This window comes from Dermacentor variabilis, chromosome 5, assembly GCF_050947875.1.
Source record: "Dermacentor variabilis isolate Ectoservices chromosome 5, ASM5094787v1, whole genome shotgun sequence".
In the NCBI taxonomy this organism is placed as follows: domain Eukaryota; kingdom Metazoa; phylum Arthropoda; class Arachnida; order Ixodida; family Ixodidae; genus Dermacentor; species Dermacentor variabilis.
Window position 1 is genome coordinate 171805129 of NC_134572.1, and position 72089 is coordinate 171877217.

Genomic DNA, 72089 nt, shown 5'->3' on the forward strand with positions numbered 1-72089 from the left:
CATTTACCGCTTGTCAAATTGCAAGGCGTGGCATTCACATATACCTAAATACGTGCGGTAATGTTTGCTCAGGGAGAACTCCGCTGATGCCGCCACCGACACGGGAATTTTGCGACACGCGACCCTTAGTGCTGTTGTGGTAAAAAGTTATTTTCCGCTGCGATTGTGAGTGTCAAGCACCGTGCACAACTGCAATATATGGCTGAGCGTTTCAGAGCAGGGTATGCTATCCGCAGGCTCTGTTTGTTTCATCAAGCCCGTGAGGTAGTTAAAGAACTATTTGAAGGCGACATACTAAATGTATAGTAAAACAGTGGTACGCGTCATCTCGACGTCAACTACGAATTCTTACGGATAACAAACACACCAAAAAAGCATTCAATCAGAGAGACAAAATAGTTAACATTAAGAAACAGGAAGGGGGCAGTGCGGATCAGAGAGCCAGCGGGGACAGTCGTCATTCTAACTGATATTAAGAGAAAACCAGCGGAGCTGGGCAAGCCATGTAATGCGCAGGTTAGATAAACGGTACACCATTTGGGTTACTGAATGGGTGCCAAGGGATGCGCAGTCGAGGACGGCAGAGACTAGGTGGGGTGATCAAAATTAAGAAATTCGCAGGTGCTAGTTGGAATCGATTGGCGCAGGATAGGGGTAATTCGAGATCGCAGCGAGAGGCCTTCATCCTGCAGTGGACATGAAATAGGCTGATGACAAATGATTCCTACGTCCATGAAAGAGCGGCTATTGAAAAGCCAGGTAAAATTAGACGCGACGATCTCGATCAGCTGAGCGCCTATCGAGATTCAACTAGCCAGCCGCCCGTCGTCTTCCTCGTTCACCTGTTTCAGATGCCCCACATACTGTTGAGATTGAAACCCACTACCCTCGTAAGAGTGTCACATTCCCCTTCGCGCAGACGAAGCCCGCCGGGCAGGTACATCAGGCTGTGCAGAAATAAGGGGATTTAAACGAGCGTCACGCGAAGGTTCTGTCTTTGCTGACCATCAGCCATATGATGTGAAGCGTGCTATTCGGTTCGTTAATTCCCTTATACTGTCAGTAATAACATAGGGTCCAACATAGTGGGCCTGCAGTTATTCACCTAATCCACGTTTTTGAGGGTTTCCAGAGCCACAATAATTCACCAGGGTCATATATCACGTGCTGGCTTCGGTGGTCGCGGCGTGCCTCCGAGCGGTCTTTGGAAACAATAGGGCGCAAAATAGCAAGTCGTTGGCCCTTTTTAGCAAGGGAGACGGTCGCCCATATGTAAATATAGTCGTGGCTTCAAAACGGGAAGACAGTGCCTAGTGTACAACAAGGCAGTGCAAGGGCGACGGATTCCTCACTTACGACGTGTCCCCTAGTCACCATCGCCTCTTCATCCCGCAAGAGCTCAGACGCTGCATATTTCAACATATACATCCGCCCGCACAAGGCTTCCCACATCAATGCTACCAAGGGCTCGTCGCTGCGCACTACGTCTGGCTAGACATGAATGCCAACGTGCAGTCTTGGGCGCGCTGTTGTGTGGCATGCCAAAGAAATAAGATACATTTCCACATCCGAAGTCCAATAGTCACTGATAACGCCCACTGAACGCTTGCAGAAGGCTGACATTGCTATCATCGGACCACTTCCTCCATTGGGAAAAATCGCTACACTTTAACCACGGTCGACCGATTTTCTCAATGGCCTGAAGTCACGCCACTTCTAGGCATCGCGGCAGACACTGTCACACCTGGTCTTATAAGCAAACGAATATCACACTAGGCGGGCCATCCTAAATTACAACGGACAGAAGGCGACAACTCCAGAGTGCATTTTTCCGACAACTTACTTACTAACCGCCTCGGCATATATCACGTCACAACGACCGTGGGTCATCCGCAAGCCAACGGCTTGTCGAGCGTCTACACAGACAACGCGGTACTCATGGCCCATGGCGATTCGGCAAACTGGGTTGATGTCCTTTGGCTAGTACTTTTCGGTCCCTTTGCTGCATTTAGGGCAGTCTTTCATACTTCCCCAGTGCAGCTCGTTTGCAGTACCACCCTGCGTCTTCCGGTCAAATTGGTCCAACCTTTATCTCTTCACAACCTGCGACGCACTCTCATTCCTCCAACGACAGCAGCACTCGTTCACTGCGCTTCTAGGTGTCCAGCCTCGCCACAAAACCACAGATGCACGCTTCACCTTCAAGGGCATGAATAGGACATGCCATGTTTTTCTGAGGACCGATGCCATTCGACGGTCGCTGGAGCCTCCATTTTTGCGCCATATCTTGGTTTAGATCGCAGGACCAAACACTACATAATTTACCTTGGGGACAAGCCAACAGTACCTTCTCCTGACAGACTCAAATATGCTGTCATTGACAAAACCACCATGCACCGTTTTTACATTGCCCCGTTTGCTCCACTTTCATCACTACACTCTCTTACTATCACTGTCACGGGCTCCTGGACTTTAAAAGCGTGTTCACGGGCAAGACACCAGCTCTTCAGGCGGGCGCCCCTGTGGCGATGTTTGGTCATGGCGCACGAGGTGCCGGCAAAATAAGGAGACGCAAGAGAGACGCCAGCTCCGCGTAATAAAAAAGAAATAAAGGCAATGTGAAGGGTTAACATGGCAAGAAGATCGTCTCTTAGGTCTTTCCTGTTCTCGCGACAGGCTTACCTGACACAGAAAGGCGCCGTGTGAGTAGACGTTACCTGCAGAGTTCCTAGAAGGTTTGGCAAAGCTTGATAACCTCAGGAACTGTGCCAACAGTGCCACGGTATGTGTATCGCAAAACATGAAAGTGTAAGGAAGAAGAAGTGCACCGGTGCAGAGCTCCGCAGCCGGGTTGCCAATGCTCCTGATGTGGGGCTCGGGCTAGACGCTGTTCCTGGTGTGACTGGCTTTGCCTACGCTGTTCCGTCTTCTTGTCCGCGTCCATCGTGCCGTCCACAGCCGTCTCGGACGTCTTTCCCATAATTGGTGGAGGTGCTGGGTCTCCTGTCATCCTGGAATTGCGCAGCCGGACTCTCCCTGCCATCATGACCACCGCAAGCGCCACGAGCTTACCACCACCTGCTCCCCAGTCCTCCGTATGCCCCGGCACACTCCGTCAGCGGGACCCTCCCATCTTCAGCGGCACTGACGACCACGACGTTGATGACTGGTTCTCATCATACGAACGCGTCAGTCTCAACAACAAACGGGATGACATCACGAAACTGACCACCGTCCCTTTTTACCTCTCCGGAATTGCCCACTTGTGGTTTCGGAACCACAAAAGCGAAGTCCCAAGCTGGACGGTGTTCAAGACAAAGTTTAGCGAAGTCTTCGGCCGTCCTGCTGTTCAAAAGCTTCGTGCCGAACAGCGCCTGCAGTCGCGCTCTCAGCAGCCTGGTGAGACCTTTACCAGCTACATAGAAGATGTCATCGATCTCTGTAGACGCGTCGATGCATCCATGACTGAGGGCAATAAAATCAAACATATAATGAAGCGTATAGACGAGAACGCATTTCAGATGCTCATTTCAAAAAGCCCCTCTACTGTTGCACAAGTTATTGAACTCAGAAAATTATTGAAGTCAGAAATCCACTTCATAATTTGGTGTACCTTGACCGCCTTCGTCATTGTCGTGTTGAACAGTCTACAGAGGCCGACCGACAATGTTCTCTATGCAGATGGTGAAGGACTCACAAAGTTACTGGGACCGGCTTCGAAGACGCTGTGCTGCTCGGAGTGTTGCACACGAGAGGCAGGCCGAAGACTTCTAAGAAGCGTGACTTGAAGTCTGCCCACGTGCGTAGATTGGCTTCGGTGCTTCTAAACGACAGATAAGCCCCATCCGCTAACTAAAAGACCGTGATGATGTTCGTGGTATCATCCCACTTTTTGTAGATGCTCGCTAGTTCATATAATGGCAACCGCTCTTCGACTTCAATCTCACGCGTGCTGCTAAGCCTCCAAGGTTTTGCTGACCCGGGACCAGAGAACAAACTACGCCTTACAAAGCCGTTGTTGTGTCGCTGGGCTCCGTAACGCTGGGCTAACAGAGCGCCTATGTTGTTACCTCTGTCATCCGTAGGCAAGTTGGTGCGTTAAGTTCGAATTGGGCAAGGATCTTTAGTGTGGTCACACCCGCGATGCAACGGCTGACGGCGGCATGTTGTGGATGCCCTGCTGAGAAGGTCAATGAAGGATCAAAAGGTAGCCATAACTTCTTGGACATGCAGTGGTAGTATCGGCAGAGCCCATTTAAACACCTTACCTCTGTGGCTGGCTTCATGCCGGAAACCGTCGCTCGACACGAATTTTCTCTTCATTAGGCTTTCGTACAGAAACTGTGACGACATCACAAAGCGACGTATTTAGCGATGGCTGACACAGCATTTTATAAGTTGAATTGCTGCTGAGCCGTTTGATAAACGTCGTATCACTGAATGATACCAATGCAAATTATATTGTGGGTGAGACCACTAAAACCTTAAGCGAGACGCCCCTCATAAACTCAAAGGTAGTCGAGGTGTATGGCCCATAATAGTATGGCCCATAATCAATGAGCTTAACTAATACATTAGAAAATGTCATAGCGTCTTTTGAGCAAAGTCGTTTCTCTTTGCATAACACCGATGGCGGTCTGCGAGTGTCGAGGTCGAAGGCCAGTGGAGGTAGCTGGCAACATAGAGCGCTTGTATTCGCCCACCTTCCTTCTGCCTTTGCTTTCTATTGCGCCAACTTAATAGTTCTGCCATAAAGCCACACAAAAACAAAAGGCGTCGGTTTGTATCAGGTGATTAACGCCTTTTACAGTAACTTTTTCTCGGATAGCACTGAGCAGCACCCACATGGTTGTCCTATGTCGCCTTCCTTCGCACGTTGGTATATTTTGGCACCTTCGTTGTAATCATCATCATCATAATAATCATCATCACCATCCTGGTTACGCCCACTGCAGGATGTACCGAGACGAAAGGTGCAGATTGCGAGAACCGCACCCCAAACTCACCAGACAACAACAGACGATCCTGCATCGAGCGCAGGCGGGATCGCTTGCGCATCCCGTACTGATGAAACGCATGTACCACGGGGAATACGACATGCTCTGTCCTTTTTGCAGAAAAGAACAGGGCACCCTGCCGCTCGTCTTGGCAGAGTGCACAGAACTCAAGACGCCCCCTCTTCCCCTTCCCACCAACACCCCCAATCGCCAACCCCTTAAGCGAGGAAGACCTTGTTATCCAACGCCGCCCAACCGATTCAGCTCGCACTGACGGACGGGGGCCAGGAGTCGCTGGGAACATATGGGTCTCGTAACTAGGGAACCATCCCGCCTGGTGCCTGCGTGCACCATCGATATATTTCGGGCCCAGTAGATGTTGCATCATCATCATCTTGAGGGATAGTGGCAACCTGCTGTTCATGATCTGACAATGCCTGCCGAACACACCCCAGCCCATTCTTATTCTTCTGATTATTTCAGTCTCATGATGGATCCGCAGTCACTACCTCTCTGAAGTAGATCTATTTCCTTACCACTTCCAGTGCCTCGCTACCTGTCGTAAACTACTGTTCTCTTCTGAGACTATTAAGCATTACTTTAGTTTTCAGCCACTTGAACTATCTCATCCAAATTAGTAATGATATTGCAGGCTTTGTCTCTTAACGCATACATCTGATTCTTCCCTATTCCTAGTTTCTTCTTCACTGCTTTTAGGCTTCCTCCGTTCCTGAGAGCATGTTAAATTATATCCATAATCTTCCTTGTGTCAGCTGTCTTACGCTTGTTGATTAACTTGGAATGTTCTGCCAGTTGTATTCTAGCTGTAGGGTTAGATGCTTTCATACATTGGCGTTTCTTGATCAGATCTTTCGTCTCCTGCGATAGTTTGCTGGTATCCTGCCTAACGGAGTTACCACCGACTTCCATTGCACCCTCCTTTATGATGCCCACAAGATTGTCGTTCATTGCTTCAAGACTACGGTCCCCTTCCGGAGTGAAAGCCGAATACCTGTTCTGTAGCTTGATCCTGAAGTCCTCTATTTTCCCTCTTACCGCTAGCTCATTGATCGACTGCTTATGTATCAGTTTCTTCTTTTCCCTCTTCAAATTTACCCTAATTCGAGTTCTTACCATCCTATCTTCACTGCAGCGCACCTTGCCGAGCACGTCCCCATCTTTTATGCGGCCAGGGTTAGCGCAGAGTATAAAGTCTATTTCATTTCTAGTCTCGCCATTCGGGCTCCTCCAGATACACTTTCGGCTATCCCGCTTGCGGAAGAAGGAATTCATTATTCACATATTATTCTGTTCTGCGAACTACTAATAATTCTCCCCTGCTTTTCCTAGAGCCTATGCCATATTCCCCCACTCACTTGTCCCCAGCTTGCTTCTTGCCTGCGCTGACATTGAAGTCGACCATCAGTATAGTATATTTTGTTTTGACTTTACCCATCGCCGATTCCACGTCTTCATAAAAGCTTTCGACTTCCTGGTCATCATGACTGGATGTAGGGTTGTAGACCGGTACGGCCTTCAATTTGTACGTATTATTAAGTTTCACAAGACCTGCCACCCTCTCGTTAATGCTATAGAATTCCTCTTTGTTACAAGCTATATCCTTATTAACCAGGAATCCGACTCCTAGATGTCATCTCTCCGCTAAGCCCCGGTAGCACAAGACGAGCCCGCTTTTTAGCACCGCGTATGCTTCGTTTGTCCTCCTAACTTCACTAAGCCCTAATATATCCCCTATACTTCCCTCTAATTCCTCCAATAGCACTGCTAGATTCGACTCACTACTTAACGTGCTAGCGTTAAACGTTGCCAGGTTTAGATTCCAGTGGCAGCCTGTCCGGAACCAGGGATTCTTAGTTCCCTCTGCTTCGTCGCAGGCCTGACCGCCGCCATGGTCAGTTGCTTCGCAGCTGCTGGAGACTGAGGGCCGGCGTTTGATTGTTGTTTTTATACAGGAGGTTTTGGCCAAGTACTGCACCACCAGGGTGGCCAATCCGGCTCTGGTGAGGGAGTACGTTACCGGTTGTTGTCACCGGGATCAGGCCGCACTCCAGGCCTGTTTATGCAATTTTATCAACACGCGTTTTTTTTTCATCCCGTGGAAAATTGCGCGGCACCAGGATTCGAACCATGGTCCTCTTGCACACGTTGTAATCATGTATGTATAACCAAGTGGCCCACCAGCATGTGCACATATGTTTCACCTGACTCCTTTGCCCTCGTACTCGTTAGCTGCGGTGTCACCACTGAGGCAACGGTCTTCTTCACACCGTCCGACATCTTCATAAGCTGTAAAGCTCTATAACTACAGTTCACATCGCATGGCAACGCCTGCAGCTGCAGTACTATAACCTTCTACAATCCCCTCTCTGCGCCTATTGGGTTGCGCATTGGTGAATGCTTTTTCTTCCTGGAACACCTCAACTTTTCGTCTTTCGTTGACGTCCCCGAAGACTCTTATGATGTCAGCTCAAGCCAAGCATCTGCGATTTCGGCGCTTGAAGAGACGTCCAGGGATACCTTCTCGAGTGCCATTGCCGATACCCTCACACCTGTCCTACATACCGACATTCTTGATCTCCTGTACCACTTTAGGTGTTCATTAGACGTTACCCAACCTCAACTGGGCCGCACGTCGGAAATGCAGCACTACATTGATGCCGGTTCGCATCAGCCATTAGGTCAACGACCATACGGCGTCTCTACGGAAGAGCGTCGTGTCATTACCGCCCATGTCGAAGATATGCAGCTCCGTGATGTTATTCAAGCTTGGCGGCACAGTCACTGGACATCTCCTGTCGTTCTCGTTCCCAAGAAGGACGGGTCTATTCGCTTTTGCGTCGACTACCTTCGGTTAACTAAGGTGACAGACAAAGACGGGATTCTTTTCCGCGAATTTCCTGCACTTGCGTTAAAGGTACTCGCAGCTCCCGATGGCTGCGGCCGATCGCCAGAAGATCGCATACATTACGCCCGACGGCGTATATGAGTTTAACATGATGCCTTTGGGGCTTTGTGACGCACCTACCACATTTGAACGACTCATGGACAACACGCTGCGCAGCCTCAAGTGGTAAATGTGTTTATGTTAACTGGACGATGTCGTGGTTTTCCCGCCCTATTCTGCGACTCACCTGCTCCGCCTCAGATATGTTTTGACCTGTCTAACGAACGCTGTCCTTCAACTCAAACTCAAAAAGTGTCGTTTTGCCGCGCAAGAGTTCACCATCTTAGGCCACATTGTGTCCAAGCACCGCGTCCTACGCGATCCTGCAAAACTTTGAGCAGTCGTTGAGTTTTCAAAGCCTTAGACCTTCAAAGAACTTCGAAGCTTTGCGGGCCTATGCTGATATTTAGGGCGCTTTGTTCGGAATTTCTCATGGATCATGGCGCCGTTTACTCAGCTTCCAAGAGGTTGGCGCCGACCTCTCTTCCTGGTCCTCTGCATGTGACTGCGCATTTGCTACGCTGCGTCGTCTTCTATACTCATTATCTAATTTTCGCCATTTCAACCTGTCAGCTGCAACCGAGGTACTTAATAATGCAGTGGGGTCGATCTTGGCGCCGACCTCGCCCAAGGAAAGCCAGGCTTTACCGAATACGTAGTCGCCTATGCGACTCGCACGCTCACGAACCCTGAGGCCAGTTACAGCGCGACCGAAAAAGAGTGCTTGGCTTTAGTATGGGCACTTGGGAAGTTCCGACCATACCTGTAGAGGCGCCCACTCTACTTGGTCATAGATCACCACGCGCTTTGTAGGCTCGCCAACTTTAAAGATCCCACTGGCCGCCTAGCCCGTTGGGCACTACACGTCCAGTAGTACAATATTCGCGTCGCATACCGCCGCGAGCGCACACACTGAGACGCAGACACCCTGTCCCGTTTACTTTTACCTTCAGACTCGGCCTGCGAACAACTTCGGCACACTCCGTGCCATCTCTCGACAAGGACTCTTTAACAGCGCACAACGTCGTGACCCGTGGATCGCTTCTCTTTTCGACTATCTGGATCATCGACCATCCTTGTATTTCGAAGTCAAGCAGTTCCTTTCGCCATTCGTGGCCAGCTGCACCATCGACGCAACTACGCTCCTAATGGCCGTAGGTGGCTTCTGGTGATTAGCCGCAGCCTAAGATCACAAATATGTGCCTCTTTCCACAACGAACCGCAGTGTGGCCACGCCGGAGTTTTCAAGACGTACAAAGGAATGCGCCGCCGCTAGTACTGGCGCGGCACCTGCAATTTTGTAAAAAAAGTTTGTTCGGTGATGTCTCGGCTGTCAACGCCGAAAATCGCCGCCTTTACGCCCGTCTGGTGTCTTGCAGCCAATTCCTTGCCCTGCCAAATACTTCGACCACATCGGCATCGACCTATACGGCGTGCTTCGTCTGACAGCAGACGGCAATCGGTGGATCGTAGTTGCTGTTGACCCTTTGACACGCTACGCCTAAACTGCTGCATTACCAAGGGCTACAGCGCGGTATGACGCTTCTTTCGTCCTACGTCGCTTCGTCCTTCGACGTGGCACACCTCGAGAACTCCTAAACGATGTCGCACCTTCCTCTCGAAGTCGCGGAAGATTTGCTTTCGGAGTGACTAATTATTCATTGGACAAGCAAGGCGTACCATCGCCAGACTAGCGGGCTTATATAGCGATTCAACCGCAATCTTGGTGATATGCTGTCGATCTATGTGGCATCTTATCATGGTAACTGGCACCGCATCATTCAATTCATTACGTTTGTGTACAACACGGCAATCCGGGCCACTACTGGATTTTTCACGTTTTGTTCTCCTGTGTGACCGCGAGCCTACGCATACCATCAACACGAACCTTTCATACCGTCCTGGCGCCTCCGAGTGTCTACCTGTGTCCGACGTCACCCGACAAGCCGACGAATGCCGCCAGCTCACGTGCACCTTCACGGCAGAGCAACAGCAGCGCTCAAACAGCAGAAATAAAACCGAATCGACTCGTTTCTAAACAGCATCTACAATCCGGGCTCACTTGTGTTGCTATTTGTCCCTTTCCACACGCCGGGGCTTTCCTGAAAACTCGTCCGAAAATTCGAAGGGTCTTACCGATTCTCGAAGCGAGCATCCCCAGTGAATTTTCTCATAGAGCGACTGTCACTAGCTGACGATTTACGCTGGCGTGGACGTGACGTAGTCCATGTCTCGTGTTTCAAACCCTACCGCCACCCTCTGTCACCCAATTCTTAATTCGCCAGGATGGCTCTTTTTGTTCGGGCAGAGATTGTAAAGAACGCACACTACGCAGTACAGCCGCGGTACAGCATAGCTCGTCTCGACTCGCGGTGCTGATTGCTGGCGTCTTTTTGTACGCTGTTTCGGGCTGCCTCGGCTTTCCCGGTCACTGTGCCTTTGCATAAGGAGCGGCTAGTAAGCCTCTTCTCAGCGTGCACATTTATTTATTTATTTATTCATTTACCTCACAGGCTCCCGAATGTGTATTGCGTGAGGGGAGGATACAGGGAATTAGCAAAAAAAAAGGAGTAAAAAGAAATTACACATTGTTAGCGAGTAAACATGAAAGAACAAATATCTAACAATATAAATAACGGGATAAATGAAACAAACGACTGTGTGAAGTAAGAAAAAGGAGTACCAAGAAATTATGCAAATGGTAGCAGGTGAAGATGAAAGAACAAGTCTGTAATAGCGTTAAAGCAATTCAAAACAAACATTCGAACAAAACAAAAAGAATTATCGTTCACATCGTTCATATGGCATCCGGGCAATATCACATTAATAAACGAATTAGAAACCCCCTAGAACTTCGCCGCACGTTTTATCTGGCCGAGCTACCTACGCAAGGGAAGTCTAACCCAAATGTAATTCACAACATTCCTCAACTCACAACTTGACGAAAGTTTTCTCGCCTCCAGCTTGTTTCACAAAACTTACTAACAACATCGTTGCCTTTGTTCTCGCGCGATATTGCCGCCTACAACTTCTTTATTTCTACAGCAACTATACGGACACCCAAGGCGCCTTTCTGCTGTAGCAGTTGCCGTGAGGTAGCGTATCAAGTGCAAGGACGATAAAATTGTCGCCTCGTGCCGTCTGTTGTATGTGCGAGTGAAAGCGCGCGCGGCTGAACCGGCGAACGCGGTTGCACCTCGCGTGCGAGAGGGAAGAAGGCGAGGGGCAATGATCCCTCTTCTCTTGCGAGAGAGGCACGGGGTTGAGGCGAGGGAGGGGTTGCGTTCTTCTTCAGCGGCTGCTGCTTAAGACGCGACCGTGCAAGCGCCGTGTCTTGAAGGCGATCCTCGCCGTGGCCAAAGTGCGCGCCCACGAGGGTCTCATCTTCAAAGTGATCTGCAATGTTTACAAAGTGCGCGTCGAGCCCGCAGCTTCGTATGCGCCGTGCTTTCAACGTTTCGTTCGCGTTGAAGCGAGAGATGCACGGAGGTCAATTCTCTCGCGGCTGCTGCCACGATTCCTCACTGCAGCGTTCTGACAGCGAGTTTCCGCTGTTATTCGGCGAGATGTGTTCTAGTTTTCGTGTCTGTGTGTGCGTGAAACCGTGCTTGTTAATTTAGTTAGTAAGCGAATGTTCACAATTTTATGCGGCCAATAAACAACTGTCCTTACTTCGTATATCAACCGACTAACTTGCTATGGCAACCAATGTTTTCCTTCTCGGGCGAAACTGCGACTTTTTTGCGCCTGGCGTTGACTATCGTTCAAAGCTACGTTTTTCGGATTCCATAACATTACTTAAACTCATTTCTTCCCAACACTAGCAATGAATGGAACCACCTCCCCCAGTCACTCGCCAATATAGCCTAGCCTAAATTTTGGCGTTACCTTGCTAAGCCGGACAGCCCAATCCGTAAGATGGAAATCAACAGCATCATTACAGAAAATACGCACACAATAGTTAACTCATTCAATTCTTTTTTCCAGTACGTATTCACCCAAGCATGCCCAGTCCAAGTACCGCTTGTTCAACGTGACTCGGCTATGCCGGAAATCGAGATAACCGAACGAGGTATCTTGAACCTGCTTCTACAACTAGATGTTAAAAAATCCCCGGGCCCAGATTAAAATCCCAAATGCGTTTCTTAAGCGTTATGCAGAACAACTTACCCCCATTTTGCATAAAATATTTACGCTTTCACTGAAAAATGGTGAAGTTCCGACAGACTGGCTTCGCGCTAGAATAACGCCAATTCATAAAAGTGGTAACAAACTTTCTGTGGAAACGTATCGACCCATATCACTAACTACTTGTTGTTGCAAATTGATGAAGCATATACTCAACAAAGCCATCATGAACTACCTAGAGTCTAAGAATATACTGTACCCTAAACAGCACGGCTTCCGTGGAGGGCTGTCCACGGTAACGCAACTCGCGGAAATAACTCATGACTTCGCTGGCATAATTGATTCTAAACTTCAAACTGACGCAATACTCATAGACTTTGCGAAAGCATTCGATCGCGTACCTCATTCTAAATTAATAGCCAAGCTTGAATCGATTGGCATTATTAGCAAAGTAATAGGATGGATTTTGGCTTACCTTACAAATCGTACCCAGTATGTAAGTTTAAACAATGTAGATTCTGACTGCCTAAGCGTTTTGTCCGGTGTACCCCAAGGGTCTGTTTTAGGGCCAACATTGTTTCTTATATACGTTAATGACATCTCTTCTTGTGCAGAACCAGGTGTAACATTGCGACTTTTCGCAGATGATTGTGTCATTTATACTGCAATTTGTAGTACTGACGACCAACTAAAGCCTAATTCTTCTTTACAAAACATTGCCCAATGGTGCAATACGTGGGGGATGGAAATAAATATCTCTAAAACAGCGTTCATCAGCCTAACCAAGAAACAACGACCTTTATCATTTACGTACAATCTTAAAGGCTTGAATATTACACAAGTTGACAAAGTAAAATACTTGGGTGTCACATTCTCGCAAGACTTAAAATGGGATAAGCACATCACCGATACATGCGCCAAGGCAATCAAGCAATAAGGATTTCTACGCAGAAGACTGTGTAAAGCACCTCAGGCCGTAAAATTAACTGCCTATAAAACTCTGGTCCGACCTATTTTGGAATACGGAAGCATAGTGTGGGACCCTCATCAAAAGTACCTTCGCGATAAACTTGAAAGATTACAGAATAGGGCTCTTAGGTTTATCCATTCAAAGTATTCTTGGCACGACAGTGTAACGGACGTGCGCAATCAAGCGCATTTCGCAACTCTTTCCTACCGGCGTCATGTTGCATCTATGAAGTTTTTTTATCTCCTCTTTAACGGACACATTTAAATCGGAAAAGACGACTATATTCATCCGCCTGGCCGTCGGTCTAGTAGGACAAACCACGATAAGTGCGTCCGGCCATTTAATACGCATTGCAGTACGTTTAAGTTTTCCTACTTCCCTCGCGCTGTGAAAGCTTGGAATGCGCTACCAAGCGAAGCTGTAAATAATCTAAATTTAGATCAGTTTTGTTCTCTAGTGGAGCAGCTAATGGACCCTGTATAACTACTTTTGCTGTAGTAAAACGCCAGAAAGTATCTTGTAGTGTTGTATTATTTTCGTGTGTACATTTTTCTCATGTATAGCATACGATTCGTAATGCTAGATTTTCTGTTTTCGTGTTCGCGAAGCGTAACCATGTAGGTAATATAATATTGATGCACTTGTAGTTGAAAAGTGTTCTAATCTACCTCATGTTTTCCTTTGTCTTATGGGAACTTGTTGTATCTTATTACATGCCTATGATGATGTAAGCCCGCTCCCTGTATGGGTCTGCGGAAGACCTACAGTATTGATAAATAAATAAATAAAAATAAAATGTCCGTCTGTCTCTGACTGCCACTAAATTGTTGTAATTATATATTTTTGTATCTTGTCTCAAGTTCTTTTTACATCACTGATGTGGTTGTAATTATGACGTGTGTTGGTTACGCACTGTTTATGATATTTCTCTTGTTCGAAGTTATCCTTCCATTTTAATCGCCAAATTTGACCTTCACTAGCAATGTTACCACCATAATAATGTTCCGTTACTCCACATGTTTAGGTTGTTCACCTAATTGACGTAGTTTCACTGGTGTTGCTAGTGATGCTGTTTTTTCTACCGAGTGTTTCCAATCCCCTCAGCTGTGTAATGGGACAACCCTGAAGGCAAGAAACATTGAATAGATAAAAAAAGTACTCTACCTTTTTAGGAGTTCCACGCTACTCTGTAGACCATTTCCTGTATAGCGGATCCGGCAGACAGGAGACACACACTACAAACGCACGCAATACACGCACTTTTAATTTAACAACGAATGAGTAACTCTTCACTTTCAACAATGGAAAACTAACAATGAGCAAAGTTTCCGCTCATTCACTACAACATACAATGCGCTACTTGCAGTCCTCTCCGTAAGGCGTGTCCTGACCGTTGGTAAACATCGGCGATGTCTTGCTGGCACAGAAGAAAAGCGGCCGTAGCACTTGACGTCGTCAGCTTTTGGTGGTCAGATGGCTGCCGTTGGATAGGATTGATAGTCACGAGTGCACGGTCCCCGTATCAAAGGATGAAGCCGGTATTAATGGCCATAGAAAACTAATAAGTAGACAGCAATTGGTTGTCAAAGTGCAGGAAGAGGACGCCGAGCCAGTGTCAGGCTCGTGTCTCGCATTTCCGGGTCAGTCCTTCTTAGGAACAGGCTGCTGGTTGCACTGGGTCGCTACAAAACCATTCACTTTATCCAAAGACAGAGTACCATGGTGCAAAAACATCACGTTAACACTTTATTTCTGTTTTTGTTTCTTTAGTCTCCTGATCAATCTACGGCTCCAATCTGTCTTCTTCGTGTGCCTTCGTCGTTCCTGATTCCATTTTTTTTTCTATTTGGTCTTACGCTGGCTTTTTTCTTTTATTTTGAGCAATCGTGTATCATCAGCCCCGGTTTAAAGTGTTTATAACAGTCAAGTATTGTTCACCTTTTATACACAGCTGTTTTATACAAGCACTCCAACTCCTTGACGGATTCAAGAAACTCCGCGTTAAGAGGAAGCTTTAGCCCGGGTGCTCCTATCTCAATACATGTAAAGGGAGAATTCGTTTTTCTCGGCAACCACTGCACCCGTTCTGACGAGGTCTCGTGCATTTAAGAGAAAAACTTAAAATCTAGTAACTGTTGGTTTTGAATTTTTGAGTTAGGTTGTCAATTTTTTATTAAAAATTGGCAAAATCGAAAATTTTCATACAGCGAAACTATCAAGTTTAAAACTCTATAACTCAAAAACGAAAAACGATAATGCAATTTTATTATTTGCATCTAATAGTACATCTAAAGCGGACAAAATTGATATGTCCCACATAAGTATAAAAAATTTAGTAATAGGAAAATACAACTCTTGTAGAACCCTGGAAACCAACGTAACAAATTCACGTAAGCTGTATAATGACATATCGAATTTGTCCGCTTTATATGATCTAATGAATGCCGTTTACAAAACCGCGATATCGGTTCTTGATGTAAAGCTATGAATTTCTAAACATCGTGCTTATATTTTTTTTTCAAATGGTGAAATATTTGAAAAATTTTTAAAGAAAATTCGAGCCCTAAATCGAAATTCCGCTTCCAACAGTCACTAGAATGTAACTTTCTCTTTCAAATGCAACAAATATCATTAGAAGTGGCCCAGGGGTTATCTCAGAAAAACATTTTTGCGTTTTACATGTATTTGAATAGGCCGTGTTGGACTTGGGCCCGAGCTAAAGCTTCCTCTTAAGTAAAACATGCTTTCAACACTACATAGAGAAAATCAAGCACAATACATATGCGATTCTTGTACTCGACAGCTGCTCCTAACCATGGTGAGAGAAAGTAAACCATTTCTACAAATCAAAGTGCCATCTTCTTGTAGTACCGTTTCTCAAGCAAGCACTAATGACATGCGCCAAGTGTGAAGTAGCACTCAATACACCACGCTAATAAGCAGCACAGATGGACGAAACAACCGCTACATACGCAACTATATTTATTTTGAAGAAAAGCACGGGTTATTGACCCTGCGCGTGGCGATGCGACAATGACGTGCTATATATCAACAATATTTCTTGTTTGAAAGCCATAGTGTCACTTTTTGGCTGTATTTCTACAAGTGACGATTCACGCTCGTTCAGCATGACATATATCAGACAGCATGACAGCATGACATCCCATATCATAGATCATAAACTGCTTCCCCAATCGCACAATCACCCTAAATTTAGTACTTCACATGTAGCGCTATCCTATTCTTATACCTGTACATTTGCTCTTGGTATGCGAAACGAGTAAGGTCAAGCCAAAGCACACTTTTACTTAATTGATTGATGCACAGACCATCATGTCTTGACTTGTGGGAAACAACATAAGCGAATTCAGCCTTTTTCTTCTGTTCTATCTTTTTTCCAATTGAAATGCCTGTGTATAAAATACTAATGTTCACACAGTGATTTTGCTCTAAAAATCCTAAGCATGCGTTTCTCAATCAGCTAATGACACTTGCAGTAGTAGTAGAAAAAAACTATATCATATACAGAAACCGGACGGTTTCTGTAAACGTTAGCCCTTGTTTCAAGAGATCAACTTCCTTGGGGCGTAGACTCTGGGATGTGTCTATCAATTTGCTGCATTTCTCTGGATGCTCGCTTGTAGGACTATCGGTGCAGCCATGTGCTGTAGGGTTTACATTAGTTTTCTTGGGTGGATCTGCAGCTGTAATACTTTTATGCTGGCATTTGTCTACTAATTTTTCCTCCTTAGTTTGGACGAATTGTTGAAGTTCTCTTTCTTCCGTTTCAGGTAACTTTATGCTGTTCACTTGATTAGTAATTATCTTAAGTTGCTCCTTGCAGTGTTCTTCGAGAATATCAGTTAATAAGAACGATGCGTTTTCTAGGACAGCATTCCTCTTCAAAAATGACCTGGAGGGTAAGGAGCCCAAAGCACATCTAAGCTTAATTCTGAGACCTTTTGGGATTTTCCTGTTTAATGCAGCTAGTGTAAGTTTTTAGGTGAAACCTGTAATTTGTATGTTTGGCGCTGAATTCGCGGGATTGGAGGAAAGGGCGAGAAGACAAGCCCACTTGCCGAAACGTTGGCTCCAGCTTTCACCTTGTTCTCGTTTTGCTCATAGCATTCAGTCATATAGTATGAGTTCCTCGTGGTAGTCTAAGGGCATAGTCAAGGAGAACATCCGGATGTAACTCTCTTTGGTGTAAATTGCAAGTGTATGTTCGCGTAAGCACCAGGGTTAGGATAAGGCGTAGTATAGCGTATTCAAAACTTGAGGTTAAAAACTAAATAAAAAAATTTAGTGCCCTTAGGTTACTATGAACAGGGGTGCAAGTGAATCTCAGAATCGGCGGCTCTTTGTTGTCGTAACGCCTCGACTTCGCACGCCCTCACGGCGAGGTCGGCCCGTCGACGACGAGCCCATTCTCGACCTAGTTCCAGGTGGCATTGGTCAAACGCCGCGAGCTTTCGGTCGAACGCCCGACGCGCGTCCTGCTCACCTGACTGCCGGGCTTCAACTGGCGGATGATAATGACGATAGTGATCTAAAGAAAGGAAAGGCGCTTGATTCTGCAACCCGTAAATGGCTGGTGCGAGGCGAGCGAACACACGATCACTCCTTTCCCTCCTCAGGCCAAAGGGGAGGCCTGTGATTGGCTCACGCCTTGCACTGCGCCTACTTCTTCCTCCACATAAAACCGCGCTTTGAAAGCCGCGCGATTAACGCACAGCGGTTGAATAGGTTAGCGTGGTTGTCTCGCAACCCAGAGGTCGGTGCTTCGAATCCGCAGCCTGGCACGTAATTTTTTATTTTTTTTTATTTCTCGTGGCTTGAAATTATCGTACGGCAACTCCGACACGATTGAGGCAATTACAAGTTTCGCTTGAAAAGTACATTCAAGCTTTTACGTGTCAAAATCACGATGTGATTATGTGGCACAATATAGTGCCGCATAGTGTGGGACAGAGGAATTATTTTCACCGCCTTTGATACAGAATCCCTCGAAGTCTGAGTGCACGAGTCTATTGCATTTTGATCTAGTGCAGATAAAGCCACTGTCGCCCGGACCAGATACAGCCACGCAAAGCCTACGTCACTAAGTTACCGCGGCAGGTTATTCTCTGACGTGATGTGATTATGCCAATCATGTGCATCAGCTGCATCAGCTGCGAGATGTCATACCTTATATGGCGGTAGTAGTGGCGCCGCTGTCATCGCGCTGTAAGTGGGGCCGAGGATGTCGAGCTGGTGACCTCGAGGTCATTAGAAAGGGTGCTGATGTTGAGTTGCTGTGCATCATTGCGTAGTTTCTTCTGCATAACATTGGGTGGTGGAATTGGAGGACGCTGTGCCTAGACGTATTGCTAGGCGGTGTCAGAAGCCTGCGACAGGTCATCCTCTTGTCTAGCCCTTAGTTTCTGGTAGTTCACACGGTAATGTCGTAAGCTTACAGAGCGCGCTCAATGCTCGGTATGGTATTTCAGTGAAAGGCGTTATCAGTGTTATAGGGTATCAGCGTTACCAATTGTACCAGGCATTGGGGTGTGCATTGGTTAGGTGTATGGAGATATTGTTGATTGTGATGATGGCTTTGATATTGCTAAGAAGGGTTTTATTGTTATTGTAAGTGCGGGCATCGTAATGTAAGTGTTTTGGGCAACGAGAATAGTGAGATGAGCGACGTTGTCGAAGGCGCCTTTTGGGTGGAGGTCCATGACCACCATGCTATCATTCGGTGTGGCGTGGCCCCTGATATATTTCTTGGTTTCGAGAAGGACGTCTTTAATGAAATGAAAAGATTTGGTCGGAAGCTGAACATGTTGATGCGGAGGACGTGCTTGAATTTCACGTACTCTTGGCGTCTGTTCAGGACCACATACTCCGATGGTCTTCCGAGGCACAATGTGTTACTCATAGGTCTGAGGTGAAGTAGGCCCAGGGGCTTGCCAGGTTTCAAAATTTAAATTTGGCGCATGTTTGAATAGCTTTTATCCTCTACCCTTTTCACAGTGCGAGTTCAAATGTCATTGACTAATTGCTATGACAGGCAATAGGAGTTGAGAAGAAATTCGTTGGTTACCTTTTCCTTGCAGGGGGTTGTTTCTTGCGAAAACTTTTGGCGATGGGATTTCACATAATGCGAAAGGACGGTGTATGACTGTGTTTTTCTTCCCACTGGAAAGTGTTCGGGGTACCACGGTTGTTAGGGGTATTTATGTGTTTTTCTAGGCGATGCTCAATGTTCACATCGAGATAGGGAAGGTATAACTGGATTATGCGTTGGGTCGTTGGCGGCTGATGATAATGCGCAGGTTCGAGAAGGTGTCTCAATGCTCACGCTTCAGGTGTACTCAGCGTTCCCTGGAGTTCCACACATCGCTGTTGCCACTCATTCAGCACCAATCAGATGACATATTTTTTCTGCCATGGTGGCTACGCTAGCAATAAGGAGTTTCAGTCACTCACTGTGTTTTTGGTGCCTCCAGCTCCTGACAAGTCTCTGGAGGGCCTCCTATAGGTTTTGTTTGTGGGCGTCTACTGCGGGTTTGTCTGTAGTTCGTGTAAGGGTTCGGGAGTGTTTGTAGACGCTGTTTTTTTTCTCGAGCTATTGTTACAGGTTGAGTATTATTATATGACATCCGATGGGGGTGAAAGGCGAAAACACCCGTGTACTTAGACAGGTGCACGATAAAGAACCCCAGGTGGTCAAAATTTCCGGAGTCCCCCACTACGGCGTGCCTCATAATCAGAAAGTGGTTTTGGCACGTAAAACCCCATAATTAATTAAATAATTAATTATATGACATCCCATTCGGTCAACTTCTTTTTAACGGCCCTCTGGGACGGATGTCTGTGCTTACTACAGGGACGAGGATACAATTGCCACTTCCCACCGCCTCCTCTATGTGGCCTCATGCAGCATTTATAACTTATCGGAAAAGCGGAAGTTGAGTCAGGTACCTGTCGTTACTCTGTTTCTGTTTAAGGCGTTGGGTTGAGCGACGATGGTGAATGGGTGAGGTGTGGTTTTATGGAGCGTTGTGCTTGAGGCGGGTGCTCTGCGGGCGGTTTGCAGCCACACATGCGACGAAAATGCCGCTGTGCTGCCTGACTATGGCGATTCCTTTGGTAAAGCGATTGTACAAGTGTTCCTTGTGACTCGTTTTGGGGCGGTATATGCTGTATATAGACAGTCTTTGTTCCTCTTTATTGCTCCGCAGCATTGCCAGAAAGTGGTGTTTAATGGCACTGCGCACTATTTTCGCTCTTCTTTCTGTCAGTGCTTTCAGGGTGGATGTCACGACACCGATGCTGGAGGTTGTCATGTGGGTCTCAAAGCGCGGTAGTGTAAGTATTGCTCCCTCCTAATACAGGTAATACAGAGAAATCACAGCTGTTCATGTGTGTGGATTGCAAACGTTGTGTTCAGGATTTTACTTTTTGCGTGTGCAGGTGGATTGCAATTTCGTGAGGGTAGTGTTATTGCCTAAAGCTTTGCTTTATTTTACCTCTGTCGCTCTCGTGGGACACTCTCTTCGTTATTATGAGAACAGATATCGGAGTGGCAGTTTCTAAGGGCTTCTAACTGAGTATAGCCTGTGGCCTTGGTTCCATTTGGCTCTCTGCCGAACTTGCCTTCAAGCAGTTGGCTATTGATTTGTTGCAAGCATTGTTGCATAGTAACAATAAAATTCCAACAGCGCTGGACGACAGGACCAGAATGAGGAGGAGACAAACACGGCGCTGAACTTACAACTGATTTATTTGAAGCTAGAAGTCAACTTATGCGCACAAAACTGGGCACGCATGCGCCCGTTCATACATCGATGATCAGATACAAACTCCGGACAGCCAACATACGCACGCGATGTACCTGCCTTGCAATCTACCTTTTATGCAGCAATGCCATTTCTTTCACTGAGAAGATTAAAGATGCCTTGCTAAGGCAACTATTAGATCTTCTGATGATATGGAATGCTTGAGCGACTTCTCTGGTAGTCTTGTCACTATAAAAAATTACAATTGTGCATCGTCAAAGAAAGGTACGCATTTACAAATACAGCAATGCTTTGCCAGGTTGGTGTCTTTTTTGTCCAATGAATTGGCATGCCCCATTAGTCCAATATTGATGCAGCGGGCTGTCTGGCCTATGTAAGGTTGACCACAAGATAAAGGAATTTGGTAGACAGCGCCCTTCTTGCAACTTACCAGAGAAGTCGCTCAAGCATTCCATATCATAAGAAAATCTAATAGTTGCGTTAGCAAAACATCTTTAATCTTGTCAGCGAAGGAAATGAAATTGTTGCATAAAGAGTAGATTGCAAGGCAGGTACATCGCGTGCGTATGTTGGCCGTCCGGAGTTTGTATCTGATCATCGATGTATGAAAGGGCGCATGCGTGCCCTGTTTTGTACGTATAAGTTGACTTCTAGCTTCAAATAAATCAGTTGTAAGTTCAGCGCCGTGTTTGTCTCCTCCTCATTCCGGTCCTGTCGTCTAGCGCTGTTTGAATTTTATTGTTACTATGGAACACCAACTTGCCCAATCCGCTGCCCTTCTGCATTGTTACACAGTCTGGAGCATGATTCCGTAGAATTTGTTCCTCAATATACTTTGAGGTGTTTCTCCTCTAGGGGCGCTATAACGTAAAACTATTCCAAACTTTTCTATTCCAATTCTGCTATCAGCCATCCACGATTGGTCAAAAACTTTTTTCGACCACCCCCACTTCACCTGTCTGTCACGCGACGTCACGAAAATCGCGATACCTCCCCATCTGATGTTATGTGTACAGACTGATTATGCATGATTTGACAGAAAAAAGAAAAACAGATGTTTCTGATTCAACCCCTTTTCGCCATTAGCCCTCGGCTATTGGCAAAAAGTTGTCGGGCTGCACCCACTTCACCTGCCTGTCACGCGACGTCACAAAACCGCAAAAACTCACCGCGTCAAAGTGACGTGTACGCGATAAAGATGCATTAATATGCCGAACAAAACTGAATTTGCTTCGGAATAGCCGCATGCTGCCCCGTTCCGAAAGGAATAGAAGTTGGCTGCCGCCGATCACTCAGACGCTGGCTACTCGCACCTGCCGGAGAGCATGGGTGTATTTGCGTATAATAACGCTTCTTGCGTGGCCGTGTAACGTTTTCGAGCACTTTCGGCACGTTTACCCCCTCATTCTGCCAACTCTTATTTGCTGAGGGTCCGTTTTAGCGTCATTCTTGAGCTTCCGTTGCATGCCGCCGCGATTTTCGACCAGCCACCGCAAGCTAAGTAAGGGAAAGCCGACCAATCGTAGCCGCCGGCACCACCCTCTTCATCCGGTTATCGACTCTGAGTGCAGTGGCTCGGCCCCATCGAATCCCCTTTCCATTTGAGCCTTCTGCTCGCCTCTTGTCAGCCAATTAGATACGACAAGCCGCTCAGTGTCGGCAACGTTATTCGTTTTTAAAGCAAACAAAAGTGACCTCCTATGAACGAGGAGAGCGTTTGATTGGTCTGTTTAGACAACCCTGCGGGTGACCGCCCGGTGCTTGCGTTGGTGGTTACGCAAATTTGACGTCAGGAGTTTGGAATAGAAACATATTGGAATAGTTTTACGTTATAGGGCCCTATCTCTGCGCTTATCAAGTGCGTCTTCGCATTGATGTCGTTCATAGTTTTGGCTAATGACATCTGAGTGGCGCCCACAGTTTCGGGAAATCTTGATTTGATTGAGCGACAGGCCTCGGCATTAGCGGCTGATTCAGGGTCGTTAGTGAAAGAGACAGGCAATGAGTGAAATTCTCTACTTTTGCGCTTGTTGCCATTTGTGAGTCTCGCTTACTGCGGCTGTTAAGAACGGACCACTGACGTGCAAGTTTTGCCAACCAGTTGCGACCGCGGGCGTCATCTTTTCCGCAAGCGTCGCCGCAAAACTCTAGCCACGGCGTGAGTACTTTGTGTGGAGAACAATATGCGCGTCCTCCACTCTCCGTTACCGGGGAAGTGCCGCGTTAACGTCGACGAAGACCCCTTCCCACGCACCGTTCTTGAAGTAAGCCCCGAGTTCTGCGAAGACAGTCGGATCTCGGCGGGTTCCGTGAACCTGTGTGTGTGTGTGTGTGTGTGTGTGTGTGTGTGTGTGTGTGTGTGTGTGTGTGTGTGTGTGTGTGCGTGCGCGTGTGCGTGTGTGTGTGTGTGTGCGTGCGTGTGTGTGTGTGTGTGTGTGTGTGTGTGTGTGCGTGTGCGGACGACCGAGTGTTTATAAACTGCGGTTGTGCAGATGCTCGACACACTCTCTCTAGCAGTCATGTTAGACTGATACACACTTTCTCAAGCAGTCATGTTAGAAGTGATGCACTTTCCCTCGCACTTCTGCTAGACTGTTGTAGATACTGTAAATAAACCCATATTCCTCGTTCTCGATCAGAAGTAGTCCTTCCCTTCATGAACGTCCTCAGCGTGGATAAGTTGGACGACGGCATGGGCCAGCTGCCTTCTAATTCATGCCGGTCTCCAATCTTGACAACGAGTTACGTGCGATGGGATTGAGCCCCCAATCCTGACAACTGGCTGACAGCGGTGAGATGGACTTTGCGACGTTGTGCTGCGTCTGCGGTAAGTGCTTGGTTCTTGCTTGGACTCTCCAGGCTTCATTTTGTGGTTGTTGTGTTTAGAACAGTAGAGAAGCTAGATTGTTGAGTGTTAGCTAGGTTGTGTTTTGCTAGGTAGATTTAGCGAGCAGGACCAAGGCAGTAAAGCAGCACTCATGGAGTTAAGGACACTATTGAGAGACGAGCTGTTGATTGTTGGTGAGGAATTGGACCTAGATGTACGCAAGGAAATGCTCAAATCGTAGTCATTGGAGCTAATTTCGGAACAGGCCAGTGAGGAAGAAATTGAAATGGGGTTTGAACTTCTGAAAACGAGAGAACAATGAGAGAGAAAAGAACAAGAGAGAAGAACGCGATAAAGATCGCGAGTAAAGAAAAATGCAACTTGAACTTGAAAGAAAACGTTTGGAGTTGTCTCTAGGAAGTGAAGGGGCTCTGGGACGATCAAGTGAGGCAAAATCATACCGCATGGACAGGGTAATAAAGCCATTTGAGGTCGGCACCGACATAGGCTTGTTCCTAAGCAATTTTGAAAGGACTTGCGAAAAGATGAACTTCGACCCGAGTACATGGCCACAGCGGTTGCTGTCTATGTTGCCGTGTGAGGCGGCGGAAGTAATCGCCAGACTGAGTACACAGGATGCATATGATTATGCAAAAGTTAAGGCTAGCCTCCTGAAGAAATACCGCCTTTCGGCCGAAGGTTTTAGGCAAAGGTTTAGGAGCACAAGAAAGAAAGATAGCGAGGGGTATCCGGAGTTTGCATACGGCTTAAAGGCCAACCTGGTCAAGTGGCTGAAAAGCGCGGAAGCGTACGACAACAGAGACATGATCATTTAATGCGTGTGTCTAGAGCTGTTTTAAAAAAGCATCCCTCAAGCTGTGAAACTGTGGGTGCAAGACAGAGCGAATGTAAACACTGTGGAAAGGGCGGCTGAATTAGCCAAAGAGTACGCAACGCGTAGAAAGTTGAACACCAAGGACGGAAACTGGGACGGTTGAAATGGACCGCGGAAACCGTTCCCGTTCAAAAAGGGTTCGCAGACTAGACGATCAGAGCCTGTAGACGGGGAGGAAAAGCCCGTAAAAAAGAGCGAACAGAAACTTAACGAGGAAACCGCACAAAAGGAACAGAAAAGAAAATTCAAACCTTTCAGGCCAATCCGCTGCTATAAGTGCCACAAACTGGGACATATCGCTGTGAACTGCGGAAAGCCTAGCGTAGTTTTTTTTCTACGTAGATGAAAAAGACGAGAATATCGAACTTTTAAGCCCATATCTTCACGACCTGCAAGTTAATGGCAAACCATGCCGAGTGCTAAGAGACAGTGCCGCCACGATGGACATTGTCCATCCGTCTTACGTGACGGTAGATGACTTCACTGGAGAAGCAGCATGGATCAAACGAGTTGTAGAAGAACACAGCGTGTGTCTGCCCATGGCCAAATTCAATATCAGTGGACCATTCGGGCAGCTAGTGACCTAGGCTGCAGTTTCCAAATTTTCGTCATGACATTTTGACATCTTTTCGAATCGTTCGAATCAGTTACTGCGTGACAAAGGGCTTAATCTGGGAGAGGGCGTAGTACAGGGACTGACGCGAGGCCAAGCTCGTAAAATCGCATTGCTTTCGGCTGAAAAGGCACAAGCTGCTCTATCGGAAGCAGAAAAATAGATAACTTCAATACCCGAATCCGAGCAAGGCCCGAGGGACAAAAACACAGTTGAGGAAAACCTGCCAGCTGACCAGCTCAATGAGAGCGTATCGCCAGGGTGTCAAAGTTCAACCCTGCAGGAAGAGCCCGCAGATGCACTCACAAGCGAGACAGGGTCGTTATTATCACCGGCCTCAGAGAACTTTGATGAGCTCTTACGTGTGGACAGAGAGTCACTGGCAGCCGAGCAAAAGAATGATGACAGCTTAGCTAAATTACACCACACAGCTAAAGAAGGCATTGCTAGGGCAACGTGACGATACTTGAGAGAGGAGGATTATTGTATCGACTCTACAGAGATCGAAAGGGTAGGATTTTAGATCAGTTAGTCGTACCTACTAAGTACAGGGAGGACCTTTTGAGTGTCTGTCATGGAAATGGGTGGTCCGGCCACCTAGGCCTAAACAAATCAAAAGAAAGATTGCTTATGGAATACTACTTGCCTGGCTGTTTCAAAGACGTAGAAAACTTTGTAAGATCATGCGACGCCTGCCAGCGCTCGTGTAAACCAAGAGAGACATGGAAAGCTCCACTAAAGGTGGTGCCCTTAATAACAGAACCTTTCAGACAACTTGTATAAGACACGGTAGGGCCTCTACCAAATACAAAATCAGGTTACAGGTACTTGTTTACCATTCTGTGTCCGGCTACAAAGTTTGCAGAAGCAATCCCTCTGAAAGAGCTCAGCTCCATCGAACTAGTAGACGCGCTTTTGATAGTGTTTGCACCAATTGGGCTTCCAGCCGAAATTCAGGCGGATCAAGGGTCAGTACTCACCAGCGCACTGACTTCCACATTCTTGCAAAAGTGCGGGGTAAAGTTAATACACAGTTCCGTCTATCACCCTCAGTCAAACAGTGTAGAGAAGTGGCATTCAGTGCTTAAGCGAGTTTTGCTCGCGCTCTGCTACGAGCACAAGGAGGACTGGGAGAACTGTCTGCCGGCAACTTTGTTTGCTTTGCCAACGGTTCGACACGAAGCGACAGGGTTCTCGCTAGCAGAACTAGTGTATGGGAGGACACTCTGTTCTCCACTAAGAATGTTAAGAGAGATGTGGGAAGAAAGAGGAGAGAGTCCAACAGTGGTTGAATACGTGCTAAAAAACTGGAACGGCTAAGCGCAACCCAAGAACTAGTCGAAAAGAACATGGGAGTAGCTCAAAAGAACGCCAAATTCTATTACGACATGCGTGCGAGGGTTCGTACGTTTAACGCCGGAGACCAGGTAATGATCCTCAAACCTTCAAGAAAGAACAAGCTGGGAGTTTACCGGAACGGGCCCGTTAAAGTGTTCCACAAACTTTGAGATACTAACTATGCTCTGAAAATGCCCGGTCGCAGGAACGAGGTGAAGATATATCACTGCAATTTGATCAAGCCGTATATAGAGCGGAGCGGAGTCGTTAACTCTACCATCAAAGAGCAGGATGGCAATAGTACCAAGTTTAAGGAGTATAGGGCGACCTCCAACTCTGAAATCGGCCTAGAAGGTGTAGCAGAACATTCGGTAAGCTCGCACGCTCTAAGACGCGTGCAGCTAGAGGACCTACACGGAGTGTTAGGGGAATATATCGACAGGTTCAGCTATCGGCCAGGTAGAACCGAACTAATAACGCATGAAATAGAGCTGACATCAACCGAACCCGTAAGATCAAAGCCTTACAGGGTGTCTCCAAGACAGAGAGAAATTATGGAGGCAGAGATACAGCGCATGCTAGAGTTGGGTGTTATTGAGCCCGTTGGGAGTGACTACACGTCACCGCTAATACTGGTAGAAACCCCTGACAAGGACCCTCGTCCGTGTGTTCACTACAGGAAGCTCAGTGCCATCACTAGGGATCAGCTGTACCCGATACCCAACATTGAGGAACGAATTAAAAGAGTTAGCGCTGCTAAATACATTTCAACTAGAGATCTCGTGCGGGGGTACTGGCAAGTTCCCCTTTCAGAAAGCGCCAGCCGCTATGCCGCATTCATCTCACCTATAGGCACTTTTCGCCTTGTCACACTCAGCTTCGGGCTGAAGAAGGCGCCGTTTAGCTTCTCTATGTTAATGGATATTGTCCTAAAAGACTTGCAGGAGTTGGCCGCGCCATATCTTGATGACGTAGCAATTTTTTCAGACAGCTGACAACAACACGTATCGCACCTCAAACAGGTGTCCTCACGGTTGCGGGAAGCCTGCTTAACGATGAAAGCCTAAAAGTGTAGATTTGGTTGTTCACAGGTTTCTTATCTGGGCCATGTTGTCGGTCAGAGCACGAGACGGCCGGCCGATCTGAAAATAGCTGCGATTGGAGAATTTTCTCAGCCGGGCACGAAAACAGACTTTCGTGAATTTTTGGGACTTGTGGAGTACTATCAACGGTACATTCTGAATTAATCGCAAATGGAAAGTCCATGAACAGACGCCCTACGAAAGGGAGCACCGAGTAGCGTACACTGGGATAAGGACACAGAGAACGCTTTCCAAAGTTTGAAAACGCTATTGGTTTCTCGTCCTGTGCTTCGCGCGCCAGACTACACAAAGGAATTCATGGTTCAACGCGACGCAAGCGACAGAGGTATGGGCGTGGTACTTAGTAAAGTCGGCGACGATAACGAGGAGTATCCTATCCTCTATGCCAGCCGTAAACTAAATGTGAGAGAGGAAGCCTACAGCGCTTCAGAGAAGGAATGCGCATGTTTAGTTTGGGCCGCCCAGAAGTTGTCGTGTTACTTGTACGGAGCGAAGTGCATCTTCGAGACCGACCACTGTCCTCTGACGTGGCTCAATCAAATGTCACACAAAAATGGCCGCATGCTCTGATGGAGCCTCACTCTCCAACAGTACAACTTCTCCGTTAGATATAAAAAGGGAAAGTTGCATAGCAATGCGGATGGTTTGAGCAGGCTAATTTGAATTCTGCGTTTGAGGGTCCCGCCTAAATTTTAGGGTTACTAGTGTTAACTTTGTTAAGCCAAAAAGATCCTGTCTCATTTAGCTGGATTCCCTCCATGATTTTTGAATTTGTCAGCACGAAATTGCTTCAGAAATTGGGATAGCAAAATGCAACTTTTTTTGTGTCTGAACTTAAGTTTTCTTTGAAGCCTAGCGGGTCTAAGGTGAGAGCCAAAGTACGTCATCTCGGCGCAGGGCCGTGTTGTGGGGTTCGTTTTGCAGTTGCCGGTCCTTGTTGGATGTTTGGGGCGGTGACATCATTACACAAGTGATTGCTGCGAGCCAAAGCATCAACGCCTGGCCACCAGCCGTTCTCTTCCTGCCCAGCGGTTGTCAGCGCTGGACAGTCGAGATTTTCCGGGCCATGAAGGCGCTGTTAAGAACGGCCCGCTGATGTGCAAGTTTAGCCAATCAGCTGCGACCGCGGGCGTCATCTTTTCCTGGAGCATCGCCGTAAACCTCTAGCCACGGCGGCACTAAGTCGACTTTGTGTCGAGAACAATACACGCGTCCTCCACTATCCGTCGCTGGAGCCATGTTGACGAAGCAGGCTTTGTGCCTGCACTCGCCACCGCCGCCCTTGTCGGCCGCGAGCGGGGATGTGCCGCGGGAACGTCGACGAAGACCCCTTCCCACGCACCGTTCTTGAAGTAAGCCCCGAGTTCTGCGAAGACAGTCGGATCTCGGTGGGCTCCGTGAACCTGTGTGCGTGCGTGCGTGCGTGTGTGTGTGTGCGTGTGTGTGTGTGTGTGTTTGTGTGTGTGTGTTTGTGTGTGTATGTGTAAGTGCGCCCTCGCGCAAAGAGGCGGCCGTTTCCGTCACCTGGGTATCGGGGGAGGACCGAGTGTTTATAAACCGCTGTTGTGCGGATGATCGACGCACTCTCTCTAGCAGTCATGTTAGACTGATACACGCTTTCTCTAGCAGTCATATTAGAACTGATGCACTTTCCCTCGCAGTTACGCTAGACTGTTGTAGATACTGTAAATAAACCCATATTCATCGTTCTCGATGAGAAGCAGTCCTTCCCTTCATCAACATCCTCAGCGTGGATAAGTTGGACGATGGCATGGACCAGCTACCTTCTAATTCATGACGGACTCCAATCTTGGCAACGGGTTACGAGGGATGGGATTGAGCCCCCAATCCTGACACGGCTAGTTAAGGATGGTTTCTAGATTGTGTTGGATAAGTATGAGCGGTTAGCCGTGAAGTAAATGTGCATCGTTGCATGTGAGTGTGTGTGTGTGTGTGTGTCTACTGGACAGTTATTGAAGAGGAGCCGTTTTGGGTATTGCAAAGGTGGGTATTGAACAGGTGCAGCTATCTGACTTCTTAGGCTCCGGAATTCGGCGGTCAATCATTGGTGTTTTTCTTAATTCCATTTATTTATTTATTTGAATACCTTCAGGGAGCATAGGGCGTTACAGAAAGGAGAGGGAACAATAAATAGGAAATCAGAAGGACAAAGCAAATATCAGGTAACATATTCTAGTGCATTTTAAAGATCACTGGGGTCCATAATAGATACAGTGATAATAAATTGGGTTAAGATTTTCTGACTATTAAAGTAAAGCTCGTGAACTGCGCAAATATCTTTTCCCAATACATCCCTGCAATGCATGTATCCACGAAGAGATCGTACGTCAATTCTGCAGCTTCACACGTTCTCAAGGATTGTAGCTGACCAAGGACATTTAAACACATCTCCGTACAGTGCAACCACCTAAAGTTAAGTAAAAAGTACACATTATAGGTCAAACTGTGTAGAAGCGCTACATTGCTCAAGTACTGCATACTACTATACAATATATGCAGTCCTGTTTGTGGAATAAGAAAGAACCGCTGGTGCGTGTCGGCAATGCATTTTTGAATGTACAAGAAATGCCACTGTTTGACAGGGTTAGCCAGCTCCTCACTTGGCTGCATTATTATAGCAAGAAGCCAGACGAGGAGAAGGGGATGGGTGAACCATAGCGTAGGTGAGCTTGGGACGTGCAGCGGCAACCAGGCCAGACACCGTAAACACTACCTTCATACAGTAAACACAAGTCGAGCCGCTAAGCTTCCTCTTTATGTAGTGGCTTGTAAGCCACTCACTGCTTTCGTCACTCAGAGACACTATCATCACTTGAGAGTAAAATATGGACAACATAGGAAGAATATAAAACTCGTAAGACAAGAGCAGTAAAGAAAGGAAAACTGCAATGTAAATACATCATGAAAGTATTTATATAATTTTCAACTTAACAGTCTAGAAGGTACAATTCACGCAATGTATGGTTTGAAACCGTAAAATAAATTAACTGATGTAAAGATTGCAGAAAACATCTGGGTACAAAAAGAATAGCGTAAAACTAAACGAGACAGCTGATAAATAAGTGGTCGAAAAGTCACACAACGATGTTTATCAATAGGCAAGGGATAACAATGGATGGGGCCAAATTGTCTTATTCTGACTGCTTGTTTCATAACGCATTAGAAAAAATGCAGGCGATTGGGGTAGGCTATATATGATGTAACACGCGAAAAGCGTGCGACGCAAAAGACACAAAAGAGAAAAGTGGCGACATGGCACGGTGCCAGAATCGGCCCGTTGCCATTGTCCAATTCTGTCAGGTGCATGGTCTCCATATATGAAATGTGACTGTACGTGCTGTTATACTTAGACACATTTATTTATTTTTTTGCTATTTTCGAAGTGCACGGGTCACTTGCACTTCAAAATATGCTAAATCAACAGGCACAGTTTTACATCCTGCTTGCTTGTTTTCCCAAACATGCAAAAAGTAGTGGTTCTCATTCTGCGCGAGTGCGAACAGCAAGAATAATATTTGATCAAACATGCAATAAATATTTTAAACACACAGCGGAGGGCGATGATTAACTTGTTTTGTGATGTATATTTTTGTTATAGAGCGCAGCATCCAATAACCAGTACGCTTTATATCGATCATTGCATCTCGTAATTTCATTTACTTCCAGGTAATGAAGGCAAATAATAATGAAATAAAATGCGCAATACGTGCCGGATGTCGCTTTGTCCATTCTATAGAAAAGGTAGCGTGCGCTCTGTTCATGAAGTATACGTGACCGTTTTCGTGATGACAACTAAATTTTCAAGGCAAAAAAGTTTTCGGGAGAAGAGACAAGTCTAGCTTCCCTATTATGAGCTCAAGTGCAAAGACTGCGCTACAGGTGGCTAGGAGCAAAACAAAAAGCACCAGAAAACGGCTAAGCTCAGCCAATCTATGCGGCTGCTCTGCAGTAGCTGGATGGCCCTTATACAAAGAATCTAACACACACGATTCGTTTCTCTCCAGAAATCCGGTTTCACGGATTCTGCGTACCAAATTGCGGAAGGCTATCTTATATGGAAAATTCTTGCGTGCAATCATGGAATTCAGTACCGAGTTTACTGTATCTTTAGATTCAACGACACCGCGATACATTTTTCTGAAACATACTGGCTGCTTTCTTACGAAACACACGTGATTTTTTTGTTTAGCGCATGACAGGCACCTTGCAACACTTGGGCTCTCTAAGGAGGCTTTCTCCTTGGACGTGTAGAAGGCTAAGCTGAGCTTAGTGTGTAAATCTGTGTAACTAAAGTTCCTTATAACGCTGTTATGCATTAGAGTGCCAACACGAAGGCAGGGGGTGACAGTTTTTTGGCTAAGGGCATCGTTAAGTTCCTCGAGCGTGTCCATAACGTTTTCTTGAGAGCTCACGCTGAGCCGCGCAACGAGTTCACTGCGGAAATAGTTTGAAAGCGGAAGGATAGCCATGAACCAGACGCTGTACACGAGTTTGCGAGTCCATAGCGAGCTTCTTCTTCGGGGAATGGGTGAAGAAGTTGCGTAAAATGATGCGAGGAGGAACAGAAATGATTCGGTCACAGCGCTAAACTGTAAGACATTTCTTTCTCTGAAGTCGGCTACTGTTAACACAAGTGATGTGCATATAAGTGAAACCAGAAGGATACACATTCCCGGTAGGGACTCGACGAGGATTTGCACTAAAGAAGTCAACCTGACGTTCGCGTTTTTGACATAGAATACTTCATTTCCCTGAGAAACAATTTGATCAATTCCAAAGTAGTTAGAAGCTTGATAGTTAAGAAACACCTCGTTTCCTAAGATGTCAATATCTCCCGAAACGAGCCCTTGCACAATAGTGATAAATTCTCTTTTAAAGGTCCATTTTAAAGTTACGTTGTAAAATTGAAGTGCATGTAGGATAAACCCCGACTGCCTTGACTGGCAAGGAAATTCTTTGCCATATTTGTTTTCGCAACCGACGTGTATCACTTGATTTCTAAGCTGGCGTTGCGGGAAAAGTCTAGAATACCTTTTCACAGAAAAAAAGTCGCATTCCCTAGTGTTGTTCGACGCAACAGACAATGGGGGACTGCTTAAACATTGCAGTGCGCTTTCTTTTTCGTTACAAAGACTATTACGATCACAAGGCAACGTTCTTGTGTGCGACACCGTAATGTTATCATTCAATGTTGTTCTTCCGGACGTGGTTTTCTCAACTAAAAAGCAGTCCGCCAATGCAAAACTAACTGGACGTGTGGGACACACTCTTATATGAGAAAGCGCCTTGTGGCCAAGGTTTAGCGCAAGTACGTTCGTCTTGACACCAGCTACCGCATTTGCCTCGACGTAGTCATAAAATGTTGTTCTCGGAAGCGTCCACAAAGTTGAGGCCAAAGGGAAGTCGCGAAGGAAAAAAGAGTTCTCTGAATTCCAGTAGCCCATCCGCGTGGCGAGTACAAGTACATTGTGCCTTGAAATTTGCGACTGTAGATGCGAAAATAATGGCTCGCTTTTTTCAATAAAACTCGCATTCAGTAGTGCGCAAGAAATACAGAGAATACTAAGGAGCCAATAAGAGAACATGCGAATATACATCGCCATTCTGGAGAGATTAAGATATTGATGTACAAGAAATAAAGTTTTTTAAAGCAAACTATATATAGGCTGGGTGTCTGACTTAAAGACAAAGTTACGTGTTTGTGTTACAGTGGTTATGAAAAAATTCATATTCCTTGCATATGATATCGGACTAAATTTCTGCGCTCGAAATACTGTTTTGAAAATTCTTGCAAGGTTACTCAATTCTCTATTACATACGCCGACAGGGAAGCAATTTTCAGTTCTACCATCTGGGCAGTAACAAACCTTTAGCTGCGCCAGCAAATATGAACTATGTCGTATCAGCCATGAAATGTACGTGAGGTAATGTCATCACATATGTGGGTTGCACTATTTTTCATCAGTATTTTTTCATCAGTATCATCAGTATTTTTTTCATCACTATTTTTTCATCAGTAAAAAAGGAATGCTGATGAACATGAATTTACTAAGCTTTTCTGTTCAATGGGATTGTAGCTGTTATCACCTGTTCCGGGGGCTAAATTAGAGTAATATTCAATGCCACTCGCTAGTTGTGGCGTGCATACGGTGTCAATATCAAAAAAGACGTAAAAATTATCAATAAGTGAGGGTCGAAAAGTTTTCCATTACGTTATCAGAATAAACCAGTGGAAATGTCAGGTACTTATATTTTTCATGGAATAAAGTATCAATGTTGTGCACTGTACGGCCTGGTACCTTTTTTCTCCGGTTCAATAGAATTAGAGTAGGTGTATTCATCAGCGCAGCCTAAAGTTGACAAGTGCAGGACAGGTATTCTCACATTCACTTGAAAGATGCGTATCGTCGGCTTAGCAGCGCCTCTGTGGCATTTGAAGAAATGCTTGACACCGTCACCATTCGCACTGTACCTGCAAAGAAACCAACGAAATTCATCTGCTGCTTACATATACATAGTGGCTATTCACCTATGAACCTTGCCGGTAGAGGAGTCTGAATTCGAAGGAATTATCGATGTTACGGTGAAATCTTCGCCTGGCGTAGACAGTAGGAATTTAGCTGTTTTGTGACACCTTGGTGGACAGTCACTATAGAAACGATATAAACGTTGCAGACTTGTTTGAGAAATAGAAAACATTTATATAACAAATAAGCTGACTGCCAGTTGCTTTCAGGGGAATGCCGGTCTTCCAATCGATTCATTACTTACAGAATACACAGCCTACTTGTGACAAGTGTGCACCAAACAAATGATTTGCCACTTGATCTGCCTCGTGAATTGCATCCATTACTGCATTTTAAGAAAGTTTTTCGGACTTTTCGGTTTGTCTTGGTCATGAAGCAATATTCGTGATCAGCCCGAATTCCCGTTTTTATCCCACTCCGCGCCCGTAGTCTTCACATTCTGAACAGAATGATCGTGAACATTAAATATTTAAGATCTATAAAGTTGTAAATTTTTCTACCTAGAGGTGACAGCCTTCCCGGGTGTTTAGCAACGCACCATGCCAAGGATGGTTAGAAAAACCTATTCTCCCAGTCCCGAAAGAACGGTCGTAAAGCGACAACGCCCTTTCAATGGGCGCCACATAGAAACACCTTGCCAAATAGGTGTTACTTCTGCTAACACATTTAAATTAGCTACATCTATGCTCCTGATAAATGGAGCATCTATTTATTTTATTAACTCCACAGACTTATCTCTGTAATATCACATTCAATATGAGCTAGCACAAGCGATACGTGCCCGAATTTTGTTCCTAGAGTGTTGTGCAGGAAGGACCCAGCTTGGCAAACTTCTAAATGTGCTCTAGCTTTGGCGATACCCTCAGATGAAAGGGCTGCGGGTACGAATGCGTATAATAACACCCACGGCTGGCCCTAGCTTCATTGGTTTATACAGATTCTCTCTTTGGTTTTAATCACTTATCATCACCTCATCGGCGAGTGAAAACCGAGGGTTCCCGTGGTAAAACCATGAGTGCCTTCTTTCGTATGTTTACTGTTCAGGCCAGTCCGCTACTTCGTCAAGTAATTTATGGAAAGTATGTTAATATTGCGATGTCAATTATATGTACAGTCGTGGCGCATTTCGGCTGCCGGAGTCGACGACGCCGTCTTGTTCCGCTTAAATTTGCCGCACATTGTATCCACGCGCCGTATGCAGTATGTGCGAGTGAAAGGTTGCGAAGGTAAGCCAACAATCACGGCTCAATCTCACACGCGCAAGGGAGAAAAGCCGTGAGGAAGCGCGCCGTCTTCTGTCGTGTGCAAGAGACTGGGGGAGGGAGCGGGGGTTTACTTTAGCCGCTGCTGCGCCTGGCGCGGCCGTTGCTGATAGCGTCGTGTGCGCTGTGTTCTCGACGCTTTGTTCGCTTTAATGGGAGGTGCAGCACGAAGGTCAATTCGCTCGTTGCTGCCGCACTTCCTCACTCCCGCGTTTTGGCAGTGAGATTTTGCGGTCAACCCGCGAGATGTGCTCATGTTTGCTTGTGCGTACGTGAAACCATACTTATTAATTTAGCTGGTAAGCGAATGTTTACAAGTTTATACTGTCGTTAAAACTATCATATCGTATAGCTGTGCAATATTTTACTACAGAAATTGTTGCTTGGCCTCTCCGGTGAAATTGCGGCCTTGTTTAACGTATTCTAAAGACAGAAAAGCGTTATCCTGCGCATGCGCCACGTCTAAGTTGCTCGCATTCGATGATGGATAGGCAGAAAGTGTCCCCCCTAGAAGGGGCGGCACGCGGCTTGCGCAGAGTGTGCACATGGACAGCAACAGAGTCATGTTATGGCGATAATCCGATGGTGTCTTGATAACTTCACGCAGCTCTGGCGCAGAACGTTGGTCGGACTTGTGTGTTCGAAATGAACTCGCGTGCGCAAACTGCGCTTGTGTGGACGTACGTGGCTCTATATTGATCAGTTGTTGTCAGGATTGTCGGTTATTACCAGTGAATATCTAGAGTTTTTCTTGTCTCGATGACCGTCAGTGAACAAAAAAGCGCGTTCCGTACTATATTTGTTAAATGACTGCATTTGAGCGAAATCAGGCGAGTGGGAAATATGTAGAATCATGCATAGCAGCCCTTTGCGAGCAAGTGTCCACTAAACAATTCACCACCACTAAAAGTAAGTTTTTTAAACATTTTCACTTTCGATTACACTATTTAAAAACTTATATTGGTCAAAACACTCTTGAATAAGACTGTATACGCATATATAGTTTGCGTTTTTCGTAAATAAGGACTCTAGATCGAGCGCCCCAGTGTGTTGAACACATTGGGCAATTAATCTGTGCATATGCAGGCGTATACGTCCGCGCATTGCTCAGAGTCTGCATGTATTCCATTTTCTTTTCTAAAAATATGTGGTTGGTATGATGACTGCAGCGAAACCTCATTGTGTGGCAACGTCAAAAGAGCAAGACACAGGACCACGATGCCAGAAACGAAAACCAGCTCTGTATTAAGAGACCACAAGAGCCGACGTTCCAACTTCATCTTCTTTCAAAGGGGTTGCTGCTTGTGTTCCTCCAATCATTTTCTTCTGCTCTCTTGCTAGCCTTCAGTCGTGAAATTAGCCTCTCCTCTTTGAAAACATTGTCCCTATGTTTTATTTTCATGACAGCAGGACCGGGACACGCTTGCTGTACAGTGAATTCATTCTGACAAATAGGACTTCATTCGGACCACGTGCTCAACCTCCGGTAGATGCCGTTGATGCCTTGAGCAATCCGAATTATCGGGAGCAACCTCATAGTTGGTATCGGTGAGCCGCCGAAGAACTTTAAACCGCCCGAAGTAGTGCTTTAAGAGTTTCTCCTAAGTGCCTCGACGGCGAATGCGAGTCCAAACCCAAGCTCTCTCTTTGGGCTCCTAGGAGACTGGTCGGTGACGAAGATTATGCATATCGAGTCATCATACTGCTGCCTATGAATACGTATGCGAGCAAGTTGTCGGGCTTCTTCAGCACGTTGAGTGGAGTCTTCAGCATCCGTTTCGATGCCAGCGCATTCATGGGGCAGCATTGCACCTAGCATAGTTGTGCCTTCATGACCACGTAGGAGACCGAACGGTGTCATTCGTGTTGTCTCTTCCTGGAGCCGGGTTGTATGCGAAGGTGACGTACAGCAAGATTTCAACCAGTTCATGTGTTCCACATCCACCTACAGGGAGAGCTTATGCGAGAGCGTATTATTAAGGTGTTCTCTCAGTCCGTGTGTTTGCGGATGGTACGCCGTTGTTCGCCGGTGAGCTGTTCCACTAAGTGTTAGTACTGTGTCGAATAGCTGCGCAGTAAATGCAGTCTACCTGTCAGTTAATACAACTGCTGTAGTGCCGTGCCTCAGCAAAAGATTCTCTAAAAAATCGGACTACTTTACTTGCCGTGCGCTGCTCCAGAGCCTTGGTTTCAACGTAACGGGTTAGTTAATTTGTAGCTACGATAATCCATCTGTGACCCGCCGCAGAAGTTGGCAATTAGCCTAGAAGATCCATTGCGACATGAGGAAGTGGAGTTTCGACCACTTCAACACGATGGAGGAAGCCTACTGGTTTGAATGCTGGCACTTTTCGTCCTGGCATTGGAGGCATGTGCGGGCATATTGATAAACGGTCGTCGGGTGTCTTGGCAAATAGTATTTTTGCCTCACTGTACACAATGTTCGTGTGTAGCCCAATTGATCGTATGTTGCTTCATCATGGCATTCCTGTAATACTTCCCTCCTGAGAGGCGTTAAGACGACTAGTAAGTAGGTGTCTCTGTTCGAAGAGAAGTTCGCCTTATACAGGAGGTCGTTAGGCAAGCTAAATGATGGTAGCCCTGTTGGAAAAAGCCTTGGGAGAAGGGAAGTGCGACCCCCCGAGAAACTAATAATGGGTTGCGACGATTGTTGCGATGGGTTGCGATGCTGTGCGATTGTAGCTGTGTTGACAACTACAGCAAAGGCTCCATCGTCGTGATCTTCTGCATTGGCAGATTCCAATGATGTACGAGAGAGGCAGTCGGCATCCGCATGCCGTTTCCCAACTTATAGACAATAACCTTGTGGAATTCTTGAAGCTTAAGGCTGCAGCGCGCAAATCGTCCTGACGGACCTATCAAGTTCATCAGCCAACAACGGGAGTGGTGGTAACTAACAACACTAAAAAAGCGGCGATACAAATACGTGCAATATTTCATAAGGGTACATGCCACAGCAAGGCACTCTTTTTCCATGGTGAAATAATTCGCTTCCGTATGCGAAACGGTTCTGCGTCCATGAACTATTGCTCGTTCAGCGCCGTGTTGCCGCTGCACGAGTGCCTCTCCTAAGCCTACATTGCCGGTGTCGGTGTTAACTGCTGTCAGGCAGCCGTCGTCAATGTGTCCAAGGACTGGAGGCTTTTGGAGGCATCGCCGCAGCTCGTTCAACGCTTGTACCTGTTCTTCACCCTATACGAATGCGACGTCTTCCCTGGTGAGGTGTGTAAACGGTGACGCAATTCATGAAAAGTTCCGAATGAAATGTCTGTGACAGGCGCACAGTCCTAAAAATCTTCTAACCACCTTTTTGTCATACGTCGCTGGAAAATTTGCAACGGTAGCTATTTTGTCCGGGTCAGGCCGTACACCTTCACTGTTAACCACATGAAGGGAAGAAGAGAAGCTCTTCAAATCCAAAGTGGCATTTTTCAGGTTTCAGCATAAGGCCGGCAGAAGAGATGGCTTGAAAAATCATATGTAATCGCCTGATGTGCTCGTCAAAAGTTGCAGAAAATACAATCACATTGTCAATGTATGCTAAAAACATTTGCCACTTGAGGCATGAGAGCACTGTGTCTATTAGCCCCTGAAATGTTGGCGGCGCGAAGCACAAGTCGAAGGGAAGTACCTTAAATTCATTGAGGCAGTCAGCTGTCACCAATTCGCTTTCTTTATCCGTCTCCTTCGTCAACTTCTATTTGTCAGTACCCGCTCCTCAAATCCATCTACGAGAAAAAACGTGCCTGTCGCAATATATCGCGGGAATCGTCTATACGAGGCAGCCGGTAAACGTCTTTCTTGGTGATGTGATTGAGCTTGCGCTAATGAAGGCAGAAACATAGCTGCTATCGTTTTTTTCTTGGCTAACACCACTGCTACGCCCTAGGACAAAAACCAGCTCTCTATTCATAGACCTCAAGAGCGAGCGCGCCAACTTCGTCTTCTTTCAAAGGGGCCGTGGTCGCTGCTCGTGTCCCCTAATTCGTTTTCTTCTGTTCTCTTGGTAGCCTTTAGTCGTGGCAATATGCAGAATTACACTTGTTCACTTACCACTTTATTTATCATCCTCATATTTTATGTTGATATCATGAGCATATAAAGCCAATGAACACTTCTGGTTGAATTATCTATCACATGAGTGAAAACATGTAACAGGCACAATTTTTGGACCAGTTTTCAAGTGTCCATAGAGCCCCACAAAAACTAACGAATATAAACAAGCTCTCTGGATAATAACAGACCGGACATGGACTGCCTGTTTACGAGCGTCTCTTGTTCAGTGTCATCTACATATCTTTTGTTTCGTAGAGCCCTAATGAAGGCATCTGTAGCGGCAAGGTTAGATTACAATATCTGACTGAATGCTGACTGAATGCCTCTTAATATAACCGTACATTTATTTGCTGATGATGGTTTAATTTACACCGATATGAACGGCTTTAAGGACCAAATCGCACTAAATTTCGCACTGCAGGTTGTGGGGAACTGCTGCGCGAAAAATAAAATGGAAATTAACTTCAGCAAGACAACATACATATGGCTGAATAAGAGAAATAAAGCATGTTAGCATTCGAGTATAATATTTTCGGAAACCACGTAACACAATTTACCTTTTAACTACCTTGACATAATACATTCTGACCTGAACGGAAAAACACACATTAATGACATCTTCCAGAAAGCCGACAGAAAGTTGCGGCTTCTCAGAGGAAAATTATAGCTTGCTGCTTTAATGTACAGTTGACCACATACGTAACTTTTGGGCTTCCTTCGTAACAGTACGCGAGCGTTACATGGGATATGCACCAGAAATGCATTACACACAAGTTTCAACAAGTCCGGAGATGACTGGCTCAATTCTAGTTATCGACGTACCGACACAGAGATTCCGTCACTAACATGTTAAAGGAATTTCAAGTTTGTGAGATTGTGGAACGGAGAGGAGTGGCGAGGTAAAATTCTTGTACCAATTACACCTGAGTTCCTTAAAGTTCAAAGCCACCCATTACTTCAAACTACTCGCACAGTAAGGAGTTTCCGTAAAGAACAAATCGAACGAATCATAGCGCGAGAAATGTGCCTTAAAGACTCATCATTTCCTGAAACAACCGAACAATAGAAATCCGTAGCTCCCAAATTCCTTCAATCATCTTCATTAAAGCAATTTGAATAGTCGCTTTTATCTAATTTCCGTGGCGACATTAACGTTTTAAGGATACCTCGTACTGCTGATTTACATCAGGCAGCGGTACCATTCCTCTTGTTTCTGTTATTTTTCGAAGCAGAGTGCGTGTGAGTGCTTCGCCATTTTTTTTATCAACTTACACCGGATTGGTGTTACATGTGATATGCTCTTTAGTATGTTGCGCACTATATGATAACGGCGACGCCAACGGCAGAAATGCGCCAGGAGCATCCATATAATTGCTATCACATGAAAAATTTTGCGCAGTCTAGATAAAATAGGCACCGGTATGCATTTTCCTACTCATACACCGTGGCCGTAATTCGCTGACAAGTAAAATTTAATATACTAGTGCAAATGACTACTTTCTCGCCTAATCGAAGCCGCAGCAATAGCATGAATAGCCCTCGGTCGCAAGAGCCTTGGTGCGGAGAAGGAGTGGGCCAAGTCTACCTCAGAAATTACTCGCCCTCCGTGCGAATGGGACGGCCGGAGTAGAAACCTGCCGTTGCATGCCAACGTTCAGGCCATACTCACGGTCACGCTGAAACGCTAGTACTGTTGCGTCCTCTCCTATCGCAGTGTTGATACTCTTGCGGGGCAACAAGTATGAAGGCCGTGACAACCGACCCCAGGTCTGGAGTGGGAATGAGCTCTTCGCCGTGCTAGAAATGTGTTTTATAGAGCAGCTCTGAAGCGCCCCTTGCTGTGGGGAGTGTCAACGGCAGAGGCATAACCGAACGAACGAGCACAGCGAAAGATAAAAGCCACGATGAGTATTGAAAGACGCAAGAAGGAAAGCGGAGAGGAAGTCACAGCGCAACCAGGAGGCGCACGAAATGGCGCCAGAGTAGTGCGTGTCGTTTCAGAGGTCTGCTGGCGGACGCTGATGTGAAGCGCGATAACGCGTCACACACGCGCTGTCCCTCGCGATCTCCAGTTTGCTAGGCAGTCGCACCACACCTCGCTTCGCTTGGTTTGTTGTGCGCCAACCAGTATATCGCTAATGAATGCACGTATAGAGCTGCGTTCCAATTTCGCTTTGTAGGCGAATTTTTTCCTTCGGTCAATCATGTTTTGACATTGAGCAAACTGCTAGGTTATGATGAAGCCCAGAACTGTGAACAGTAAAAAGGAGACACAAATTTCAAGCAGCCTGCATATTAAAGCCAAACAAAAAATATGTACGGCGCTTTAAAGTATTTGAAGGCTCAGTTAGTGATGCGCTTAATTGAATGTTAGGATGTCAGCTACTTTCTGTTCAACCTTACACGTTACAATACTCTGAGTGAAACTGCCTAATAAAACTCCAGGAAAATTTTTCGCTATTATGTGCGCATTGCGTATTTTCTGTCCAATTCACGTATATACCTGGTCATTAGGAGTAACCCATAGCTAAAAAGGTCATGTTAAAATATGTGGTAACGAATAAATAATTTTGTCGTGTGTCCATGAGCCCAAATTGGTGAGATTTCTTGTAGGGTTGTGCGAATATTACAATTTTCGAACACGAATAAGTGTCTCAGAATATCCTATCGAATATTGAATTTTTGTGCAGTAATAAAGAGTTGCAAAACGATGCAACAATAGCTTTATTACTCTTTAAAAAATAATATTGCATTTTACAAGGCTGCTGCAGGGTAAAGAGCGGCTCATTACAGGTAATGCGTCCAGGTAACGACAGGCAATGCTCTCAGCCAGGTAACACAGTTATTGCAGATTATCATGAAGGAAAATAAAGTGCTCAACATGTTCAGAAAGTAGGCGCTATCTGTGAAGTGTGACAACATTTCCCCCGGTAGGAAATACTCACTAGAAACTGTGGTGGCAGGGATGGCCAAGTACTTCTGGGTGAGTGTACTTAAAGCGGGTACTCGAAGCGGCCAATGGACTGTCACCCTTCACAAGAATTTTGGCCCGTTTCCAGAAGAGGCTTGTCCACGTAGTCTCTAACTTTCATGTCGGGGGTAGATGCCAAGTGTGCCTTTTTCCTTGTTCGTCACGACATTGTCTAAAATGTTACATACACGCGATGTCATCAGTGCACACGAAGTCAACACTGGCACAGCAGAGTCCCCACTGTGTTCCACGGCATTTGCCTGGAGCTCCCTTGTCACAAGGTCTTCCAGCCAGATCATCTGACCAGATTGGTGGCCTTAAACTGAATTAATGCCTTACAGTGCGGACCAAGAAACATGGCTAGGCTGGCCAGTTCGACAAAGTCGCACCCACAAAGCGATTCTTAATACATTTTGTGAGATTGTTAGGAAATCCTGAGTTGCATTTGCTACCTTGGGGGTAATGCAGCATTGCAAAAATTTGTATTTGACATGACAATGAGGGCACATTTCAGTACGCAAGATCGCGGTTGCGTCAAATAAGGGCTTGAGTGCCTCCAGGAACTCTACCACATTTCTACAGTCTGCAACGTTATCGTTAAGTTATCTATACTTCTGTCCCAAGTGGTAAGCTAAAGTGGGATGGACTGTTTGAGTTCAGGAGCCTTGAGAGCATGAGGTACGGACTGTTCCATCTTGTGTCAACATTCTGCACGACATGGAGCACGTCTTTGTTGAGGTGCCTCTGCCGATCGTTCGGCCTTTGCTGCGCACTAGGGCAATACTTGCAGTGTCCTACAATCGCTTTCTGCATCTTGCAGAATCCGTTGATTGCCGGAGTAAATGGCATCGCATCGCCCCTCGCCAGCTGCAGAGTGTGTACAAAGCAGACTCGCTGGAGCCATGGCAGTCTCCTGGCAGCCGCTAGGATATTGTGGCCGTTGTCCGTCACGATGGACTTGATGCAGCCGATTGGTATGCATGGGGCATAGCTGCTCCAATGAGTCAGCTATGTTCACAGCCGTGTGATTCTTCGGCATATGTCGCATGTTCAAAGTGAACTTTTAAAGCGAAGCTTTCTATGCCTCTTCCTCTTTCCGATTGCTGCTGCTGTCAGGCTACCCGCGTAAGGGGGGGGGGGCGGGAGGAGGTGACAGCGTGTGCATACAGGACAGGAGCGAGTCAAAGAGAAAAGGCGACACTAGAAAATAGTTTTTACCCCACCGCGCCGATGGTTCACAATGCCCTCAGCATTTCGATGGCCGTCCCTATCTTAGCCCCTTGACAGCTGTAATTATCCGCGACTCCCCTCATAAGCATTGAAGAAACTGCAGCGCTGACCTATCTACTAGTCCGGAGGGGACGTAGATGGAGCTGTAGGGAGGAGGGAGGAAAAGAGGCAGTTCCCATACAAGGGAGAGAGGGTAGGCGACGTGAGAAGGCAAGCAAACCCTACTACTATACGAGGGCGGTTGCGGGGCAACTGGATAAGCTTAAGTTCAAGGTACAATACAGAACCTTGCTGCTATTTCTGAAAAATAATCCCCATGAAAATATGTAAGGCGGACAAACTACGCAGGGAGGGCAGAAGCAGGGCCGCATTAATTAAAGCGCACCGCAGGCTTCAGACAACCCTACGGAAGAGGTCGACAGTCAAATCAACACTTCTATGCACACCGCCTCAGTTTTTCGGCTATGGCATTGCTAGAGGCCTTGCATTTGATCCCAACCATGGCAGCTGCATTTCGATGGGGGTGAAATGTAAAACACATGTGCACTTAGGTTTTCAGACACGTTGAAGAATATCACGGTCTCAAAATAATCCGGAGTCCACCACTACTGTGTGCCTCATAATTCGATTGGGGTTTTGGCACGTACAGCCCCATAATCCAGTTCAAGGTTAATTTCTCTGGCACAATGCAACGTGCCATGTCCGAGAAGGACTATGCATAACCCTCTCGAAGGTTATGAAATGATGCGCACAAGAACAACTCAAACAAACACCTCTTCCTATGTGTTCTTTGTACTACGCAGGCAAACAGCAGTGATACGCGCAAGGCAACGTTTAACATCAACTCTCCACTCTTGTGTTAGACTAAACGTTGAAGAAATTAGGCTTTAGTGGTTAACATCACCTCTAATTATCGCCAATCAAAGCATCCAGCACGGAATGCTTCACTTACATCGATTCCCACAGTGCGTGGGATGTGCATAATTTTCCTTCGACTTAACCACTGCTGCTGCTGTGGCTGCAGCTGTCCGGAACACTGCGTCAGGGGATGGTGCAGAGCTGGTATGTACGTACATGGAAGGAGCATGGCAGAGAAGAGACTAGAACAACTCATTTGTTCCGCATCGCGTCGAATGTGCACAATGCCCTCTGGAGCTCGCGGCTCGTCGCCTCGTCACCTTCTTGACATCTGTAATTAACCGTTACGCGACGCAAGTGCTTACATTTCTACCAACGGGCAGTTCCAGAAGGAAGCTAGATAACATGAAAGAGAGGAGACGGAAGACGAGGCAGAGAATTGGTAAAACCATTGCAGTCATGAAATGATTGAATAACAGCCTTGCTACTCTTCGCTTGCAGCTCCTACGCTGGTTAAACTAGGTTCCAGGTACGGTGCGGTACGTTTCTGCTATTTCTGAAAAACAAAACCATGTAAATATGTCTAGCGGACAACTTACGCAAGGTGTGCTGATGCAGATCCGCATTAATCAAAGGGGAAGACGACGAGCGATAGGCTCGCTTCCGAACGCCCGTCTGTAATTTTAAGTCTTTCTTAGCAAGTGTAGAGCGCCTTTTTACTCTTTGTGCCTCTCTTTCACCGAACGCCGGCCTGGGGGTCACCGTCCTGCGAGAGAAGCACAGCAAGCGGCTCCCGAAGCGCACCGGACCGAAGCAGCGCGGCGAGCCTCCGCCGTCGGCCAACCTTCGTGATGCTCTGATGGCATCCGTCGCAAGCAATCAGCAATCAGGTCAGCACGTTGCTCCTGTAGACCACAGAGAAGATGAGCAAGCAAGGAAAAGGCTACGTGAAGATGACATCGACGCAAGGCAATCTACAGGAGACAACGAAGAGATGGACCAGACAGCCTTCACTGTTGTCTCTTACAAAAAGAAAAGAGCCGCAGGTGTTCCTGTTATATTCAAGCCAACTCAGCCTGACAGCAGCTTATGGAAAGTAAACCCAAATCTTCTGGCTTCTGCGGTCGTGACAACAGCTCAAGAAAAGATACTCAGCCACCGTCTCAACAAGGATGGCAGCCTCATGGTGACAGTGTCTACACTTCCTGCAGCCAATCGTCTCCTCACAGTGACAGATCTATCGGGTATTCCTGTAGAAGCTCGAGTTCCATACTCCTACTCTGCCACGTACGGGAGGATACAGGACGTTCCTGTTGAGTACTCAGATGACGACCTCAAGGAGTATTTGAGCGAACAAGGAGTCATATCTGCTAAAAGGCAAGTTTTCTACGTCCCTAACGAAGATGGCGTAGTAACGGAAACCCGAAGACGCTCGGTCATCCTGGAATTCTCTAAGGACGCCCCTTTACCAAACCGAGTGTCGCTTGGATTCTGCAGTTATCCTGTGACGGAATACATGGGGTCTGCTACTCAATGTTTCAGATGTCAAAGACATGGACATATAGCGAAATATTGTAAAGGCCCCATCCGCTGCAAGATATGCGCTGGTCCACATACGCATAAGGAGTGTACGTCACGTTCCCAGCCTCGGTGTGCAAACTGTGGAGCTGAGCATGCTGCGTCATACGGAGGGTGTCCTAAGAAGAAATCAGCCACTCTTGCACGGACGATGGAGCAAATCCAAGGAAAAGTGCGGAAACGACGAGAACCACCACCGAATCCGGATGTGATGTATACATCTACAAACCAAACGCAACATGACACGGTGCAGCGCAGCGACACGGCTTTGAAAAAGTCCTACGCCTCAGTCGTGAAAGAAAACCAGCACAGGCCTTCAACTGCAACGAATCCATCAAAGCCCTCAAGTGATATAACCTCAAGCCCACGACAGCAACAAGTGTCCTCAAGGTCGCAGCAGAAGAACAGGAAGAACCAAGAAAAGTTGTTAGATGGTAGCACTGCAAATGAGATACCAAGTATGCTGATTCCCATGATGTTCGCCGCAATCAAGGCTATTCTGCGTGCCAGCCCATCGTTTAAGAGCATCCCTGAAATAGAGGCCGTCCTGGCTTTGGAACCGCTAGTGTCGTCTTCTTTCACGGCGCAAAGCCGTGATTCTTCGCAGTAGCAACGATGGCTTCTCCAACAATCGTCTCACAAACGGTGTCCACCAACAAACACTTCCGCACTTGTACTATATTCCAGTGGAACGCTCGCGGCTTGCGCTCTAAGTTAGCAGACTTTAAGCATCTTACGCGAGTGTACCGATTCCCTTTTTTAGTCATTTCCGAGTCTCGCGTCGACGAGCACTTTAGGATAAAGGGGTATTATTTTCATCATTCAAGGCGACAAAATGGAATTAGCCGACTTCTCGTTGGATTTCGCAACGACATACCTGCCTCTGCGATTGACGTAGCACCACATGACAAGAACGAATATATTTGCGCAACCACAGTGATTGCATCTAAAGTGTTTACCCTGATCGGCGTCTACTTGGAACCAGGATCACCTTTCGACGTGACAAGATTGGAAAACTTGTTGACAAACACTCAGTCTCCACATATTATTTGTGGCGATTTCAACGCACATAACGAGATCTGGGGCAGTTCACATACATGTGCTCGGGGTGCCAAGCTGGCGAAGCTTTTTGCAAAATACAATATAGAGCCCTTGAACGATGGCAGCATAACATACCTGAAAAATCCGACGACTGTTAGCTGCATTGACGTCACATTCGTATCAAGTCAAGTGGCCCCTATGTTCGTATGGTGTACAGATTTCGAGACTCGAGGTAGTGATCACTACCCGATCCTAATCTCTGCCCTCCATTTTCGGACGTCGCCCAGAAAAGTGAAACTGAAGTCGGTAGACTGGGAAGCTTACACAGCAGCCGTAGACAAAGGAATCACAGCCTCAACTACGAATACAGAAATAATACCGACAATAGCTCATTGCCTCAAACAAAGTACCCGCTCTGCCACTAAGCATTGTAATGTACCAACAAACGACGAGGAATTTGAAAGGTTATGTGCCATTCGAAGGCGTGCCGAAAGGAAGGCTCTACGTACGAAGGATATCGAAGACCTCAGAACTTGTCAACGGACACAAAGACATATACGACGTTACCTCACCAAACTTGACCGAAAAAGGTGGAGGGACTTTTGTGGGACACTGGACATACGACAACCGCTGAGCAAAATCTGGCGAGTCGTCAGAGGCATTCGCAAAGAGCCGCAACAGCTGTATCCTTTTATCGCCCTCTCATTACATGAGCGCGCATCCCTGAAAGAGGTGGCAGAGCAGTACTGCAGGCTCCTTTCCAACGGGGCACAACCTTTGCGGCAAATTGCAAGTCGTCAGCCTAGTCCACCTCGAGCTACCCTTCCTGACTTAGAATTACCATTCACCATCGAAGAGCTCACGGCAGCAATCGGCGACGTAAACAAGCGATCATCACCTGGCCATGACGGCGTGAGTTATGCAGCGCTCGCAAATCTAGGCCACACATCTCGCCTACGCCTTCTGGAATACTACAACGCCTCATGGATAACTGGGGAGGTTCCTACGGAATGGAAGCTTGCGAAAGTCATTCCTATATTGAAACCAGCGAAGCAGCCAACAAATTACGCCTCCTTCAGACCCATATCTCTGCTTAGCTGCGTAGGGAAGCTATTCGAAAAAATGATCTACAAACGACTAAATTGGTTCTTGGAAACTGCAAAAGTTTACCCAGAGGAAATGAATGGCTTCCGGCAAAATAGATCCGCAATTGATAATGTCATTGCCTTGGTCTCATCCATTGAAGAGGAATTGGTCTCTGGAAACATACCTACTGCATTATTTTTAGACATTAAGGCAGCATATGATTCGGTCTATCATAAAGCAATACTTGACGCTTTGGAAACCCTTGGTCTTGGAGGACGGCTCTACGCATGGATTGAAGACTATCTTCAAGGACGCCAACTTTTCATGTGTACCCCGGATGGCCCCACGGCGCTTTATGCCGTCGAGAAGGGAGTGCCACAAGGAGCTGTGTTAAGCCCGGTATTATTTAATTTAGTCCTCATCCATCTGAAAAGAAACCTGCCCCCTGGCGTCAAAATCACACTGTATGCGGACGACATCTGCATTTGGAGTGCGGCGCGTTCCCGCAGTACCACCCAACAACGCCTCCAGAGAGCGCTAGCAAATATATCGGCCTACCTAAATCCAAGGGGTCTGAAATTGTCCCCCGACAAAAGCGTTGCCATGGCTTTCACGCGGAGGTGTATGGAAAAATACCCACTAGTGTTGGGTGGTCGTGCCCTTCCATACGTCAAGACGCAAAGGTTTCTTGGAGTGACGATCGATAGGAACCTCACATGGTCGCCCCAAGTGAAAAAACTGAGTGAGAAGATTTCCTCGGCGTCGCACGTATTCCGATTTTTAGCCGGAACACAGTGGGGCAGCAACTGTAGATCAATGGTGCTCCTCCATAAGGCCTACGTCGACGGAACACTACGATATTACCTCCCGATCCTGCACAAAATATCTCCCACAAGCAAGAGAAAACTCGAGGCAGCACGAAACAACTGCCTTCGCGTATGTCTTGGCCTTCCGAAGGGGTCGTCCCGGTCAGGGACTGTAGCAGAAGCTGGATGCCTGCCTCTGGAAGTGCTATGTTCGCAGGAGACACTTCGGATACACCTCCGCCACGTCATTCATACGAAGACTCACTTTTTAAAGGATATTTCCAGAACCCGTGCTACATCTAGCTTTGGGCAGGCCGTCGGAAGCATATCTATTTCGATTCCTGCTCAGGCGTCACAAATTATGCCGCGAAACATTTCACCATGGACACTGTCCCCACTGGAAATCGTGCCATATATACCTGGAATCAGTGCGAAAAAGAAAATGCCTCAGGCAGCGACTTATCAGATAGCTTTAGAATATATGCACAAAGAATACGCAGCCGCAACGCACATTTTCACAGATGGCTCTACAACTCCACATCGTTCATCATGCGGACTTTTTGTAACCTCTACAGGGCAACGATTCTCGTTTCGTCTTGAGCGAGCGACATCATCTACTTCAGCGGAGCTATATGGCATTAAGGAGGCCCTTGTGTATGTACTTCGACAGCAGCCGCCAAGGACATGGGTGATTTTCACAGACTCAAAAGGAGCCCTACAAAGTATCTGGAACAGGCACAAGCGTTGCAATAATCAACCAGCAGCATTTGACATTGCTTATCTTCACCACAGGGCTAAGATTGCTGGGCATTGCATAAAGTTCCAGTGGATACCTGGCCATGCCGGCATTTCGGGCAATGAAAGAGCGGACGAAGCCGCCAGAAATGGACTCCAATACCGCAAGTTCAAAAGAACATATTTTACAAAAGCCGATGCTTCAAACATGGCAAAAAAATATGCTTATCAAGAAAAAGACCGCATCTTGAATCTGCCGCTTCACCAAGATAACTTCCTACGTTACATTGACCCAGAAATGAGACCAAAAATTCCACGACCACTTCCTCGACACTTAGAGACATTGTACCATCGTCTTCGACTGAACGTGGCATACACGAACAATTATCTGTACAGCATAGGACTTACCACTAACCCATACTGTGATAACTGTCGCAACTTAGAGACAATTGAGCACATATTACTAGAATGCCCCGCGTACCGCGACGAGAGACAATTTTTTGAGCACCAAATGGACATGATTTGCCACGAACCGTTAACGTTACCGAGCATCTTAGGTCCAATGCCCGGCCCTTCAAAACAGCGACGGGTTTTGGATTTATTGTTCAATTACCTGACAGAAATTGGTCAAATAGGAAAGCTTTAAAAATTGCATCCTTCCTATACAAAAGCTTAAATTTACCCGCCATGTCACCTGTAAATATTAGTATCAGGTCCACTCGGACATTTCATATTTACTTTTATCCTTTTTTTCTCGAACTCTTTTCTGGAATCTTTTAATCCCATTCCCCATCCCTATACAGAGTAGCATGCCAGCAGTTATATACGCGCCGGCAAAATTCTCTGTTTTTCCAATAAAGAGCCCTCTCTCTCTCTCTCAAAGGGCAAAGCAGGGTCTATAGGAGTTCTATAGAGATTTATACAGTAACAGTGGCACCCACGACGATAATGGAAGAGAAAATAGTCTAGAGAAATTCGAAATCCCGAAGGTAACGCCGGAAGAAGTAAAGAAAGCCTTAGGAGATATGCAAAGGGGGAAGGCAGCTGGGGAGGATCAGGTAACAGCAGATTTGTTGAAGGATGGTGGACAAATTGTTCTAGAGAAACTGGCCACCCTGTATACGCAATGCCTCATGACCTCGAACGTACCGGAATCTTGGAAGAACGCTAACATAATCCTAATCCATAAGAAAGGGGACGCCAAAGACTTGAAAAATTATAGACCGATCAGCTTACTGTCCGTTGCCTACAAAGTATTTACTAAGGTAATTGCAAATAGAATCAGGAACACCTTAGACTTCTGTCAACCAAAGGACCAGGCAGGATTCCGTAAAGGCTACTCAACAATAGACCATATTCACACTATCAATCAAGTGATAGAGAAATGTGCAGAATATAAACAACCCTTATATATAGCTTTCATTGATTACGAGAAAGCGTTTGATTCAGTCGACACCTCAGCAGTCATGGAGGCATTACGGAATCAGGGTGTAGATGAGCCATATGTAAATATACTGGGAGATATCTATAGCGGCTCCACAGCCACCGTAGTCCTCCATAAAGCAAGCAACAAAATCCCAATAAAGAAAGGCGTCAGGCAGGGAGATACGATATCTCCAATGCTATTCACAGCGTGTTTACAGGAGGTATTCAGAGACCTTGATCGGGAAGAATTGGGGATAAAAGTTAATGGAGAATACCTTAGTAACTTGCGATTCGCTGGTGATATTGCCTTGCTTAGTAACTCAGGGAACCAATTGCAATGCATGCTCACTGACCTGGAGAGGCAAAACAGAAGAGTGGGTGTAAAGATTAATCTGCAGAAAACTAAAGTAATGCTTAACAGTCTCGGGAGACAACAGCAATTTACAATAGGCAGCGAGGCACTGGAAGTCGTAAGGGAATACATCTACTTAGGGCAGGTAGTGACGGCGGATCCGGATCATGAGACGGAAATAATCAGAAGAATAAGAATGGGCTGGGGTGCGTTTGGCAGGCATTCCCAAATCATGAACAGCAGGTTGCCATTATCCCTCAAGAGAAAAGTATATAATAGCTGTGTCTTACCAGTACTCACCTACGGGGCAGAAACCTGGAGGCTTACGAAAAGGGTTCTACTCAAATTGAGGACGACGCAACAAGCTATGGAAAGAAGAATGATAGGTGTAACCTTAAGGGATAAGAAAAGAGCAGATTGGGTGAGGGAACAAACGCGAGTTAATGACATCTTAGTTGAAATCAAGAAAAAGAAATGGGCATGGGCAGGACATGTAATGAGGAGGGAAGATAACCGATGGTCATTAAGGGTTACGGACTGGATCCCAAGTGAAGGGAAGCGTAGCAGGGGGCGGCAGAAAGTTAGGTGGGCGGATGAGATTAAGAAGTTTGCAGGGATGGCATGGCCACAATTAGTACATGACCAGGGTTGTTGGAGAAGCATGGGAGAGACCTTTGCCCTGCAGTGGGCACAGCCAGGCTGATGATGATGATGATGATGATGATGATGAAAGCAGGGTCTAGGCGACACGACGGAAGCGGTCGAACGTCAAATCAAGAATTCCGTGCCAGCCGCGATAGCTTTTGCGGTTGTGTCATAGCTCGAGGTCGCGCATTTGACCGAGGCTGTCGCATTTCGACAAGGGCGAAATATAGAATGCTCACGCACTCTGATTAAGGAAGTCGTTAAAAACGACAAGGTAAGAAAATTAATCCGGAGTGCGCCACTACAACAGCATCATAATCCGATTGTGGGTTCGGCACGTGCAGTCGCATAATACAATTCCAGTTTAACGATTCTGTCTCGATGCGACGTTCCATGTGAGCCAATGACAATGTTCAACCTTGACGGAGGTTATGAAATATGGGCACAACAACGCCTCAAGCAAACACATCTCGTTTTGTATTTTGTGTACGACGCAGACAAACAGCAGCGGTGCACGCAAGGTTACATTTATCATCGACTCACCGCTCTTGGGATTGGAAAAAAAGAACGTTGAAGAAATTAATCATTCCCCCTCAACATCACCGCTAATTATCCTCATTTAAAGCATACAGCACAGAAAGCTTCGCTTACCTAGATCCCTACAGTGCGTGGGGTCTGCATAAATTTTTCATATCGAACTTCACCGTAAGAAAATGCCACGTGAGTCTTATAAAGCCCGCGTTGGCATGCGACGTGCAGATATGGCTCGTAAAAGCGACAGTGTTTGTTCCGTGCTCAAGTTCTTTTCGCAGCTCGTGTCGTAGATTAGCATTTGTGTCGTCGTGCAGACGCCGAACGAGAACATGCGACAATCTTGTTCGAGATGGCAGACTGTGTCACGGTACAGCTGCTTTTTGGAGTACTTTGAACCCATGGTTTTCTACAAACCTGCAAGCATTTCTGCCACTTTCTTGTGAAGTGTGTTTTCTTTCTTCTGAGACAATGCCTGTTGGTCTCTGCCAAAGTATATAATCCAGTGTCGATTGATTCTTCAACGGCACGTTTGCGCCGGCGTCTTCTTTATATTCTTCCCATGAAGAAAAAGTGCTGTTTCAAGCGACTTTGAAGAGATGCGGTTGTTTCCTTCGGCGTTTCAAAAACACGCTCACACGACTGGCACCGAGTTATCAACGGCAAGAGACTTGCGTAGTACCGCCAAAGAAGACTTCTTCCAGCATCATTTCCTTGCCTGCTCGCTGGCTAGTCATCCGTAGTTGATACCATTCTTGGAGAGCACGCTTGAGCCAGTACTGTATCAGCTGTGAGCCCTTGTTAGCGTTCAAGTATTCTGGCAACCTTGTGTCGCAAGTTGCGCAAGCAGGAGCTCAGTTTCGTAGCCATGTTCGGTGGGCGTGCACCTTCACTGTAATTTCGCCGTGCTCTATCGCCCATAAAACCACATTTATCATATTATACCTTGTGTCGACGGGGTGCAGCCCTCACATTTGGCGCAGTCGAAGACTAACCATGCCGAGGAACCCAGAGCCACCCCTCCGCTTCGGCTGAGTTGGTAATTGAAGCTCGCTTACCTCCTTTACGCCTTTCCCTGGCCTAGCCCACTTCGAGTTTGCCAGCCTGCTCGTCCTTCGTCATGCCACCCACGACTTGGAACGAAGCCACCGCGGAAGACCTTTATGGTTTAACTGACTGTATTCGTCATGAAGTGCCGCGTCGTAACCTGGAGTCCACCGGTTCCAAGGACGAAATGATCCAACGGTTGCTTGTCGACATCGCCGACAACTGTCCACCATCGAGCAGCCCTGACTCGTCTGCACCCGCCCCGGAACTACCATCGGCTCTCACATATGCCCAAAGCATGCAAGTATTGAGTGATTTATTGCAACAGTTTCTCACGCTGTCGCAACGGTCGACAGTTCCCCTTCAAGTCGCAAAGCTGCGCGACCTTTGAGCGTCGCTCCCAACCTTCTGTGGCGACGGCCGTATTTCTGCTCGCCCGTGGATTGAAGAACTCGAGCGTACGCAAGGATTGGCCTTGTGGACGCGTTCTACTCTCCTTCGCGTTGCACTTGGTAAACTCCGTGGCCCAGCTGCAGACTGGAGAAGCGTGGCAGGAAATCACTGGCACACGTGGAAAAACTTGTACTGCTTTCGAATAACAGTTCGGTACAAACTTACGCTCCTGCATTGGCAGCACATAGTCACCAGATACGTCTAGTCACCCAGTGAGAGCCTTGTCGATTATTCCCTGGCCACACTACGTTAATTTCAAGACGTCCTGTCCAACTGACTGATCATCAGCGCATTGAGTATACACTACAGGGAGTGCGTTACACACACTTGGCAACGACTATTGCAGCACAACGTCCGCCGACTGAGGCTACGTTTCTTGCCATTACCACACAGCTTGACAGAACACAGCTTGATGTGCAGCTAGAACATTAACATTAAAAGAGCCTCCTTTGCCTGCGCAGCATTCTGATTTTTCTTACAACACAACTTTCCCACTATTGAGAACAGCAGATTCATCAGCCTCACGTTGAATTTCCTCGTTACCATAGAACCAGCAAGATACTCGCTATATTACAATCAGCACCCAACATGGCGAAGCTGTCTGTCGTCCTGGGGAAGGTCTAAGCACGGCCGTATGCTATAACTGTCGCCAAACCGGCCACCTTGCATCGAAGTGCCCTCATGCCAAGTCCAATTTCCCACAGCCACCCAGCAAGCAAACGAAACTTCCTTCCATGGCGTGCCTTCAGGCTTCCGAACAACTTGAGGAGTCACTTGTGCAGTATGCTGTAATTCAAGCAGACATACCATTTTTAAGCACTGCTGATGTGTTTCCAAACAGTGGTTCTACACACCATAAGGTCGCTCAATGTCATTGCATCTGCCAACCTGTCACCATGGAGCAAGCCTCCCATATCTGTTGTAGGTGGTGGTACCGTTATGCCAGCTGGTACATTATGTACTAGAATCACTGTTGGCCCTGTTTCTGCAGTACTCGAAGTTCTAGTTCTGAATAAAAATCTATTGCCTTTGATTCTTCGGGAGGACTGGTTTGAGGCAGCTCACGCTGAGCTCCTTGTACTGGCATCTCATCCAACGGAAATTCCCCATCCTAGAACGAGTGTTGTCATGCGATGCCGGGAGAAAGTGCTACCAAAAATGTTGGATGCTATAGTGCTGTCCAGTAGCATTATTTCTCCTTTTACACATGTAGCGTCACGTACAGGCTGCTTGCAGTTTGTACCGTTGCCTGAGAACACCCAACCAACATGGTTGTCCCTCGAACCTGAACTAGCACTACGTCAACCGAGGATACCACTTTTTAGGAATGATAACAAAATTAAACATCAATGCCCACAGCTGCGCGACGCTCGCATAGGTGCAGAGCTAAATTAAAAAGTCGCTGCAGTTCAAGACGTCTTGTGCTAGCATGTCGTCCTATCCGCCTAAGATTACAATGATCTGGCCCTTTGCGAAGAGACTGAACACTCTGTTCACCTTGTGCCTGACGCAATACAATATGCACGTGAACCTTACAGATACAGCGAAGAGGACCGCGACTTTATTGAGCGCCAATGTCAAGAAGTTCTTGCGAAACGTATCATTGTGCCATCGTTGAGACAGACCTTGGGCTTTCCCAGTCGCCGTTGTTCTCTGTGTTGTTGCGTTCACCGAGAACACAAGATTGAACTCAAGGTTACTATGCTCTCCATTTGAACTGCTCCACGGTTGTATTCCAAAGCTACCAGCAGAAAGATTCCGCCTTCCAAAAGATGAGACCCTGGAAAAAAGACTTCTAGACCTCGCAGGGACTCGTGATGAAGCACAAGAAAGCAACCCAAGAGCATAACATAGTCGCAAACATTTGTTGTCCGTCAGTATGTGTCGCTCCAACGCCAAGAGCCTATTACTGATGGTACAAGTGAGATGGCTCCAATATTTAAAAGCTCATACATGATCAGAGAAAAGAAAACTACTATTACTTTTGTTATCCGCCGTGTCAATGCTAACATGGAAAATCCTTCCACAGCCGACGAAAAGCCTGCTCACGTCAGTAAACAGAAGCCATTTCATAATTCATATGTGGACTCTGTACTTTTCCAAGTGAGACCTAGCACTTCGGATAGACAATCAACCGCTGCCATTTGTGAAGAATTGCAAGCCGACACAGCCAGTGATGATCCTTCAGTAAGCGAGAACGACAAAGGACCTGCAACTGAACCGTCAGACGCCACTGCAAGTGACAATGACTACGTTGCACTGCACCATCGAGACCGGCCTCCGCGTCTTGTTCGGAAACCTCAGTGGCTGCAGGATTGACTCTTAAGAAGAGGGGTGGGGTATGAGATTAAAAGCCCATCACCGACTTTAAAAAAGAAGGGTAAGATGTGAGCCTTCACGTATTTTGGCAACCCTGTGTCGCATGTTGCGCAAGCAGGAACTCGGTGTCCTAGCCGCTTTCGGTGCGCGGGCACCATCACTATAATTTTGCCGTGTTCCTTTGCCAATAAAACCACATTTATTCACTTAAGCGTTGTGCCCACGTTGTCCAGTCCTCGCGCAGCACTGATATATTCGCAGTGCGCGCAGGCAAAGTTAGCGCGGTTCGCGTTTGTCTCACAGAGCAGCAGCATGTAGCAAAGAACCGGCGGCCATCTTAGAAAAGCGGGAGCACAAGGCGTGAGTTATCGATGGCATTGCAATCTTCTCCAGAGACGTACACTTCTTTTTCATTTCCAGACATTCAAAAATAGTCCAGGTAACATTCTTGAGATACAAATTTTATTGCATATACTTAGAGAGTCCAAAAGTACCTTATATAATGTTATTAAAAAGCCACAAAATAAAGCCTGCTAAAAATGAAACCAAAACTGATCATACCTCACGGGCGTGATGCCGATAAACTGAAACAAAGCAGACAGGTAATGAGCGGTTCATGCGAAGTTCCCAGCGAATAAACATGTTCTTTGGAGAATGCGGGGCAAGCATAAAATTCGTTACTTTCTCGTTTAATCGCAGTCTGTCAAATGTTCGTCGTTTCAACGGTTATTGTGCCCTCCCCGAATATTCGAGAATTTTCGAATATTCGCACCTCTAGTTTCGTTCAATGCAGAAAGGTAAATATACCCATAGTGTTCAGTTCTTGTTTATTGGAGCCGTCCTTCTTCTTTGCACAAGAATTGCTGAACTTGAAAAATTTTTACAACACCATGTTTCGAAATTTTTCATTTAGTTACTATCACGGTGCTGTCAACTGCGCCTGTTAAGGCCCTTAAAATGGACAGACCTAAAACCACGTTAAGTAGAATTCAGCATAAATGCTTCAGATGCTGGCATGGGGGAATGCGGAAGCATCATGACCCATTTGGTTCGTTGTTTTTATTTCATACATTGATTTTACACACTCGCGGCGTGGCGCCACCTCATCCACATTGGCTGCGCCGTCAGGTGCCCAATGCCGCACGCACAAAGACTCACCTTTAGTCAGCCAGGATCCTGGAGCCACCGTGACGACGCGGAAGCGTGCTCTTCACGCACCCTGAGGGCACGGATTCGCCTCCCACCCAGACCGAGATGTGTCACATTTTATTTTCAATGCAAATAATGTACTTTGTTTACAGGAACCTCGCTGACAGACCTCACGTCAAGCCGAGCATTCTGGAATAGTTTTGCTCTTTGGGCCATCGGCATCTTTTGGTACCACTGCTCGATCACTCCGCCCGCGACGCCGCCGTATTATCGCTTAATGGGGCATATAATGCTTTCGCTACAAAATCATTTCACGTGCATAAGCAAATTATACAACAGAAAAAGCCCACCCTCACTACGAGAATTGGCTTGCTCTGCTAGAAAAATATGCAATGAGGAAACAGTGGCGGCGACACCGCATTCAAGTTTCTCTATTTGCTTGCTGAAACGTCGTGTATTTTGCGGGCGTCTGCTTTAGGGCCTAATTAGTTCCTCACCGGACTATGTAGACTATAGTGTGTCGTAAACGTGCGAGAAATAAACAGGTTCATTTTAGAGGATGTATACTGATTCAATGCAGCCCAAATAAGAATAAAAGACCCTGAAATTTGTGATGCCGCACAGACCTGTAGGCGATGCGGTTTTGAAGCGAACATAAAAAAACGAACATTATCCGTTATCTGCTTTGCTAATAGAGAACTTGCTATCGAAAGTTTTTAAAAAAACTGTGTTTTCAAAGAATTATTTTTAAATTGCTAGAATTTTATTTTCCTCTGAAATTCAACAAACGTTCTTTAATATAGTCAAGCGGCTGTCTCGTGATAACATTTCTACGCTTTGCAAGCATCGTATAGCTAAGCCGCCGTTTGCGCTGAGCTTAGTACCTTTTTAGGCACCGATAGAGCAGCGAACTGCGGCTCATGACAAGATAATCCTGCACTATGCGCTGCAGCCCATTGTCATTATTCTCTAAATTTTTTCGTCCTCTTCAGAGCCCCATGTGAGTAATTTACCTAGATAAGTTTCCCTTGTGCTGTTCTAGAAAGTGACTGGGCATCATGAATCCTTCTCTTGTCCAGCTTTGGCAGGTTACTTTTGGTTGCAGCATATTCATGGTACAGCCATACGTTTACAATTTCATGCCTAAGGTCCTGAATTATTTGTTCGATCCCTCCCCAGCCCTGCCGAACCTCACAACGAACCGAAGGTTGTTGAGGTATTCACTGTTGATCCTCACTCTTAATTCTACCAGTTATAATATCTTGGATGCTTTTGATTTCCATGATTGATGATTTCGATTTTCAAGCAATGACACATAGCCACAGCCGTGAATCGGCTAAGAGCAGTGTCTGTGCGTTAATTATGATGGATATTCCTGTACTATGGTACATACCAAAAATTACGGTTGGCCAAGACGCAGGCGGTGCATATTATGTCAACGCCAAACAGACCTTTGTGATTATGGCTTCGTGCTAATGATAATTACATTTTCCATACTATGGCACCTACCCACGGCCGGGAATCGGCCAATGCTAGTCCGTGTGTTGGTTATGGTGATTATATCAATGCAATGTTCATACACCAACAACGGGGCTGGCCCAGAAGCGGGTGGTGCACAGTTCAATCTAAACACGCTCTCTCAGATGATCGCGGCGTCTTGATGATGAATAAGATTTCCGTGCTATGGCACGAATCCAAAATGAGAAATTAGCGAAGGAGAGTTTGGTGAGGATGATTATGATGTTGGAGCTGTACTGTAGCATGGCACGCGTGACTAATATGTGCTCTTTCGCCACAGCTTCTTTGTCTCTGTCGAAGAAGCATTTTATGGCTACAATGGAAAAATCTTGGATAACGCTTAAGCTTCACCTTTAAGAGGAGAACGCGATAGCATTAAGAGGTCCCTGACTGCTTCTCACGCTTCCCGGGAACTGCAGCTTATGTAACCGTAATGTTTACCAGGGTGCGCTGGCGGCGAACGATATGCACGAAGTCATGCTTTCTGGTTCTTTTATTCCCCAGCATGGCTGGTGCTGCCGCTGCCGCCGTAGAGGTGAGCGCAGAGGTAAACGTTGTCTGGATGGTGCTGCAGGGACCGGGCGGCGCAGTCCACTCCGTGATTGGTTGAAACGTGGTATCTTGCGTGGGCTGATCCCGGAGGTAGTGCACAGCCCCACCAAAAACATTAAGACAGACCTCAAACGGCAGATCAAAATTGGTTTTTGTTTGAGTTCCCGCGTAAGAGAAATATGTTTTCTAGTATATTCAAATTATTTTTTTCGTATATTCAAATTACCATGCGATGTTATCATAGCTTTAGTTTGTGTGTAAGTCGTACTTTACAAATTTTGCTGATCCATCTTACTTTGAGATGTAGAATTAGATCAATAAAGCATATGCGCCACGAGGAGGGTCTCCATGGGGGATGCGTGGTCAGGGATGAATTTTCTTATGCCGACAACGCCGCCGACATCCGATTTGCTGCCATACTGGTTTTTCTTAAGCTCATACGCACCACAACTGGCATAGTGGAACAACAGTGCATGACTAACAAAAATAGTGGGTCATGACAAGAATATCCTCAAATGCGTGTCGTTTGGCCATGAAACAGCCGCCTTCGTCTTGGGGCTTTCATGGTGGTTTCGTTTACTATATGCACCAAAACTGGCACAGTAGGACAGAAGTGTATGACCAATATAGATCATAGATCATGACATGTATATAATAATATACGTGTCATGCAGGTAAGAAAATAGTGGCCTGCGTCTTGGCGTTCTCATGGTCGTTTCGATAACTTGATCGCCTCCCCGCGCACTGCTTCGCATACCATCGATTTCCCACAGGGCGTGGGATTTGCCGGAATTTTTTCCACTAGACCGTTCATGAATAAAGAATAGTCAGCCACCAAACAATCAGCGGGATGCGTGGGCGCGATAGTTAAGTAAGCTGCCGTGTTCAGACCGAAATTAAACGCAAAAATATTTGTCTTCACACCAAAATCCGCATTCGCGTTTAGATGAAACAAGTCGCAGTTTCACCCGAAAGACTAACCATCGATTGCGATAATAAATCAGTGGGCAGCTCTACAATGTAAGGATATTAGTTTTATCTGGAGCATATAGTTGCAAACATGACCTTACTAACTAAATTATCAAGCAGGGTGTCACGAGCGCACACCTAAACATGAACACATCTCGCTCGATGACCAAGGAAAGTCGCTGTCAAAACGATGGAGTGAGGAAGCGCGGAAGCAGCAGCGAGCCAATTGACCTTCGTGCTGTCTTTAATTGAACTCGAACTAAACGTCGAAAGCACAGCGCATACATAGCTACCAGGACTCGACATGGCGTTCGTTGTCTACAATGCAGATCACTTTGAAGAAGAGGCCCGCGCGGGCGCGAATTTTTCTCACCTCATAGATATTTTTCAAGATACGGTGTCCACCCGGGCGCACTGTAAGCATCTGCCTCCGCAGTAGGACGACTACCCCCCCCCTTTCCTCGCGTCCCCCCTTGCCTCGTGCCCCACAGAAGCGCGCGAGATTCAGCCGCGATTGACGGCTCACTCTCGCAGTCTTTCACTCGTACATACGCGTACGTCACGCGGTGAGGATGTTATCATGCTTGGACTTAGTATGGAACATCTCGGCGATGTCCACGCCAGAAAAGATGTTGCAGTGTCCGTGCAATTCATGTCGCAATAAATTTATTCAGTTAGGTGTCTGTAGTGCAGCACACGAAAGAAACTTGTGAAGCAAGACATGATTGTTCAAATTTCCAGTAGCTTGCGATTTTCTGTCTTATGTAATCTGTGAGACTTTATAGTTCGGATATTTGTTCTATTGGGACGACCCCTACTACATGTATCAAAATGTAAGCGGGCGTCTGTCTTCTGTGCTAGCAAAAAACGCCGCCTAAATTCCCATTGGCTGCGTCGACCAGTCACAAGCCCACCTAGAAGGAGCAGAGCGAGCGAAAGGGCCCGTCAGTGCGCCAGCTGTTGTGTGCGGCAGAGAGAAGTGGTTCTTGTGGGAAAAGGAGGAAAGGCTACAGCAATATCTTCTGCAACCCATGCGGGAGCACGGCTCAGCGCCAGCGGGGTGCGGCAGATGGGAGTAAAGCAGAGAGAGGGTAGGAGGGAGAAAGGTCGAGGGTCGTTAGAGGCTCCCCAGTTGGTTCGACTGGAGGAGTAGGCTGGTGATAGACCGTATAAAAGGTGGCCCAGCAGAAGCATAGTTGGGGAGGATCAGGAAGCCCGAGGTGGTGGGATGGCCGTTAGGCCATCCGTCTTTGTAGAAATTTCCTATAGTCTCGCCGAGAGCATTGCGGCGATGCGCAATGCCACATCCCCTCGCTCTCGGAAGCCCCTGCTTGCCGCGCAAGATCTCACCTGTGTTCTGACTGCGCCTCGGTACTCGCTATAACGACAGTAGCCTATAAAAGAAAATCAATTTCACACGAAAAGCGTTGGTTGTAGTGAGCCTACGACCATACGCACTGAAGCGGATTGTCACTCAGTGGGGCAAACCAACGCTCTCCTAAACATCAGGTCTGCGCACTCTGCTTTATGACGTCGTGCTTATGGACCGAAATTTCCAACGTGCTCACTTGCCCGTGAGGAGCTCATAACTCGAAGGGCCGCTCAGCGGCTTTAATTGGAAAATAATGTTTTCGCATTCACAACTCAGAAGCTTTTAGGTGTCCTCGAATTTCTTTTTTCATCAGCTGATGTATATTGTGGCACACGAGAAATGTGTGGAAAGCTCAAATGCAATAACGTAAAAGGCGACTGCACAAATCCAGCTGTAAAACTTTTTCATCAGTAGTAAATGTAGAGAACACGTAAGCAAAGTAGTAGACAAACAAAGGAAGCTCCTTCAATTATAACTCCGAATATTTGTCAATACCTGTCAAACATATTGGTAATAAAGTAGGTTAATAAACTATATTTTTATGATGAAGTCTGTAATTCTGACTGGCGCAAAAAGGAAATTCACTGTTCTTCTTAGGTAAACTGAGGAAATTGCGACACGTTACATTTACGTAGGTTAGTTGCGGTTTCTTTTATTATTTCATCAGTAATACAATTTTCGCAGCACCACCATGTATAAACTAAATCATACCAGTGTTGAACTACAACTAAGGCCACATGAACACAAATACCAGTTACTCTTTCTTCCTAAAGTTTCGCTCACACGAGAAACAGTTACGGATTCTCGTGGCGCAGCAGCACGTGTTGTAAGCTAGGGAAGCAGCGATCAGATATTGCACGTAAAAGATGGTGTCTGTCATTATGACACACTCTTTACAGTTTTCCCAAATTTACAATATGTGGAAAGATTTAAACGCAATCATTAGGCAATGCTAGCAATATTGTGGATACATGTCGTTTGTGTAAGCCGAAACTTTCGCAAATTTCTCGCAATAGTTAAGCATAAATAACGTGCGCAATTCGAGATTAGCATTTTCCCAAATATTTCTTAGAGCCCAAAGAGTTCGAGTGTACCAACATAGCTAGCCTATTATTGCTAACACTTAACGTCAAATTTCTGACATTGGCTTGAGAGGCAGGATCTGTTTCACTACGAGGATGCGCCTCTTGACGCGGGTTGTGAGCTCTCATTGAATAATACTGTACAGGAGAAGCATAGCCATCCAGAAGTAGTACCAATAGCCTGCTGGCATGTAAAAAGTGCTAATTAACACTCACGAACTTAGGACATCAGGTGTCCATGCTCAACGGCATTGATCTGCGTCTCTGTGAAGATAACCTTTGCTTGCCGTAAACGGACTTGGCGACCATTCGGCTGCTCCAGTGTCCACCTTGAAAAACCATCACTAAAGAGACCATTACAACTACGATAGCCATTTGGGTGAACATGCGAATGAACACGAATAGAGCATAAGCTAGATTTCGAGCGCCCAAAGCATGTGAGAATCTAGCTGTCAAATTCGTTCACCAGAAGATGTGCAAGTACAACTTCTTTTATTAGTTTACTACTTTTGACAAGTGCGACCAACTTCTAGGCAGCATACATAGCTCCACACGCTGGTGCTTTGCTTTGTTTACTTATTGTTAGACGAATATCAAGATAGGAAGGTAAAGCATTTTCTCTTGCACTGCACACGAATGGTTACGCAAGTATACAGCCGATGAAATCTATGACGTGTTCTTCACGTTATTTTACCTACCTAAAATGTTGCTCACCAAAATTCATCCTATTCTTAAATAACCAAGAGATCAGGACTGGCAAAGTGTAAATAGGTTACAGCAGAGAATGTTGTAAAGCTTTATTGACTTGATAGATTTTGCTGGGCAAGTTGGTGCGATTAGGTAAACACAATTTTACGGCGCTTAAATTGCAGGCGCAAGGGTGAGACACACGCAGAAACAAAGAGCGTCATGTATGTCACGGCGTTCTGTATGTATGTTTGTGTTCCTACCTTGCGTGTGTCGTTTCGGCACCCTAAAATCATGTTTTCTATAAACTTAGTGCACTACGTATTAGTGGAAGGAACATACCATAAAGGTGCTGTAATCTTACATAACTAAGAATTTTAGCGACGTGAGCCATGCTGTATTTTTGGCAATACTTGGCTTTGTTTATTGATGAAAAGACCGATAGGAACGATCCTAAATGCTGTTGATTTCTTTAAAAAATTTCGCATACAGGCGCACTGAAGCTCTGCGTGTTCCTCGTTCTGCGGCAGGGAAGGTCATTGCGAATTCCGCGCACGTAGAAGAACCTAATTTACTGCCATGTCTTGAAACGTGTTTTCGATATTTTAAGAGAAGAATTGGCAGACAACTTTGGCTCCGTATGACGAGAATAAGGAAAGCGTTTGTCTGACAATGCAGTACGTAGAATAAATATTGTAAACTTTGAAACATCACCCCGAATTTGTACATTTAACAACACAGTAACTTTTCTAGCTTATTTGTCTGCAACCTTTTCATTTGAAGGCTTTGTAGACCAGGCATCTGCGCCGCAGCGCCTTCTTTTTTCCGCTTACCTTATACCATGTGACAGCCCTTTTCGTTCCTGAGACACGCCAAGTCATCAAAAGCTTCGCGACGATGCGCAAAAATCGTTCAACTCTGTTCCTGGTTGACAAGGGACATTTGAAGTTTGTAATCTATTTATGGGTGGTACCACTGCGTCATTTCGCCCAGCATGGAACTTCTCGTGCGACCCCGCCAGCGAGCCCAAACACCGCAAGAAATAGGCTCGATGTGGCACGCCTGCGTGAAAATTACGCTGCTCTGCTGCATTTCCCCGCTAGTATTGTGAATCTCTTTCAGAGAGCAGCTCTTACGCACCAGTCCCTGCTGCGAGCATCGGCGTCGGAGTAACCAAGCACAGCGAAAGACGAAAGAGCGATCGCGCGGCGCTGCGGTGGAGGAAAGGTGGGAGGAGAAAAGCGGATGAGGAGCGTGCAGCGGAACCGCGAGGCGGAGAGCTGAGGAGGAAAGTATGGCGAAAGGGTGAAAAGAAAAGCGTACTGCGGCGACGATGACTACGAGATGGCGCCAGAGTTGCGCGTGTCGTCTGGGAGGTCTGTCTACAGCGGCTCCTGTGAATCGCGATCACGTGTAACCCACGCGCTGCCTTTCGCGATCTCCCTATTAGCGAGGCAGACGCCCCACACTTCGCGCCGTTTGTGATGTGCCGCAATAGACAGATTGTCCATGCTACCCAATATATCGCGAAATAACACGTATAGAGCTGGGCTCAATTCACGCATTAGGGAGTATCGTAATTGTCGGTGAAATATTTTTCGGCTCATTCGCCCGTTTACTTGGTGCACAGAGATTGGGCTTTGCCGTCGATACAGCAGAGAGCTCTTGCTATTACGAAACACGATTTCGGGGCGCGTTTGTCACACTAGGATGAGTAGTACAGAGCCTAGGGGTGTCTGAGTATTTACAAGCTGTAGTACAGCGCTCGGCAAGAAGAGCGCCCAGATCCTGCTGCCATTTACCCCTCTGGGCACTGCTAAGTGGCGATGATGGCAGCAGCCGCTCGCGCCCCGAATTGCGCTGCTGGAAACACGTTTTCTGTTGCTGAATACGTGCTACATAATTTGTTTTCCGAGCGTGAATGAAACCCGCCAATAGACGCCAAGTGCCTCGAGCGGCCAGTGGCGCGACAATTTAGCGTGCATTTGCGGGCTTCGAAAAACTCTCCGCTAGGGAGCCGTGGAGTACTGACGTGCCTCAAATGGGCTCCTGCGTCTTGCGCTCATTTCTACAGAAAGGCCACTCAGCCCTTCCATTTTGCACCGACAGAATCGGCAAGCTGCAAGGAACAAGCGGATACAACCTACTTTAAAAGTGAGTGCGTTTTGGACAAGATTTCGAGCTTCACCTTCACCGACCATCCCGCGCCTTGCTAAGACTAACGCCGCACGAGACACCACCGGCACGCCGGGAGAACCACCGTCGCACGTGCCACAGGCACACGGTGCGCGTTGAAGGAGGCCGACAGCGCTCGCTGCCGCACGTGCGTTGCACGTGCACTGTGTGTCGAAGAGGAGGCTCGGCGCTCGCAGGCACTGCGGCTGACAAACAGACTTTGAAATGAGCCAAAAAACACCTGCAACGGACACGACGTCAAGCGAACGACAAGAAGAAACAAACGCCATGCATACAGACTCAGCGGAAGAAGCCGACGTCCCGCAATCTTGGACCTACGATAAAAACAGTGGCAGAACTTTAGACCTCAACGACCAATGGATGACATGGGAAAGGAAAGGCAAGAAGGAAATCACGCGCATCAAAGCTTCCGCAGTGACCCAATCCACACAACAGCCAGCCATGCCGCCGCGCGCAAAATCCAGAATGCCACCGCTACCTTTGGACGACATCAAGATTGTCTACCACCCAAAAGCTGTCCTTGAACTCGCCAAATGGTCACTCGTCGCAGTCACTCACGCATTCGGAAGATCCAGCGGAATATTGCAAAAAGAATTCCACGACAGCGTGCGAGTACAAATGCAAAAAGAAGAAAACCTCATCATTGCAAGTACAGCAAACAAGAACTACGCTCAAAAATTAGCCAAGCTCACTAACATACAGCTTGGAGGCAGCATTTACAACGTAAAAGCCAACTCTCGTCTACCTGAAGATGTCAGCAAAAGTGTTATCTACGGTATCACGCCGGGGACTTGCAGTGCCAAACTAATGGATATAATTCGAGTGCCAGCACGGTTTACAGCCCTCAATGCCCGCGTGCTCGGACAGTCCACGGCGGCGGTCATCTATTTTGTGGGCCCACACGTCCCCTACAACATCATTTATCAGAGCGGCGACTACCGATGCAAGCCATTCCGCAAATCAGTTCAGTATTGCCGAACCTGTGGCAACCTCGGACATCGTCAAGACGTTGGCCCAAAACCTACCCCAAATTTCTGCTACAAATGTGGCAAAGCAAACCAACCCCTGAACCATGACTGCCATCCCACGTGCAAGATTTGCGGAGAAGGACACGAAATGGCTGGCAAAGAATGCAAGAAAAACCTGAAGCCCAACCCACCGCCTTACCAAGTAAGACAGCAAATGGCAAAACAGGATCCAAGAGCGAGACAGTCGATGGAGCTCCAACCGCGATGAGTTCCCTGAACTAGGTGCGGCCAATGGATGCGCCGCCAACTCAAGTGATGCCTCCAGTAGCAACGCAAGAACTAGCAGACCCACGTCACGATCACAATCAAGATCGCGGGCGCGTTCCCGAAAACGCGTGAATTACGCTGAAGTGGCCAGTGCATGCGCCGCCAACTCAAGTAACGCCTCCAGTAGCACCGCAATAAATAACAGACCCACGTCAAGATCACGATCAAGATCGCGATCGCATTCCCGAAAACGCCTGAATTACGCTGAAGTGCCCAGCAGCTCAGGTAGTGCAGGCGCCGGATCAGCACAAGCGGTAACCTAAAGAGCCCTCGAGAGCAAGCTACAAAACCAACAAAGTCTCATAGACAGACAATTCCAAAGATGCAAAGAATATGAACAGTGAAGCAAACAATCATTTACAGCGCTAACCACGGAGGCAGTTGATTCCGCTATCGACGCTAGAGTTCAAAAGCACCTCCAGGCTTTCGAGGACGTCTTCACAAAGAACACGCTTGCCTGATTGAAAACATCACCAAGCCTATTGTCGAGAAGGTTGCGACCCTTAACACCCAAGTGACCACCCTCGCAAATCAAGTCACGAGTCTGACAAGCCAGGTTACCGGCCTAACAGCCCAGGTCAACAATTTTAGAGCACACGCAAAGAACAATTATGTCACCAAGTCCTACCTCGACAGCCTTCTCAACACGACCGAGCAGGGTAGAAAGAAGGCTCGCACGACCAGTCGTAATGCCTCCCGTTCGATCTCACCCAACCATGAAGTTGCCTGTGAAGCTGAGGATCCTCATGATGGCGACACCTCTAACCACAACAAAGAGCCCGCAAAATACTCTGCGCATCTGGCAATGGAACTGTCGATCCTTCCGTCCCCGGTATGCAAACCTACAAGAACTCGTCAAACTGGACCACCCTCATGTGATTGCCCTACAGGAAACCAACGCCCACAACGTCCGACGTGAAGGATACGTCGCACATGCATAAACTGAACGCACAGCCATCCTTACCAAAAAAACTCTCACAACGCAGGAACACCAAATAGAAGACGTCCCCATCGAGCACACCCTAGTGGAGATCATACGAGAGCGAAAAACGCAGCAAAGTCTCTTTATCACCAGCATATACAGCCCTTCTCGTGATCAACTTCCGGAATTCGACCACTTTGTCCGTGAACTGAGGAAACGCACGAAAATCCATCAAGTTGTTATAGTGGGAGATTTCAACGCTCCACATACAGCATGGGCTTATCCAAACACCACCAAGAAGAGAGCGCGAGTGTACGACACTGCTCAACACCACAGGCTGACCCTCTGGAACGACCCATTGCAGGCCACGAGCGTCGGGAACAGAGCCTCCAGGGACACAAACCCGGACCTTACGTTCAGAGCGAACGTCCACAGGGCCGAGTGGAGTCAACTCTCGAAGACGCTCGGAAGCGACCACCACATTATCCAACTTGACATCGCGCATAACCGGAAACCAACGAAGACTAGAGTTGCTCGACTAACAGACTGGAAGTCCTTCAGAGACAACCTCAGCGGCAAGACAACAATCGACGACATCGACCATGGGCCTTCTCATCACCGCAGAAAACCACACCCAGTGCATCCAGCTAAGCACCAACACCCTCGCAGTCGACCCGCATCCCCTTCATCTCTGGGAGGCCAAAAGAAGCCTCTTGAAGAAGTTGAAGAGACAAAAGCTCAATAGAAAACTTAAGCAACGAATCGCCCTTCTCACCCTACAGGCCCATGATTACGCGGAGCAACTTAGCAGGCAAAAGTGGCACACCTTTTGAGACAGCATACAAGGGACATTCAGCACCAAGAAAACCTGGCACCCCCTACGCGCTCTCTTAGCTACCGATCCCACCAAAACGCAACAGAGCCAACATCTGCGCAGACTAATCCACAATCATGCTGGATCGGAGGATGATCTCCTTCGTGAGCTTCAGCAAAAACTTAGCAGCGACAAGCCCACTTCAATAGCGAGGAGAAAGACGTACGGCGGTGCACCAAACCCACATCTCGATCGACCATTCACCCAGGCAGAGCTCCACGCAGCATTAGCCAAACTCACTAGAAACACCAGTCCTGGCAAGGACAGAATAACTAATAAGCTCTTACGCCACCTCCCGCACTCTGCCACTAGAGCACTGCTACAGTACTACAACGACTGCTGGGAAAAGGGGGACCTACCAGCAGCCTGGAAGCATTCACAGGTCACCATGATCCCCAAACCCAACAAACCCCTTCGCATAGAAAACCTACGTGCCAATTCCCTCACATCTTGCGTGGGCAAACTCCTCGGGCACATGGTGCACGACCGGTTAACAGCATACCTCGAGGACAACGGACACTTGCCGCACACCATTTCCGGATTCTGACAGCATCTGCCCACGCAGGACGTACTCCTGCTCCTCAAAGAAGACCTGCTTGACTACCTCGATCACAGACGCAAATTATCAATCCTGGCAATCGACGTAAAGGGCGCATTCGACAACGTGAGCCACGAAGCCATTCTCCGCAACCTCGAAGATGCAGGCTGCGGATCGCGGATCTATCACTATATCAGCAGCTTTTTCGCACACCGAACAGCAACAGTAGGCGTCTGCAACCTCCGCAGCGATAAATTTCGGCTACACAACAAAGGAACCCCACAAGGATCAGTTATTTCACCCCTCCTTTTCAACATCGCCATGATCAACCTACCGAAACAACTGAACGCCATCCCAAACCTACGTCATGCCCTTTACGCCGACGACGTCACGCTCTGGACCAAAGGGCCTACTACTGGACAACAAGAACACAATCTACAAGAAGCCGTCGATACTATCGAAAGATACCTCCGGGACTGCGGTCTCTAATGCGCAGCCGAAAAATCGGAGCTTCTCGTCCTGAGTGCATGGACACGAGGAACACCACCTAACTATATCGAACCCAATCCTAGCGTCTAGCTCAACGGAACCAAGATCCTTACAGTCGACTCTCTTCGCGTACTCGGACATCACATCCACAAGGACGGATCAGGGGCGGCCACGCTCCCGCGTCTCCAACGCACACTGTCACAAGTTACGCACCTCGTCAAGAGGATCACAAACCAAAGAAGCGGACTCAAGGAGCACGATACACTAAGCATAATTCATGCTCTCCTAACTAGCCGTATCACCTACGGAACTCCCTACTTGACGCTCAAGCCGGCAGAAAGAAAAGAAAACTCAATGTTGTTATTCGAAAGGTAATTAAAGCAGCGTTGACGCTCCCACCCATGGCATCGAAGGAGAAACTCCTCAAGCTCGGCGTCCACAATACGTGGGAAGAGCTTGTCGAGGCTCATAAGATCAGCCAACTAGAGCGACTCAAGCTCAAACCCACCGAACGTGCAGTTTTGCGCTACCTCAAACACAGTGAAAGCTTCATTGCAGACACAGACCAGAAAGCAAGAATCCCACTTGAAGTCCGGGACTGCATCAGCGTTGCAAGTATACCGCGCAATATTCATCCAACCTATCATAAGGAACGTCGGGAAAGCAGAATTCGCGCACTCAGCAAGAAATACGGGAGAAACCCTCATACGAGGTACACCGATGATGCCCGGTATATTAAACGAAACGCCTATCAAAAAGGCCGCGTATCAGAAACAGCGCTCAAAATACTAAGAAATCACATCGCATGCGCCCCGCTCCCCGACACCTACATCAACTGGGTTCCAGGCTATCAGGGCATGACAGGAAATGAGGCGGCACACGTCGCTGCCCGCGAGCATACTAGCCGGGCTTTCCTGCCATCCCACACTAGGCCGGCCACCAACGTTGATGACATCGCCCTAAAGTACTCGGAGCTTCTGCAACACCACCGACTCAGCAGAAGAACGTACACTTTACCACACAAGAATCTGAGCAAAGAGGAAGAAGTCATCCTGCGCCGCCTACAGACCAACACCTACGTTCACGGAATAATGATGCACAGACTGTATCCAACGCAGTACTCGTACATATGCCGCCGTTGCGACGTTCCAGACACCCTGCAACACATGGTCCAGGATTGCCCACTGCGTGACACATCCACAGGCGCTACTTCACAAGCTCCACAAGACGACTCCAAAGAAAGCCGTCCCATAGAAGCACAAAAAGAGCGCCCCAACTCACCGCAGATCCAAATGATAACTGAAACTTGGGAGGCCAAGCTTTCCTCCGATGACCTGGACGACCAACGCAGTCTCGTCGCCCGGGCCAAAGAGGCAGCCCAAGCCAGAGGGTTCTTGGAATAAGGAATCCTCCCACCTAGGGTGAACCGGGCTCTGACTCGGTTTACCGTTTCGGAAAATAAAATTTAGTTCTCTCTCTTGCGGGTTTCTTTTATGCTCGGAAAAACACTTTTATATACAGTTGACGGTGTGGAGGAGGCGGCGCCACGTCATGAGTGCATAAAATGAGCGAGTTGATGACGTTCCGACATTTACGAACGGTATAATGCATCCGCATTCCTACACGTGAGCAGTCTTAAACGTCTACCGAACTTTAAGTTTAGTAATTGCTGTCGCTCCATGGGTTGTTGCGCAGGAAAACGGGCGCGCGCGCTCTGCGCACTGACGTCACAGACGGAGCAGTGGCAGTGGTTCTCGGCGGCGCCCGATGGAGTAGCGTCCGCGCTCTTGCGGCTAGGGAGCCTACAAGCAAGCTCTGTTTTATGGTGGTGACAGCCTTCGTAAGGGTACCTGCCGCCGCCA